This window comes from Triticum aestivum, chromosome 4A (assembly GCF_018294505.1).
Source record: "Triticum aestivum cultivar Chinese Spring chromosome 4A, IWGSC CS RefSeq v2.1, whole genome shotgun sequence".
NCBI classification, from domain to species: domain Eukaryota; kingdom Viridiplantae; phylum Streptophyta; class Magnoliopsida; order Poales; family Poaceae; genus Triticum; species Triticum aestivum.
The window spans coordinates 662,254,651-662,325,316 of NC_057803.1; the positions used below are offsets into that span (position 1 = coordinate 662,254,651).

The 70,666-nt window shown below is 45.2% G+C and overlaps 5 protein-coding genes and 2 pseudogenes across 6 annotated transcripts; 2 read left to right on the forward strand and 5 right to left on the reverse strand.

Annotated features, from left to right (window-relative positions):
* The first annotated feature begins 22,432 nt into the window (after positions 1-22,432).
* On the forward strand, positions 22,433-23,422 carry LOC123084215 (putative pentatricopeptide repeat-containing protein At1g53330; annotated as a pseudogene).
* Positions 23,423-28,312: 4,890 nt separating this feature from the next.
* LOC123084216 (G-type lectin S-receptor-like serine/threonine-protein kinase RKS1) lies at positions 28,313-30,077 on the reverse strand. Its single transcript, XM_044505936.1, has 6 exons — positions 30,070-30,077; positions 29,836-29,980; positions 29,449-29,659; positions 29,098-29,335; positions 28,854-29,004; positions 28,313-28,698 (listed from the first exon to the last, which is right to left on the reverse strand). The coding sequence occupies exons 1-6, from the start codon at positions 30,075-30,077 to the stop codon at positions 28,414-28,416; spliced, it is 1,038 nt and encodes a 345-aa protein (XP_044361871.1). The 3' UTR covers positions 28,313-28,413.
* Positions 30,078-31,236: 1,159 nt separating this feature from the next.
* LOC123084217 (cysteine-rich receptor-like protein kinase 6) lies at positions 31,237-32,319 on the reverse strand. The gene is made up of 2 exons (XM_044505937.1): positions 31,476-32,319; positions 31,237-31,265 (listed from the first exon to the last, which is right to left on the reverse strand). Exons 1-2 carry the CDS (start codon positions 32,317-32,319, stop codon positions 31,237-31,239), a joined length of 873 nt encoding a protein of 290 aa, XP_044361872.1.
* Positions 32,320-41,632: 9,313 nt separating this feature from the next.
* LOC123087942 (F-box/LRR-repeat protein At4g14103) lies at positions 41,633-46,203 on the forward strand. The gene is made up of 6 exons (XM_044510056.1): positions 41,633-41,765; positions 41,877-43,536; positions 45,012-45,173; positions 45,280-45,466; positions 45,713-45,806; positions 45,888-46,203. The coding sequence occupies exon 2, from the start codon at positions 41,894-41,896 to the stop codon at positions 43,466-43,468; it is 1,575 nt and encodes a 524-aa protein (XP_044365991.1). The 5' UTR covers positions 41,633-41,765; positions 41,877-41,893; the 3' UTR covers positions 43,469-43,536; positions 45,012-45,173; positions 45,280-45,466; positions 45,713-45,806; positions 45,888-46,203.
* Positions 46,204-48,470: 2,267 nt separating this feature from the next.
* Positions 48,471-51,986, reverse strand: LOC123084218 (cysteine-rich receptor-like protein kinase 6). Its single transcript, XM_044505939.1, has 6 exons — positions 51,080-51,986; positions 49,861-50,015; positions 49,581-49,636; positions 49,081-49,206; positions 48,837-48,987; positions 48,471-48,755 (listed from the first exon to the last, which is right to left on the reverse strand). Exons 1-6 carry the CDS (start codon positions 51,984-51,986, stop codon positions 48,471-48,473), a joined length of 1,680 nt encoding a protein of 559 aa, XP_044361874.1.
* A 1,442-nt stretch (positions 51,987-53,428) lies between these two features.
* On the reverse strand, positions 53,429-57,896 carry LOC123084219 (G-type lectin S-receptor-like serine/threonine-protein kinase RKS1; annotated as a pseudogene).
* Positions 57,897-58,706: 810 nt separating this feature from the next.
* On the reverse strand, positions 58,707-63,978 carry LOC123087943 (U-box domain-containing protein 35). Of its 2 annotated transcripts, none has more exons than XM_044510059.1 (9): positions 63,795-63,978; positions 63,323-63,590; positions 62,673-62,794; positions 62,444-62,565; positions 61,940-62,133; positions 61,429-61,742; positions 61,175-61,276; positions 60,668-61,090; positions 58,707-59,920 (listed from the first exon to the last, which is right to left on the reverse strand). In XM_044510059.1, exons 2-9 carry the CDS (start codon positions 63,528-63,530, stop codon positions 58,931-58,933), a joined length of 2,475 nt encoding a protein of 824 aa, XP_044365994.1. In that variant the 5' UTR covers positions 63,531-63,590; positions 63,795-63,978; the 3' UTR covers positions 58,707-58,930. The 2 variants fall into 2 exon arrangements, with proteins under 2 accessions (XP_044365994.1, XP_044365993.1); XM_044510058.1 differs by having other exon boundaries at positions 61,175-61,279.
* Positions 63,979-70,666: the final 6,688 nt, after the last annotated feature.

Here is a 70,666-nt window from a genome sequence, read left to right on the forward strand (position 1 = left end):
TTAGCTGAACCGAGTGTGGCTACGCCCGGTCCTTGCGAAGGTTAAAACAGCACTAACTTGACGAACTATCGTTGTGGTTTTGATGCGTAGGTAAGAACGGTTCTTGCTCAGCCCGTAGCAGCCACGTAAAATTTGCAACAACAAAGTAGAGGACGTCTAACTTGTTTTTGCAGGGCATGTTGTGATGTGATATGGTCAAGACGTGATGCTATATTTTATTGTATGAGATGATCATGTTTTGTAACCGAAGTTATCGGCAACTGGCAGGAGCCATATGGTTGTCGCTTTATTGTATGAAATGCAATCGCCATGTAATGCTTTACTTTATCACTAAGCGGTAGCGATAGTCGTAGAAGCATAAGATTGGCGAGACGACAACGATGCTACGATGGAGATCAAGGTGTCGTGCCGGTGACGATGGTGATCATGACGGTGCTTCGGAGATGGAGATCACAAGCACAAGATGATGATGGCGATATCATATCACTTATATTGATTGCATGTGATGTTTATCCTTTATGCATCTTATCTTGCTTTAATTGACGGTAGCATTTTAAGATGATCTCTCACTAAAAATTATCAAGAAGTATTCTCCCTGAGTATGCACCGTTGCGAAAGTTCTTCGTGCTGAGACACCACGTGATGATCGGGTGTGATAGGCTCTACGTTCAAATACAACGGGTGCAAAACAGTTGCACACGCGGAATACTCAGGTTAAACTTGACGAGCCTAGCATATAACAGATATGGCCTCGGAACACGGAGACCGAAAGGTCGAGCGTGAATCATATAGTAGATATGATCAACATATTGATGTTCACTGTTGAAACTACTCCATCTCACGTGACGATCGGACATGGTGTAGTTGATATGGATCACGTAATCACTTAGAGGATTAGAGGGATGTCTATCTAAGTGGGAGTTCTTAAGTAATATGATTAACTGAACTTAAATTTATCATGAACTTAGTCCTGGTAGTATTTTGCAAATTATGTTGTAGATCAATAGCTCGCGTTGTTGCTTTCATATGTTTATATGTTCCTAGAGAAAATTGTGTTGAAAGATGTTAGTAGCAATGATGCGGACTTGGTCCGTGATCTGAGGTTTATCCTCATTGCTGCACAGAAGAATTATGTCCTTGATGCACCGCTAGGTGATAGACCTATTGCACGAGCAGATGCAGACGTTATGAACGTTTGGCTAGCTCAATGTGATGACTACTTGATAGTTTAGTGCACCATGCTTAACAGCTTAGAATCAGGACTTCAAAGACTTTTTTTTAACGTCATGGACCATATGAGATGTTCCAGGAGTTGAAGTTAATATTTCAAGCAAATACCCGAGTTAAGAGATATGAAGTCTCCAACAAGTTCTATAGCTAAAAAGATGGAGGAGAATCGCTCAACTAGTGAGCATGTGCTCAGATTGTCTGGGTACTACAATCGCTTGAATCAAGTGGGAGTTAATCTTCCAGATAAGATAGTGATTGACAGAGTTCTCTAGTCACCATCACCAAGTTAGTAGAACTTTGTGATGAACTATAGTATGCAAGGGATGACGAAAGCGATTCCCGAGCTCTTCGTGATGTTGAAATTGACGAAGGTAGAAATCAAGAAAGAGCATCAAGTGTTGATGGTTGACAAGATCACTAGTTTCAAGAAAAGGGCAAAGGGAAAGAAAGGGAACTTCAAGTAGAATGACAAGCAAGTTGTCAGTCCCGTGAAGAAGCCCAAAGCTGGACCAAAGCCTGAAACTGAGTGATTATACTGCAAAGGAAATGGTCACTAGAAGCGGAAATGCCCTGAATATTTGGTGGATAAGAAGGATGGCAAAGTGAACAAGGGTATATTTGATATACATGTTATTGATGTGTACCTTACTAGTGTTTATAGTAGCCCCTGAGTATTTGATACTTGTTCGGTTGCTAAGATTAGTAACTCGAAACAGGAGTTACAGAATAAACAGAGACTAGTTGAGGGTGAAGTGACGATGTGTGTTGGAAGTGGTTCCAAGATTGATATGATCATCATTGCACACTCCCTATACTTTCGGGATTAGTATTGAACCTAAATAAATGTTATTTGGCGTTTGCGTTGAGCATGAATATGATTTGATCATGTTTATTGCAATACGATTATTCATTTAAAGTCAGAGAATAATTGTTATTCTGTTTACATGAATAAAGCCTTCGATGGCCATACACCCAATGAAAATAGTTTATTGGATCTCGATCATAGTGATACACATAATCATAATATTGATGCCAAAAGATGCAAAGTTGATAATGATAGTGCAACTTATTTGTGGCACTGCCGTTTGGGTCATATCAGTGTAAAGCGCATGAAGAAACTCCATGCTGATGGGTTTGTGGAATCACTTGATTATGAATCATTTGATACTTGCGAACTGTGCCTTTTGGGCAAGATGACTGAAACTCCGTTCTCTGGAACAATGGAACGAGCTAGTGACTTATTGGAAATAATACATACCGATGTATGCAGTCCAATGAGTGTTGATGCTCGTGGCGGGTATCGTTATTTTCTGACCTTCACAAGATGATTTGAGCAGATATGAGTATATCTACTTAATGAAGCACAAGTCTGAAACATTTGAAAGGTTCAAATAATTTCAAGTGAAGTGGAGAATCATCATAACAAGAAAATAAAGTTTCTGCAATTTGATCGCGGAGACAAATATTTGAGTTACGAGTTTGGTCTTCAATTAAAACAATGTGGAATAGTTTCACAAACTCATGCCACCTGGAACACCACAGCGTAACGGTGTGTCCGAACGTCGTAACCGCACTTTATTGGATATGGTGCGATCTATGATGTCTCTTATCGGTTTACCATTATGGTTTTGGGGTTATGCATTAGAGACAGCTGCATTCACTTTAAATAGGGCACCATCAAAATCCGTTGAGACGAAGACTTATGAACTGTGGTTTGGCGAGAAACCAAGGTTGTCGTTTCTTAAAGTTTGGAGTTGCGATGCTTATATGAAAAAAGGTTTTCAACCTGATAAACTCGAACCCAAATCGGAGAAGTGCGTCTTCATAGAATACCCAAAAGAAACTGTTGGGTACACCTTCTATCACAGATCTGAGGGCAAGATTTTCGTTGTTAAATTTGGATCCTTTCTAGAGAAGGAGTTTCTCTCGAAAGAAGTGAGTGGGAGGAAAGTAGAGCTTGATAAGGTAATTGTACCTTCTCCCAAATTGTAAAGTAGTTCATCACAGAAATCAGTTCCTGTGATTCCTTCACCAATTAGTGAGGAAGTTAATGATGATGATCATGAAGCTTCAGATCAAGTTACTGCCGAACCTCGTAGGTCTTCCAGAATAAGATCCGCACCAAAGTGGTACAGTAATCCCGTTCTAGAAGTCATGTTACTAGACCATGATGAACCTACGAACTATGAGGAAGCGATGATGAGCCCAGATTCCGCAAAATGGCTAGGGGCCATGAAATCTGAGATGGGATCCATGTATGAAAACAAAGTATGGACTTTGATTGACTTGCCCGATGATCGGCAAGCCATTGAGAATAAATGGATTTTTAAGAAGAAGACTGACGCTGATGGTAATGTAACTGTCTATAAAGCTCGACTTGTTGCAAAAGGTTTTCGACAAGTTCAAGGGGTTGACTACGATGAGACTTTCTCACCCGTAGCGATGCTTAAGTCTGTCCGAATCATGTTAGCAATTGCTGCATTTTATGATTATGAAATTTGTCAAATGGATGTCAAAACTGCATTCTTGAATGGATTTCTAGAAGAAGAATTGTATATGATGCAGCCAGAAGGTTTTGTTGATCCAAAAGGTGCTAACAAAGTGTGCAAGCTCCAACGATCCATTTATGGACTGGTGCAAGCATCTCGGAGTTGGAATAGACGCTTTGATAGTGTGATCAAAGCATATGGTTTTATACAGACTTTTGGAGAAGCATGTATTTACAAGAAAGTGAGTGGGAGCTCTGTAGCATTTCTGATATTATATGTAGATGACATATTATTAATTGGAAATGATATAGAATTTCTGGGTAGCATAAAGGGATACTTGAATAAAAGTTTTTCTATGAAAGACCTCGGTGAAGCTGCTTATATATTGGGCATCAAGATTTATAGAGATAGATCAAGATGCTTAATTGGACTTTCACAAAGCACATACCTTGATAAAGTTTTGAAAAAAGTTCAAAATGGATCAGGCAAAGAAAGGGTTCTTGCCCGTACTACAAGGTGTAAAGTTGAGTAAGACTCAAAACCCGACCATGGCAGAAAATAGAAAGAGAATGAAAAGTCATTCCCTATGCATCAGTCATAGGTTCTATAAAGTATGCTATGCTGTGAACCAGACATATTGTATACCTTGCTCTGAGTTTGGCAAAGGAATACAATTTTGATCTAATAGTAGATCACTGGACAGCGGTCAAGAATATCCTTAGTGAGGACTAAGGAGATGTTTCTCGATTATGGAGGTGATAAAAGAGTTTGTTGTAAAAGTTACATCGGTGCAAACTTTTACACTGATCCAGATAACTCTAAGTCTCAATCTGGATACATATTGAAAGTGGGAGCAATTAGCTAGAGTAGCTCCATGCAGAGCATTAAAGACATAGAATATTTGCAAAATACATACGGCTCTGAATGTGACAGACCCATAGACTAAACTTCTCTCACGAGCAAAACATGATCATACCTTAGTACTCTTTGGATGTTAATCACATAGCGATGTGAACTAGATTGTTGACTCTAGTAAACTCTTTGGGTGTTGATCACATGATGATGTGAACTATGGGTGTTAATCATATACAGATATGAATATTGGTGTTAAATCACATGATGATGTGAACTAGATTATTGACTCTAGTGCAAGTGGGAGACTGAAGGAAATATGCCCTAGAGGCAATAATAAAGTTATTATTTATTTCCTCATATCATGATAAATGTTTATTATTCATGCTAGAATTGTATTAACCGGAAACATGATACATGTGTGAATACATAGATAAACATATAGTCACTAGTATGCCTCTACTTGACTAGCTCATTAATCAAAGACGGTTATGTTTCCTAACCATAGACATGTGTTGTCATTTGATTAATGGGATCACATCATTAGGAGAATGATGTGATTGACATGACCCATTCCGTTAGCCTAGCACTTGATCTTTTAGTATATTGCTATTGCTTTCTTCATGACTTATACATGTTCCTATAACTATGAGATTATACAACTCCCGTTTACCGGAGGAACACTTTGGGTGCTACCAAACGTCACAACGTAACTGGGTGATTATAAAGGAGTACTACAGGTGTCTCCAAAGGTACATGTTGGGTTGGCGTATTTCGAGATTAGGTTTTGTCACTCCAATTGTCGGAGAGGTATCTCTGGGCCCTCTCGGTAATGCACATCACTATAAGCCTTGCCAGCAATGTAGCTAATGAGTTAGTTACGGAATGATGCATTATGTAACGAGTAAAGAGACTTGCCGGTAACGAGATTGAACTAGGTATTGGATACCGACTATCGAATCTCGGGCAAGTAACATACCGATGACAAAGGGAATAACGTATGTTGTTATGCAGTTTGACCGATAAAGATCTTCGCAGAATATGTAGGAGCCAATATGAGCATCCAGGTTCCACTATTGGTTATTGACCGAGAATAGTTCTAGGTCATGTCTACATTGTTCTCGAACCCGTAGGGTCCGCACGCTTAAGGTTTCGATGACAGTTATATTATGAGTTTATGAGTTTTGATGTACCGAAGGAGTTCGGAGTCCCGGATGAGATCGGGGACATGACGAGGAGTCTCGAAATGGTCGAGACGTAAAGATCGATATATTGGACGACTATATTCGGACTTCGGAAAGGTTCCGAGTGATTCGGGTATTTTTTGGAGTACCGGAGAGTTACGGGAATTCGCCGGGGAGTATATGGGCCTTATTGGGCCATACGGGAATAGAGGAGAGAGGCCAAAAGGAAGGAGGCATGCGCCCCCCTTCAGGTCCGAATTGGACAAGGGGGGCAGCCCCCTTTTCCTTCTCCCTCTCCTCCTCTTTTCTTCTCCAACAAGGAAAGGAGGACTCCTACTCCCGGTGGGAGTAGGACTCCCCCCTTGGCGCGCCTCCTCCCTAGGCCGGCCGCCTCCCCCCTTGCTCCTTTATATACGGGGGCAGGGGGGCACCCCAAAGACACAACAACAATTGATCCCTTGGATCTCTTAGCCGTGTGCGGTGCCCTCTCCACCATAATCCACCTCGATAATATCGTAGCGGTGCTTAGGCGAAGCCCTGCGTCGGTAGTACATCAAGATCGTCACCATGTCGTCGTGCTGACGGAACTCTCCCTCGACACTCGGCTGGATCGGAGTTCGAGGGACGTCATCGAGCTGAACGTGTGCTAGAACTCGGAGGTGTCGTAGTTTCGGTGCTTGATCGGTCGGGCCGTGAAGACGTACGACTACATCAACCGCGTTGTTCTAATGCTTCCGCTTTCGGTCTACGAGGGTACGTGGACAACACTCTCCCCTCTTGTTGCTATGCATCACCATGATGTTGCGTGTGCATAGGAAATTTTTTGAAATTACTACGTTCCCCAACACTCATCTAACAACATAAAGCTCTGCAGAGCATCTAAATTAATTAAACCATACATTGAAACTATGTAAAACATTTGAATGCGAAAACAAATGCGATCATAATCGCAACCAATGTAACAACTGATCCAACGGCATAATGATACCAAGCCTCGGTATGAATGGCATATTTTCTAATCTTTCTAATCTTCAAGCGCATTGCATCCATCTTGATCTTGTGATCATCGACGACATCCGCAACATGCAACTCCAATATCATCTTCTCCTCCTCAATTTTTCTTATTTTTTCCTTCAACAAATTGTTTTCTTCTTCAACTAAATTTAACCTCTCGACAATAGGGTTGGTTGGAATTTCCGGTTCCACAACCTCCTAGATAAATAAAATCTATGTCACGTTGGTCAGCATAATTGTCATAAACAATAAATGAACCAATAGTTATGAAAAGATAATATATACCACATCCTAATCATAGACAGGACGAGGGCCGACGGGGGCGGATACCAAAACCATCGCACTATATAAGATGCAATAATAAAAGTAAGAAAATTATACAAGTATCTATATAAACATACAAGTAAGAATTTTTTTTCCTTTCAGAAAGAAGATAAGAACAAGAGGCTCACCACGGTGGTGCCGGCGACGAGATCGGCGCGGGCGGTCAACGGCGGTGAAGACGGGGACGGGATGTGACGGACCGCTAAACCTAGACAAATATTGAGGAAAATGGAGCTTGGAGGTCAAGCTTGGAGAGGAGAAAGCTTAAGTAGTGTGGCTCGGGCATTCCATCGAACACCTCGTGTGCATAGGAGGTGAGCTAGAGCACCACAAAGCTCTCCCCTCGCCGGCCAGGAAAAATAGAGCAGTGGGAGTGCTCTGCTCGCGGGCGAGGGGTATATATAGGCAACTCATTGGTCCCGGTTCGTCCCATGAACCGGGACTAAAGGGCCTTTGGTCCCGGTTCATGCCACCAACCGGGACCAATGGTGGTGGGCCAGGAGCGAGGCCCATTGTGTTGGAAATAGGCCCTAGAGGCAATCATAAATTAGTTATTATTATATTTCCTTGTTCATGATAATCGTTTATTATCCATGCTATAATTGTATTGATAGGAAACTCAGATACATGTGTGGGTACATAGACAACACCATGTCCCTAGTAAGCCTCAAATTGACTAGCTCGTTGATCAATAGATGGTTACTGTTTCCTGACCATGGACATTGGATGTCGTTGATAACGGGATCACATCATTAGCAGAATGATGTGATGGACAATACCCAATCCTAAGCCTAGCACAAAGATCGTGTAGTTCGTATGCAAAAGTTTTTCTAATGTCAAGTATCTTTTCCTTAGACCATGAGATTGTGCAACTCCTGGATACCGTAGGAATGCTTTGGGTGTACCAAACGTCACAACATAACTGGGTGGCTATAAAGGTGCACTACAGGTATCTCCGAAAGTGTCTGTTGGGTTGGCACGAATCGAGACTGGAATTTGTCACTCCGTGTAAACGGAGAGGTATCTCTGGGCCCACTCGGTAGGACATCATCATAATGTGCACAATGTGACCAAGGGGTTGATCACAGGATGATGTGTTATGGAACGAGTAAAGAGACTTGCCGGTAACGAGATTGAACAAGGTATCGGTATACCAACGATCGAATCTCGGGCAAGTACAATATCGTTAGACAAAGGGAATTGTATACGGGATCGATTGAGTCCTTGACATCGTGGTTCATCCGATGAGATCATCGTGGAACATGTGGGAGCCAAAATGGGTATCCAGATCCCGCTGTTGGTTATTGACCGGAGAACGTCTCGTTCATGTCTGCATGGTTCCCGAACCCGTAGGGTCTACACACTTAAGGTTCGATGACGCTAGGGTTATAAAGGAAGTTTGTATGTGGTTACTGAATGTTGTTCGAAGTCCCAGATGAGATCCCGGACGTCACAAGGAGTTCCGGAATGGTCTAGAGGTAAAGATTTATATATGGGAAGTCATGTTTTGGTCACCGGAAAAGTTTTGGGTTTTATCGGTAACGTACCGGGACCACCGGGAGTGTCCCTGGGGTCCACCAAGTGGGGCCACCATCCCCGGAGGGCTGCATGGGCCAAGTGTGGGAGGGGACCATCCCCAGGTGGGCTGGTGCACCCCTCCCCCCCCCCCACAAGGGCCCAAGGCGCCTAGGGTTTGGGGAGGGGGCGCCTCCACCTGACTTGGGGTGGCAAGTTTCCCCCTCTCCCCCCCTTGGCTGCCCCCCTAGATGGGATCTAGGGCTGGCCGCCACCCCTAGGGGTGGAAACCTAGGTGGGGGCGCAGCCCCTTCTCCCCCTATATATAGTGGAGCCAAAGGAGCAGCCCACACACGAAGTTCATCTCATGTTGGCGCAGCCCTACCTCTCTTTCTCCTCATATCTCGCGGTGCTTGGCGAAGCCCTGCAGGATTGCCACGCTCCTCCACCACCACCACGCTGTTGTGCTGCTGCTGGACGGAGTCTTCCCCAACCTCTCCCTCTCTCCTTGCTGGATCAAGGCATGGGAAACGTCACTGGGCTGCACGTGTGTTGAACGCGGAGGTGTCGTCCGTTCGGCACTAGGATCTCCGGTGATTTGGATCACGACGAGTACGACTCCTTCAACCCCGTTCTCTTGAACGCTTCCGCTTATCGATCTACAAGGGTATGTAGATGCACTCTCCTTTCCCTCGTTGCTAGTATCTCCATAGATAGATCTTGGTGACTCGTAGGAAAATTTTGAATTTCTGCTACGTTCCCCAAAAGTGGCATCATGAGCTAGGTCTATTGCGTAGATTCTATGCACGAGTAGAACACAAAGTAGTTGTGGGCGTTGATTTTGTTCAATATGCTTACCGTTACTAGTCCAATCTTGTTTCGACGGTATTGTGGGAGGAAGCGGCCCGGACCGACCTTACACGTACACTTACGTGAGACAGGTTCCACTGACTGACATGCACTTGTTGCATAAGGTGGCTAGCGGGTGCCAGTCTCTCCCACTTTAATCGGATCGGATTCGATGAAAAGGATCCTTATGAAGGGTAAATAGCAATTGGCATATCACGTTGTGGCTTTTGTGTAGGTAAGAAACGTTCTTGCTAGAAACCCATAGCAGCCACGTAAAACATGCAAACAACAATTAGAGGATGTCTAACTTGTTTTTGCAGGGTATGCTATGTGATGTGATATGGCCAAGAAGAATGTGATGAATGATATGTGATGTATGAGATTGATCATATTCTTGTAATATGAATCACGACCTGCATGTCGATGAGTATGACAACCGGAAGGAGCCATAGGAGTTGTCTTTATTTATTGTATGACCTGCGTGTCATTGAACAACGCCATGTAATTACTTTACTTTATTGCTAACCGGTAGTGTAATAAGTTGGCGAGACAACTTCATGGAGACACGATGATGGAGATCATGATGATGGAGATCATGGTGTCATGCCGGTGACGATGATGATCATGGAGCCCCGAAGATGGAGATCAAAAGGAGCAAAATGATATTGGCCATATCATGTCACTTTTTGATTGCATGTGATGTTTATCATGTTTATGCATCTTATTTGCTTAGAACGACGGTAGTAAATAAGATGATCCCTCATTAAAAATTTAAGAAAGTGTTCCCCCTAACTATGCACCGTTGTGAAAGTTCGTCGTTTCGAAGCACCACGTGATGATCGGGTGTGATAGATTCTTACATTCACATACAACGGGTGTAAGCCAGATTTACACACGTGAAACACTTAGGTTAACTTGATGAGCCTAGCATGTACAGACATGGCCTCGAAACACAAGAGACCGAAAGGTCGAGCATGAGTCGTATGGAGGATACGATCAACATGAAGATGTTCACCGATGATGACTAGTCCGTCTCACGTGATGATCGGGCACGGCCTAGTTGACTCGGATCATGTAATCACTTAGATGACTAGAGGGATGTCTATCTGAGTGGGAGTTCATAAGATGAACTTAAATTATCCTGAACATAGTCAAAAGATTTTTGCAAATTATGTCATAGCTCGCGCTTTAATTCTACTGTTTTAGATATGTTCCTAGAGAAAATATAGTTGAAAGTTGACAGTAGCGATTATGCGGACAGTAGAAAGCTTATGTCCTTAATGCACCGCTCAGTGTGCTAAGCCCCAAACGTCGTCTGTGGATGTTGCGAACATCGGACATACACGTTTTGATAACTACGTGATAGTTCAGTTAAACGGTTTAGAGTTGAGGCACCAAAGACGATTTCAAAACGTCGCGGAACATATGAGATGTTTCGAGGGCTGAAATTGGGATTTCAGGCTCGCGCCCACGTCAAGAGGTATGAGACCTCCGACGAGTTTTCTAGCCTACAAACTAAGGGAGAAGATCTCAATCGTTGAGCTTGTGCTCAGATTGTCTGAGTGCAACAATCACTTGATCCGAGTGGGAGTTGATCTTCCAGATGAGATAGTGATGTTTCTCCAAAGTCATTGCCACCAAGCTGCTAGAGCTTCGTGATGAACTATAACATATCAGGGATAGATATGATGATCCTTGAGGTATTCGCGATGTTTGACACCGCGAAAGTAGAAATCAAGAAGGAGCATCAATTGTTGATGGTTGGTGAAACCACTAGTTTCAAGAAGGGCAAGGGCAAGAAGGGATACTTCATGAAACGGCAAATCAGCTGCCGCTCTAGTGAAGAAACCCAAGGTTGAACCCAAACCCGAGACTAAGTGCTTATGTAATAAGGGGAACAACCACTGGAGCAGAATTACCCTAGATACTTGGTAGATGAGAAGGCTGGCAAGGTCGATAGAAGTATATTGGATATACATTATGTTAATGTGCACTTTACTAGTACTCCTAGTAGCACCAGGGTATTAAGATGCCGGTTCGGTTGCTAAGTGTTAGTAACTTGAAATAAAAGAGCTATGGAATAAACAGAGACTAGCTAAAGGTGAGTTGACGATATGTGTTGGAAGTGTTTCCAAGTTTGATGTGATAAAACATCGCACGCTCCCTCTACCATCAATATTAGTATTAAACCTGAATAATTGTCATTTGGTGTTTGCGTTGAGCATAGACATGATTGGATTATGTCTATCGCAATACGGTTATTCATTTAAGGAGAATAATGGTTACTCTATTTATTTGAATAATACCTTCAATGGTCTTGCACCTAAAGGAATGGTTTATTGAATCTCGATCGTAGTGATACACATTTTCATGCCAAAAGATATAAGATAGTAATGATAGTACCACTTACTTGTGGCACTGCCATGTAAGTCATATTGGTATAAAACGCATGAAGAAGCTCCATGTTGATGGATCTTTGGACTCACTCGTTTTTGAAAAGTTTGAGACATGCGAACCATGTCTATTGGTGTATACGCATGAAGAAACTCCATGCAGATGGATCGCTTGGACTCACTTGAGATATGCAAATCATACCACATGGGCAAGATGACTGAAAAGCCTCGTTTTTAGTAAGATGGAACAAGATAGCAACTTGTTGGAAGTAACACATTTTGATGTGTGCAGTCCAATGAGTGTTGAGGCATGCAGTGAATATCGTTATGTTCTTACTTCACAGATGATTCGAGTAGATGTTGAGTATATTTACTTGATGAAACACAAGTCTGAATTATTGAATGGTTCAAGTAATTTCAGAGTGAAGTTGAAGATCATTGTGACAAGAGGATAAAATGTCTATGATATGATCATAGAGATGAGTACCTGAGTTACGAGCTTTGGCACGCAATTAAGACATTGTGGAAATTGTTTCACAATTAATACCGTCTAGAACACCATAGTGTGATGGTGTGTCCGAACATCATAGTTGCACCATATGGGATATGGTGCGTACCATGATGTCTCTTACCGAATTACCACTATCGTTCATGAGTTAGGCATTAGAGACAACTGCACTCACTTTAATAGGGCACCACATAATTCCGTTGAGATGACACCGTTTGAACTATAGTTTGGAGAAACCTAAGTTGTCGTTTCGTAAAGGTTTGGGGCTGTGACGCTTATGTGAAAAAGTTTCATTGTGATAAGCTCGAACCCAAAACGGATAAATGCATCTTCATAAGATACCCAAAATGGTTGGGTATACCTCCTAATTCAGATCCGGAAGCAAAAGTGATTGTTTCTAGAAACGGGTCCTTTCTCGAGGAAAAGTTTCTCTCGAAAGAATTGAGTGGGAGGATGGTGGAGACTTGATGAGGTTATTGAACCATCACTTCAACCAGTGTGTAGCAGGGCACAGGAAGTTGTTCCTGTGGCACCTACACCAATTGAAGTGGAAGCTTATGATAGTGATCATGAAGTTTCGGGTCAAGTCACTACCGAACCTCGTAAGACAACAAGGACGCATACTGCTTCAGAGTGGTACGGTGATCCTGTCTTGAAGGCCATGTTGCTAGACAACAATGAACCTACGAGCTATGGAGAAGCGATGGTGGGCCCAAATTCTGACAAATGGTTAGAAGCCATGAAATCCGAGATAGGATCCATGAATCAGAACAAAGCATGGACTTTGGTGGACTTGCCCGATGATCGGCAAGCCATTGAGATAAATGGATCTTTAAGAAGAAGACGGACGTGGACGGTAATGTCACCGTCTATGAAGCTTGACTTGTGGCGAAGAGTTTTTCACAAGTTCAAGGAGTTGACTACGATGAGATTTTCTCATCCGTAGCTATGCTTAAGTCCGTCGGAATCAAGTTATCATTAGCTGCATTTATGAAATCTGGCAGATGGATGTCAAAACGAGTTTCCTTACCAGTTTTCGTAAGGAAAGGTTGTATGTGATACAATCAGAAAGGTTTTGTCGATCCTAAGGATGCTAAAAGGTATGCTATCCTTCCATGGACTGGAGTAAGCATCTCGGAGTTGGAATATGCACTTTGATAAGATGATCAAAGATTTTGGGCTTATACAAAGTTTATGAGAAACTTGTGTTTCCAAAGAAGTGAGTGGGAGCACTATAGAATTTCTAATGAGTATATGTTGTTGACATATTGTTGATCAGAAATGATGTAGAATTTCTGGAAAAGCATATAGGGTTATTTGAAAAGTGTTTTTCAATGGAAAACCTGGATTAAGCTACTTGAACATTGAGCATCAAGATCTATGAGGATAGATCAAAAACGCTGAATGGTACTTTCAAATGAGCACATACCTTGACATGATCTTGAAGGTATTCAAGATGGATCAGTCAAAGAAGGAGTTCTTGCCTGAGATGTAAGGTACGAAGTTAAGACTTAAAGCTCGACCACGGCAGAATAGAGAGAAAGGACGAAGGTCGTCCCCTATGCTTCAGACGTAGGCTCTATAGTATGCTATGTTGTGTACCGCACCGGAAGTGTGCCTTGCCATGAGTCAATCAAGGGGTACAAAGAATGATCCAGGAAGGGATCATTGGACAACAGTCAAAATTGTCCTTGGAGTAAACAAGGACATGTTTCTCGATTATGGAGGTGATAAAGAGTTTGGCGTAAAGGGTTACGTCGATGCAAGCTTTAACACCTATCCGAGTGACTCTGAGTAGCAAACCGGATACGTATAGTGGAGCAACCATTTGGAATAGCTCCAAGTGGAGCGTGGAAGTAACATTTACAATATGACCTAGAGATTTGCGAAGTACATACGGATCTGAATGTTGCAGACCCGTTGACTAAAACCTCTCTTACAAGCAAAACATGATCAAACCTCAGAACTCATTGAGTCTTAATCACATGATGATGTGAACTGGTTTAGTGACACTAGTAAACTCTTTGGATGTTGGTCACATGGTGACGTGACCTGTGAGTGTTAATCACATGGCGATGTGAACTAGATTATTGACTCTAGTGCAAGTGGGAGACTGTTGGAAATATGCCCTAGAGGCAATAATAAATTAGTTATCATTATATTTCCTTGTTCATGATAATCGTTTATTATCCATGCTATAATTGTATTGATAGGAAACTCAGATACATGTGTGGGTACATAGACAACACCATGTCCCTAGTAAGCCTCTAGTTGACTAGCTCATTGATCAATAGATGGTTACTGTTTCCTGACCATGGACATTGGATGTCGTTGATAACGGAATCACATCATTAGCAGAATGATGTGATGGACAAGACCCAATCCTAAGCCTAGCACAAAGATCGTGTAGTTCGTATGCTAAAGTTTTTCTAATGTCAAGTATCTTTTCCTTAGACCATGAGATTGTGCAACTCCCGGATACCGTAGGAATGCTTTGGGTGTACCAAATGTCACAACATAACTGGATGGCTATAAAGGTGCACTACAGGTATCTCCGAAAGTGTCTGTTGGGTTGGCACGAATCAAGACTGGGATTTGTCACTCCGTGTAAATGGAGAGGTATCTCTGGGCCCACTCGGTAGGACATCATCATAATGTGCACAATGTGACCAAGGGGTTGGTCACGGGATGATGTGTTACGGAACGAGTAAAGAGACTTGCCGGTAACGAGATTGAACAAGGTATCGGTATACCGATGATCGAATCTCGGGCAAGTACAATACCGTTAGACAAAGGGAATTGTATACGGGATCGATTGAGTCCTTGACATCGTGGTTCATCCGATGAGATCATCGTGGAACATGTGGGAGCCAACATGGGTATCCAGATCCCGTTGTTGGTTATTGACCGGAGAACGTCTCGGTCATGTCTGCATGGTTCCCGAACCCGTAGGGTCTACACACTTAAGGTTCGATGACGCTAGGGTTATAAAGGAAGTTTGTATGTGGTTACCGAATGTTGTTCGGAGTCCCGGATGAGATCCCGGACGTCACGAGGAGTTCCGGAATGGTCCGGAGGTAAAGATTTATATATGGGAAGTCCTGTTTTGGTCACCGGAAAAGTTTCGCGTTTTATCGGTAACGTACCGGGACCACCGGGAGGGTCCCGGGGGTCCACCAAGTGGGGCCACCATCCCCGGAGGGCTGCATGGGCCAAGTGTGGGAGGGGACCAGCCCCAGGTGGGCCGGTGCGCCCCCCACAAGGGCCCAAGGTGCCTAGGATTTGGGGAGGGGGCGCCTCCACCTGACTTGGGGGGCAAGTTTCCCCCTCTCCCCCCCTTGGCCGCCCCCCTAGATGGGATCTAGGGCTGGCCGCCGCCCCTAGGGGTGGAAACCTAGGTGGGGGCGCAGCCCCCTCTCCCCCTATATATAGTGGAGGCAAAGGAGCAGCCCACACCCGAAGTTCATCTCATGTTGGCGCAGCCCTACCTCTCTTTCTCCTCATATCTCGCGGTGCTTGGCGAAGCCCTGCAGGATTGCCACGCTCCTCCACCACCACCACGCTGTTGTGCTGCTGCTGGACGGAGTCTTCCCCAACCTCTCCCTCTCTCCTTGCTGGATCAAGGCATGGGAGACGTCACCGGGCTGCACGTGTGTTGAACGCGGAGGTGCCGTCCGTTCGGCACTAGGATCTCCGGTGATTTGGATCACGACGAGTACGACTCCTTCAACCCCGTTCTCTTGAACGCTTCCGCTTAGCGATCTACAAGGGTATGTAGATGCACTCTCCTTCCCCTAGTTGCTAGTCTCTCCATAGATAGATCTTGGTGACTCGTAGGAAAAATTTGAATTTCTGCTACGTTCCCCAACACATTGGTCCCGGTTCGTCCCACCAACCGGGACCAAAAGGTCTAGACGAACCGGAACCAATGGCCCACGTGGCCCGGCCGGACCCCGGGGCTCACGAACCGGGTCCAATGCCCCCATTGGTCCCGGTTCTCGATTAAACCGGGACTAATGGGCTGACCTGGCCTGGACCATTGCCCCCTTTTCTACTAGTGTTAAGCAAGGTCTGATCCGTTGGATAGGTAATGGAGAAACTACACATATATGGGAGGATACATGGTTACCCCGAGATGAGATGCTTAGGCCCTATGGGTGCCTAGTATATAATCCACCAACTCTAGTGGTTGAGCTAATTGATCACTCGAATGCCACATGGAATGAACAACGGCTCAAACAGGTCTTCCTAGCTATGGATGCACGAACTATCCTGGGGATCCCCCTCTACACCCGCAACACAAACGATTTCTGGTGCTGGAATTTCGAAAGAAGCGGAGTGTTCTCAGTAAAATCGGCATATCGCATGTTGGTGTCCACAAGGCAGCGACGTGAGGCATGGCTCGAGGGGATCGCTGGCACGTCATCAGTGGTAGTGAAAGAAAGACACTGGAAAGACCTGTGGAATACGAAGGTTCCGGGGAAGGTGAAAATGTTCCTATGGAGATTATCAAAGCAATCTCTCCCAACTGAAGATGTGCAAGCTCATCGTCACATGGCAGACAATCCCCTGTGCCGGATGTGCGGAGCCCCGGACTCGTGGAGACAATCCATGATTAATTGCACAACATCAAGATATACTTGGGTGTTCGTGGATGATGACCTTGCTCAAAAGCTGGTTGCTATGACTGAACCTAAAGCCAAGCAATGGCTTTTCGCTCTTATTGAAACGTTATCACATGATCAGTTCGTACTAATTGCAGTCACGCTTTGGGCCATTTGGACAGCCCGGCGAAAAGCTATTCATGAGCAGTTTTTCCAAACCACTCAAGCCACCAATTCTTTCATAAAGAATTTCATCTCAGAGCTTAGCATTCTTTCAGAACACCGAGCCACTAGTGCTCCAAGAGGTGCAAGGCAGGCACTGAACGCTCGTCCGAAGGCCCCTCCAACTGGTTTTGCTAAAATTCACGTTGATGCTGGAGTCCGTGCTGGCAGAGGAGGTTCAGGCTCCGCGGTTTGTCGTGATCATTTGGGAAACTATTTGGGGAGCTCATCGTTGCAGGTTTGGAGGACCCTTTGATCCTGGAAACAATTGCATGCAGAGAAGCTCTTGCTCTCGCGGAACACCTCAATCTACAGAACTTGATGATTGCATCTGATTCTAAATAGACTATCTCTGACATTGGCAGAGGAAGTATGGGGAAGAATGGAGCGGTTGTACACGAAATAAATCATAGATCAGCCCTTTTTAATTGTACTTTTACTTTTGAAGGTCGTGCCTCCAACATGGAAGCACATAGATTGGCCAAGTTTTCTCTCAGTAGAGGGCGGGGCGCCACGTTTGGTTGGGCCAACCCCATAACCCTGTTTGTATCCCACACACTGTGGTTTTTGATGAATAAATTGGTTTTACCCCCTCAAAAAAGAATCTGTCCCTTCACCTAAAAAAGAAGTATTTGTCACCCGGACTCTCAACCAAAAAAAAATAGTATCTGTCCCTCAAAAAAGAAATGGAAATTCTAGAAAAATCTGCCTCAGAAAAAATGTTGTGATGTAAAAACTGCTCTGCCGATAGCTTCATTTCCGTTAGAAGAATATGAAATAGTTAGGAAAATATTACAGTCGGAGGCTATGATTGTGCAACTGACTGTGGTATCAAGCACAAGTAGGCTATGATGTTTAATCTCACAACACTCCTAAATTGTATTGTTCTCGACTGAGTATTGATGCCCTTTTTCTGATATCTCCTATTCCCTAATATTTATATTTTGACATCCTCCTCTTCGTGTCTTGTCTCTCTAGGCGACTATCCCCTTTTCTTCTCGTCCATAACCAACTTATTTGATAGCGGTAGACTGATTGCTACTTGGATGAAGATTGCGCAGTATATATATGCACGCCCATATGCATGATATTATGTTGGTTGGTGGGTCGGCACTATCTTTTACCATTACTTGGTATTATCGTATGTGTGCACATGTGAAAGTGACTTTTACTTGCTCCGTTAAATACACGTTTGAAAAAAAAATTATCCATGTTTTCTATGAGAAATATATATGTACGCACAGATTTTGTTCAGAACAAATGGCCATTCTCCGCCCATGCAATGAGTCCATGCATCATCTTTTCTCGAACATCTACAGACTTTTAATCGTCATACGACATACATTTATAAAAGGTCAACATACATCTACAGACTTTTAATCGAAAAATGTTACATCTACAGACTGTTTTCTATGTTCTGTCCTCAATCTTCGGACCTCTACCCCACCCATAACATAGACTTTGTAAAAATGTAGAATTGATAACACATATGCCTAACATGAAAAGTTAATTAAAGTGGTAATACAGTATTTTTTTTATTTCTTTTTATAACAGCTATAGTTATGTAACTTGTCCCAAGGCCTCCTGCATTGGAATAGGAAATGCTCAACTTATCCATATCATTTCTAGATGCAAATTCGGCTACGCTGCAAGTTTCATAATATACTCCTAATCTAATTGTCAGATTGAGGTAATATGTGATATCTAGCGGTTCAGGACTGAGGACTTCAACCACCAGCATATGGATTGAGGACAGTTCACACAAAAGTGCACATCTAGTTACCACCTAAACAAGACCATTCCATTAGTCCAAATTAATCTGCGTCGTAACATTTGATTATTTTAACAACCATGAAATTGCAGAACTGTAATCTAATCTCAGTTGAACGAGCTAAGGTAAGCTCTGTTATTTTGATATTGATATTAGGAAACACTTGTTTATGTTCTTCACAGTTACACTTTGGTTAGTCCGTGACGGTACCCTAGTACCCAACATCTTTGTTCGGTGTAGGTTTAGTTTAACCAAGTGAAACTTGTTGGCACATGACCTTTTTCTTTTCTCAAAGATATTTGCTTCATCATTGTTCAGTGTTGGCATTTGACTATCCCCTTGTCTTTCTCGTCCACAACCAACTTATTTGATAGCGGTAGATTGATTGCTACTTGAAGATTGTGCAGTATATATGCATGCCCATATGCATGATGTCACGTTGGTTGGTGGGTCGGTACAATCTTTTACCATTACTTGGTATTATTGTATGTGTGCACATGTGAAAGTGACTTTTACTTGGTCTGTTAAATACCCCTTTGAAAAAAACTATCCATATAATGAGAAGGTTAACATTTAACATTATTTAACATCTACAGACTTTTAATCATCATAAATCATACATTTATAAAAGGTTAACATTTAAAAGTCTGTAGAGCACTAGAAATCGTCATATAACATTTTTTAAATGCATGGTCGACATTTTTCTATACACATTTAACATTATTTCAAATGCTTGATTAATAATTTTTAAATACAAGATTGATCTTTTTTAAATATATGATCTACATTTTTTCTATACACATTTATCCTTTTTCAAATGCATGATTAAAATTTTAAATCATTATTTAAAGTATATTTTTGTAATATTTATTTTTAGAATTTTTGGAAAATTAAATGAAAGTAAGAATAAATAAATTATAAAAACAGAAAACTTACATAATAGGCTGAATTCTACGCGGGCCAACAGGCTAAACGGGCCGCCTTGCCGGTCGTATCGTGCCTGGGCCAGGGAAGGTAGCACGTGGCATTTCCTATTTAGCGCCGCAGGCGCCGGTTCCTACTGTTTTCCGCAAACCGGCGCCTGCAGCCGCTTTAACTGGGCTCGGCACATTTCGCGCTGGCCTCCCGCCATCTCTTTCCTTCATGGCGCAAAAAAACTGCAAGAGAAGGGACTCGAACCGAATATCTCCAGGGTCACATCACACCGTGGTAACCACCACGCCAAAAGAACTTCACGCGCTTTATTTCATCACTTTCTTTCCTTATCATATTTTCTTTCGTTTTTTCTGTTTTTTGTTTCGTTTTTCTGTTTTTTTCCTTCTTCCTCATTTTTCTTTTGAATGTATCCACATTTTCTTTAAAATTGATGAACCTTTTCACATTCCATGAACTTTTTTCTAATTCAATGAACCTTTTCAAATTTGGTAAACTTTTGTTCAAATTTGTTGAACGTTTTGCCAATTCTGATGGACTTCTTTTAAAACTTGATGACATTTTTTCAAGTTCGATGAACTTTTTTCAAGAGTGATGAATTTTTCCTTCAATTTTGTGAACTTTTTTAAAAATGATGAACTTTTTTCAAACTCATTGAACTTTTTTCAAAACCCATGAACTTTTTTTTGAAAACGATGAACTTTTTTTAAAACCGATGAACTTTTTCTCAATATTTGTGAACTATTTTTGAAAGTTGATGAAATTTTTTCAAATCCGTGAACTTTTTTCTCAATATTTGTGAACTATTTTTGAAAATTGATGAACTTTTTTCTCAAAATAGTAAACTTTTTTTCAAAATTGATGGACTTTTTTCAGAATCAACGATTTCATCTGTGATTCATGAACTTTTTTCGAAATGGTTTCAAATAGTTGAAAATCCAAACACTACAGTAAATAGATGTGTAATAAATTGTGCGTCTATAAATGTTGTTAAACAGTACGCCCTGTAGTTGGTCACTAGCACGTAGCTAAGCCAGGTGGTTAGCTTTTCGTAAACGTGTTTGTGAGGACTGAGGGTGTGTGTTCGATCCACTATGAGACCGATTTTTTGGCGCTTCCCACGAGCGAGCAAACTTCGCCTGCAATCTATAGAAATTTTCTGGGCCAGCCCAGTACCATCGCCGGTTAGGAGCTCCCCAGCCCGGCACGGCCCGTGTACCTAGCGTGCTTGGGTGGGCCGTCCCGTGCCTGACGCGTATAACCCAGGCCGGACCAGCCCATTTGGCCAGGTTTTCCAAATGGGGAAGAAAGAAACCGACCAATCCCTACAAAGAAGGTACCTACCGATTGTGAGACGGCAAACTCCCCCTCCGCTCAACCCGGCGCCGCCGCTACCTGCTGCTACGTTGAAGGATCAAGAGCTCGTCGCCATTGCCGCCGGTCTTCGTGTAAGTTTCCTCTCCCAACATCCAACCAGATCGGAAATTTCTTGGAAGCATTCGTCGTAATGCGTTGATCTCAACTCCTACTTGGTTTTCTCCGCGACCATGTCCGTGCAGGCTACCCGTTCGACGAAATGCACCCGAAGGAATCCAAGCGGTGGGTGCCGGTTAACCGGCCGGCCGTGGCGTCTCCTGCTGCGGGCAACCCGTCCAACGGAATGCCCCCGAAGGCATCCAAGCGATGGGTGCCGGTTAGCCGGCCGGCCGTGACGCCCCCTGCTGCAGGCAACCCGTCCGACGGAATGCCCCCAAAGGTAGTGCCGGCGAACCGACCCATGGGGACGGGGACGGGGACGGCTCACGGGGCAGGCAAACCGTCGAGCGAAATCCCCTGGAAGGCATCCAAGCGATGGGTGCCGGTTAACCGGCCGGCCGTGACGCCTCCTGCTGCAGGCAACCCGTCCGACGGAATGCCGTCGAAGGTAGTGCCGGTGAACCGACCCATGGGGACGGGGACGGGGAAGTCTCACGGGGACGGCAAACCGTCGAGCGAAATCCCCTGGAAGGCATCCAAGCGATGGGTGCCGGTTAACCGGCCGGCCGTGACGCCTCCTGCTGCAGGCAACCCGTCCGACGGAATGCCGTCGAAGGTAGTACCGGTGAACCGACCCATGGGGACGGGGACGGGGAAGTCTCACGGGGACGGCAAACCGTCGAGCGAAATCCCCTGGAAGGCATCCAAGCGATGGGTGCCGGTTAACCGGCCGGCCGTGACGCCTCCTGCTGCAGGCAACCCGTCCGACGAAATACCGTCGAAGGTAGTGCCGGTGAACCGACCCATGGGGACGGGGACGGGGAAGTCTCACGGGGACGGCAAACCGTCAAGCGAAATCCCCTGGAAGGCATCCAAGCGATGGGTGCCGGTTAACCGGCCGGCCGTGCCGTCTCCTGCTGCAGGCAACCCGTCCGACGGAATGCCCCCGAAGGTAGTGCCGGTGAACCGACCGATGAGAACGGGGAAGCCTCGCGGGGCAGGCAAACCATCGAATGAAATCCCCTGGAAGGTATCCAAGCAATGGGTCGCTTAACCGACCGCCAACTGTGGAGACATCTCGCGGGGCAGGCGAACCCGCCGACAGGCTCAGCGACCTCCCGGACGAGTCGACTGCAATATCCATGACCGCCATGGCTGGCAGCAAGTTCTCGTTGTATCACAAGTACTCCGCCGCAAGCGCGACCCCTCCGCCGCATTCCGCCTCTTCCTAAGCCCGAAGAGGGCCGCTTCCACCCCTATCCCTAGCCCGTTCCGCTACTCCCTTCGCTAATACACTTCATCATCTCCAAGCTCGCCGTAGCGCGCCTATTCCCGGCCATGGAGTCACTCCTCTCCACCCTCCGCGCCTCCTCTCCAGTCTCGCGAACTCCTGCTCCGCTGCGTCATATCCGCTTAAGGTCGTGCGCACCTCCCCGCGGGCTGGCGGCATCTGGCTCCATCAACGACGTCCGCCTCCTGTTCGACGAAATGCTGCAGCGATGGATCACCCTGACCGTTGTCACGTTTGGCACCTCGTTGCCACATTCTGTGATCGTGGTCAGCTCGAGGAGGCATTTCAGCATTTGACATCAAGGACGCCATGGCCAAACGCTACAGTGTGAGGCCCGATGCTCATGTGTATGCCAATTTGGTGAAGGCGCTCTATCGTAGCGGAGATGTTGACAAGGCAGTGAGTCTCAAAGAGGAGATGGCGGCGAGCATGGATCTTGGGCAGCTGGATCCCGCCATTTATGCGACCTTGGTGATGGCATTGTTTAGGGTAGGCCAAAACGGGGAAGTCGTTGGTTTGCTGGAAGAGATGAAGGGAAGGGATGTTCAAGCTGATAGAGTGGTGCACAATGCAATGGTTGCATGTTTCTGTGAGGACGAGGGGGATTTAGGTGCTCCATTTGCGGTGCTTGATGACATGCACAAGAGTGGGTTGAGGCATATGCAGTGAGTTATAACACGTTGGTTGTTTGGTTGTGCAAGTTGGGGCGGTGGCGGGATGCAAACGAGTTGGTTGACATTTTTAAATACAAGATTAACATTTTTTAAAATATATGATCTACCGAGCATGTGTTGGCTTCGGCTCGGTCGCCCAAGATGCCAGGTGCGCGCGGTCAGTGGCATGCACTTGTAGTCGGCAAACTACCATGCCACTACTAGAAAAACCCCTACTAATGGCGCACCTAGTATGGCCATTAATGGCGCATCTGTGGTGCGCCATTAACAGCACGCCATTAGTAATTTTTACTAATGGCGCACCACCTGGTGCGTCATTAGTATCTGGTATACTAATGGCGCATCGTGAGTGCGCCATTAGTATAGGCCAGGGTGCGCCATTAGTATGCCTCCCAGGGGCCATGTATATTCAGGTGCTTTGGCATACTAATGGCGCACCACCGCTGGATGCGCCATTAGTAACCGTGGCATACTAATGGCGCACTGCCCAGTGATGCGCCATTAGTATGCACTGTCATACTAATGGCGCACTGTCATGTGATGCGTCATTAGTATGAATATTAGGTTTTTTTGTTTTTTATTTTCTGTTTTTTGCACAGGTTACAAAATATATAATTTGACAAAATATAGACAACACACATCAACAACAGATTCATCGAATACAATAGAAGATTAGTCTTTGAATACAATTCATCATATTAGTCTCCGAATACAATTCATCATATTAGTCTCCGAATTGAAAAGACCGAACAAAGATAGAACATTATATTACAAGTCTCGAGACCGCGAGTAGCGAGTTTGTCTTCACATTACAAGTTGATATCGATCATCTAAACTACCATCACATAGAAAAGAGCTGCGGTCATCACGATGAGCATCATCACGATGAAACTCGTCTTCATCCGGTTCCTCCAACGCTCCCTCCCCTCTCCCGCTAGATAGCGGGCGTATCTAGATTCGGCCTCGGCCCTAGTGGTGTACCCTTTGTAACTGTTACCGCTGAATCGGTGAACCTGTCTCCGACACTCCTCCCAGTCATCATAGACTCCGGGAACCTTACCCTTGTACACGACATACGTCGGCATCGCTATGCACTAGCCAAACGAAACGTTAGTACCAATTCACAGACAATACATAAGCAATATATAAGTATGCAACAGAACGATCGGAAGAGAAAAGCAAGACATTAATAGCATCGATTACATCTAAGTTGAACGACTCTCGAAACCAAAGAGACATACTACAAGTTCATTAAAGTTTAATTACAACATGAGCCAATCGATGTTTCAGAACTAGACACAGCATCACTGCTTTCGACTCGACTCAAGGGACCAGAGCGTGGATGAAGCCGCCGTCTATCGTGGGAGTCATGAAATAACGGTCGTTGTCAGCCTGCATTTGTAGCATTGTGTCGATGTCACTGTTGGACGGTTGATTTCTGAGGTAGAACTGCCCCGAGGTACGAAGGACATCTTGATGGATGATTTCCGCAAACTCCGACTGGATGCGAAAGAATTCTTGTCGGAGGTCCGCGTCCTGGATTGCCGACACGCTCTTTGCCCAATCTTTGAGTTTACTCGGTAGCAGAAGTTGATGATGGTCCCGTACGATCGCCCGCATGTGATGGATGGCGTAGTAGGCACCCTTCTGACCGCCAGGCGGCTGCTTGACGCAGCAGAACGTCGTATTGTGGGAGAACACGTGCTTGCCGTACTTACGAATATGCCTGGTGAAGGTGCCTCCAGATTTGGCGTAGCCGGGGAGAACATCATCAAGAACCTTCTTGACATTTGTGTAGTCTACGTTCGACTGACGGTCCGGGTCGAAATACGTGGCCATGGAATATTTGGGGCTTAGGAGGATGAGCGTGCAACGTGTGTCACTGCAGAAAACATGGAATGTTAAAAGAAAAACGAATTTGGTACTAATGGTGCACCGTGGGCAGGGTGCGCCATTAGTAGTTTCAACACTAATGGCGCATCAGAAGGTGGTGCGCCATTAGTATATACTAATGGCGCACCACATGTCTGGTGCGTCATTAGTGTCAATTCCATCTATAGCCCTTTTCCTAGTAGTGTGCTCAGTCAGTTTTTTTTAGCAAAGACAGCCATACTTTATTAATTTATCACAATGTTTGCGGGAATTACAAAAACATCATGTGGTATGCCCAACCAAATGTGTCTACCCTGAGGCAACAAAGTACCCAGTCTAGCTATCTTATGAGCTTCATAATTAGTAGCTCGAAGTCCATGAACAAAATTACATGAAATAAAGGCCTTTTCCCTCTCCTGTATCTCCTTGATGATTCCTCCGAATGAGCCTGCAGTGCCATCTCGGATTTCATTGACCACCTCTTTGCAATCTGAAGCTATGTGTAAATATTGCAAACCAAGATCTTATGCTCAGTCAATTTTATTGTTTGTTTGCTGCACTAGGCTCGCGGGCCGACGTTTCCCCCGGATGCAGAAGATTTGGTCCAAAAGCTTGTGCTTTGCTTGGGCCCCATGGGGACTAAATGCTTGGCCCAAATCCAAAGTCATCGAGCTGGCTTGGGGGCCCATCTCCACCCACCATAGATGTGTTTCTTGCCACAAACCCTATTTGCTGCTCTATGTGCCCTTAAAAAGAAAATTTGCCGCTCTGTGCAGTAGACTGTCGCCCTACCACATAGAGGTTGGCGAGCGACTTGGTCGGTCCATTAAGTTGTTATCAATCCTGGCTTTGGGAAAGGCTCATCAATTGCAGTGTATGATGGGGTATATTGGACCAGGCAAAGCAAAAGTGGGGCAAATAATGAGTTGGCCCTATTGAAAATGCCCTTATAACAATCAAGAACAACATAGGGTTGCCTATCACCCAACTGTCATTTTCATAATATCTTACATTTCTTTTAAACTGGAGCTTCTAGGGCTCTATCTATAGAAATAGAATTGCTCGGTTAATTGATGGAACATTGGGAGAAAATCGGATACCTTACATTGTGATAAAGGTGTACAACCTAAACTATTTTTTGTGTTATTATAAAGGCGCGGAACATAAAGGACGCCAACATCTGGGGAACATCACCTCGGAGTGTTTTCCAGTGACACCGAAATTGCCACGCAATCTAACTAAAATTGCCATTAAATTTTAACATGAATTGTCATGATCAGAAGAGAAAGTTGTCATGTAACACAAAAAATACTAGGGATTTTAAAAAATTACCATCCACGTGATCTGCATTCATTGACTCACAAAATGATTGCTGATTCAAAGAAAACGTTAATTAATTTATTGAAAATGTTCACGCATTTTAACAAAAATGTCCGTCAAACAAAAAATGTTCATGAACTTAAAAAAATGTTCCCAAATATCAAAAGACGAACATCAATTAAAAAAAAGTTCATAATTTTTCAAAAAATGTGCAAGAAATTAACTTTTTTAGAAAATTCAGAAGATTTCCACGAACTTGTAAAAATGTTTTTGAATTTGAAAACGGTCAAAATTAAATAAAAAAGGTTCACAAGTTTGAAAACTTCATGAATTTAAGAATTGTTTGCGAATTCCAAAAAATATCTGCGTATTTAGGAAATGTCAACAATGTCAAAATGCCAATTGATAAATGTTTATTTATTTTTGTGCATGGGTGGGACGGGAGGGGGGGCTGATAAATGTTCATGATTTCAACAAGCTCAGGAATTTGAAAAGATGTTTATAATGAAAAAACTAAAAGAAAAATGTAAAAGAAAAGAAAAATTAGAAATAATGCGGAAAGTAAAGACTAAAGTGAAAAAATAAAAGGAAAAACGAAAATTTAAAAGAAAGGAAATAACGGAAATGAAAAATATAAAAAAGAAAACCGTAAGGAGAAACAAAAAAAAAGAAGGAAAAAACGGTCTGGAGCTACTTTGGGTCGGCCCAAAATCTGCACGTGCCAGGTCGCTGCGCGGAGTAGGAATGCCCGTGCCGTCATCGGCGGCTCTGCATCTTTCGCAGCAACCTCCGGCGGCTCTCCCCCGATGGATCCGGAGGCGGTCGGCGTCGGCGGCGACGGCGAGGGTGGGTCGAGGCGGCGTCTTTCCTCCTCCCTCGCCCGAAGACGACAGGTAGCCCGCGATTTCGATCCACCCGTTGAGGTTAGCTTTGGGGATTTTTGCTGGGGGATTCAGTAATGATAGCCATTCTGCAGCACCGGGGATGTTTTATGCTTAGGATTTCAGTGCACAAGCTTCTATGCCTGGCTAATAATATGCATCACCCTTAGGTTTGTTTGTAGGTAGGCATTACCATTCCTGCACAAAGAGACACTCCAACCTGAAATGTACTGTATTCCCTCTGTTAAGAAACATAAGAGTGTTTAGAACACTAAAGTAGTGATCTAAACGCTCTTGCATTTCTTTACGGAGGGAGTACTTCACAATCCATCGTTCACCAACAGGAAGTCGTCACTACAGCGTAATTAGCAACCGAGGTGACCGCGTGTCATTCAGCGTCACGATATGCAAACTCATTAGCCATCTGCTTTTGCTGTTTGAAGATGAGTAGATAGATTGTCTTCCTTTCTTTCCATGTTTAACCAAAGGTATGTGTGTGTCAAACAAAAGGCGCCCCCTAAGACACTAAGTGAATCAGCGGCACAAAAACACATCGAGCAGGATATGCCGTATGTGTGTTTCTGTCGAACGAATCGATCCTTCAAACGAGGTCAGCTTCGGGGATTTTACCACTGCATTGAATCAATTCAGTGCATATGCCAAATATATAGCCCATTTATGTTTATGGTTATGATTTCTGTACAAAGGCTTAATCTTAATCTTAGCCTACCACCCTTTTATTTCTACACAAAGGGAAACACCAACCTGAAATGTACTCTACCTCACAGTTCGTCATCAACAACTGAGGTGTATGCTTATGATTCAACATTACAGTATAAACACTAGTTAGTCATGTTTTACTGACATTAGTAAATGAGTTGTCTTCTATTCATGCCATGTTTAACCAAAGTCCAAAGGTTTGTGTGTGTCTGTCAGAACTTTAGTGTTAAATCAGAGGGAGCCCGCTCGGTAAAGCAGCACACACAAAAAAACACATCATGCAGGATGATACTATCTGCCCTGTAGAGTAGACACTGTGACATCATTAGCACTAGGTGGCTCTTCCTCTGTAACCCTTATGTGGAAATACGCCGGATGCTTAGGTTCAGGCAGGGCCATACTTTCACTGCTTAGCATTGCAACCACACTTGCTGTGCTGGGTCTGTCAACCGCATTCTCTTGCACACACAGCAATGCGATGTTGATACGCCTCATTGTCTCTAAAGTGTCAGACTCTGAAACTATTGATTCATCGATGAACTGAAGCCATCTTTCCTCTTTCCACAACTTCCATGCCTAGCAAGAGTTTAGAGACATATATTAAATAAAGGTCAATAGATAAACAAAGTAAATTTACATATTGAATACAGAAAATTCAAAACAAATTAAAAAAACAAAAAAAATCTGAAACTTTGGGACATCGAATATCATGAAACTTTTGATGATCTTACATATCCAAGAAGGTTGAAGAAGTCCCCAAATTGATGAAAGCATGAGTTCCTTTTTCCATGGATGATCTCAAGAATCAGCACACCAAAGCTGAATACATCAGATTTAATCGAAAAGAGACCCTCTGAAGCATATTCGGGAGCCATATACCCACTGAAAATGTAGGGAAAATAAATAAATTTCTATTTCAGTTTTTTATATGTGGCTGACTTGTGCAGGATGGACTAACTTGTAAGAAGAGCTTACTATGTCCCAGCAATCCTTTTTGTGTTCCCTTCAGTATTATTTGAGCTGAATATTTTTGCAAGCCCAAAATCTGATATTTTAGGATTCATTTCACAGTCCAAAAGAATGTTACTTGCTTTAAGATCTCTATGTATGACCCGTAACCGTGAGTGCTTATGCAAATATAGAAGTCCTTGTGCTATCCCTTCGATAATCGCTTTTCTTTTGTTCCATTCCAATAAAGCATTTTTAGTTTCATCTGTATACAAGTTAATGATATATGTATATTAGAGGGGGAGGAAGGCTGTGGGGATAATTTTAGTAGATAGAGTTAACCCATAATCTGTAACAGAAAACTACAAGGAGTAATACCAAAGATAAAGAAATCCAAGCTTTTATTTGCCAAATATTCATAGATTAATATTTTCTCATCTCCTTGAGAGCAACATCCCAATAGCCTAACCAAATTTGTGTGCTGGAGCTTGGCTATGAGTTGGACTTCATTTCTAAACTCTGTGAGACCCTGCCCAGACTGCGAAGCTAGTCTCTTAATTGCTATTTCCAAACCTTCAGGAAGCTGGCCCTGTGGAGGTTTAAAAGTGCTTGATCAGTGATATCATCTTGCGAAATAGAAGCGGTTTACTCATCTTCTGATCAGTAACCCCCCATGCTTGTGAGTAAAATTAAAGCTACATGTATAAAATCTACTAGGTTTGATTTTTGTTCTCATTGTGTACATGGATAAATGTGTTCTTTTACCTTGTATACTGGGCCAAAGCCACCTTGCCCCAATTTATTTTCATCTGAGAAGTTACTCGTAGCATCTGATAGTTGTGAAAAGTTAAAAAGCTTGAGCTCTGAACTCCTCCCTATCCCCCAGACTAGCTCTTCATCTTCCTGAGAGCTACGAAAATTCGAAAATCAGAGTTTATGTAATCCTTTCAGGTAAGCGAATATATACGAATCTAAACAGCCTAAGAGATTTGTGAGTACAGCAGCATTTCCATAACTAACCTTTAATGTTCCTTTTGACTAGTTTAAACCATACGATGAAGCACAAAAATGATGCTAGTAGAAGCATAGCAGTGGTAATGATCCATACCTTTATTATATGCCCTAAAACGAAAGATTTCACACAAACATAGGTGGTTAGTTGATTAGACAAATCAACGAATGTAACTACACAATAAATTTTGGTATTTATGTTTTGAGGAATGTTCTAGCATATTATAACCTCTTGTTGCAAAAGTTCACTTTTCAACCTTAAGATCTGAAACCAGTTGTTTTTAACCTTGAAAGATTGAATCTGTTCACTGTAGCTCTTTGGCCCTATCCCAAGCGGTTTTAAGCTGATTTGGATGACACGTGGCAGACATGTAGCATCACTTCTGCACGGCAGCCCCTTGCCATGTTTGCAGCTTAAGTGAAGATAAAAAAATATGAAACATTTCAAAAAAAATCAAAAAACCAGGGAAATCAGAAAATAGTATTGCGAACTTAAAAAAAAAGAAAATAGTATTGTGAGAATTAGTTTCTCTGTTTTTTTTTACTCAAGCTACCAAGATGGGGATTTGCTGATGTATAGAGGTACAGCACGTGTTTTCCGAGTCAGCTAAAACAACTTGGAACAGGGCCAATGGGGTAAATTGAACGGATTCAATAGTTCAAGGTTGAGCACAACTTGTTTTGGATGTTAAGGGAAATACAAAATTTTGTAATAGTTTAGTGTTAAAAATGGACATTTTCTGTATGTTATAAATAATATTTCAACATATAATATAGTCTAAGGCTGCATCGCAAGCATGGTTGTTGAATTAAAGCGTTGATCAAAGGGTAGCTGTCACCCCACCCAGGTAAATTAATTATGTCTTCCAGAATCATCAAAATTGATTTGCGGTCATTAGATCTATATGGGTGAATTAATTATGTCTTTTAGAATAATAAAAATTGATTTGCGGTCATTAGATCTATATCGAAAGGTGTTCTGTACCCATAAATCTACTTGTCAACTGGGTTATTGTATTCCAGTAAGAGTTGTAGAACTCCCAAGTCATTCAGATATCGTGAAAGTCTTGACAGCTATGATCATGTATAAGTTCCAAAACCTCATTTAACTCAATGCTTGAGTCTGATGGGCACCAATAGAAAGGCTACTTAGCACTATAAGGATGCTGCAGTATAGTCAATTTCTGTGTAATAAAGATGCGATAGGAAATAAGAATACAAAACAGATACTCCATCCATCCCATAATATAAGATGTTTTGGCAAGCTGTTTAGCTTGCAAAAACATCTTATATCGTGGGACAGAGGGAGTATAAGATTTGGAGAAAATGCCCTTTAGAAGAAGAAAAAAGGAAGACAGACTAGTTTTGGGGAAAGAAATAACATATTGTCTTACTCTTATCTTTCTGCCTTGGAACACCAACTGGCCCTGGCGCCGGCATGTTTGGTGTGGGATCTAGAGCATCCGACCAGAGAATCTGCTTCGTGGGCTGGCCATTGTAGAACTGATACGTGCTGTACCTGAAATTACACCACACACCAGCAATCCATTCACCATGTTGCTCGTGGAAGGAACCCCTTGCTGCGCTCCTGATATTGTCGAGGCAATCCCAGCAGTCATTCGGTGGTAGGTCCAGGTTGCACTGCGCCATAGAGTAGAGCAGCGGGAGTCCGCGGGAGACATCCAGGCGGCCAGTGGCGTACATCATTGTAGAGTTGTAGGCTGCCTGTTTGGCTGTCTCTTGGAGAAGCACCTTGATGTTGCCATCAATGCTGGTGTCGGTGAAGTTGGTGGTGACCCAAACGGGTGAATTGCTACGATCCGTGGTGTCCCTAAAGATCAGCAACTTGTGTAGCAAAAACCTGGAGTTGTAGAGGAGGTCCTCGGTGGAGATGTGGACAATGCAGCCCCCATACAGGAAATGCATGTCCATTTGCGATCCACAGAGCCGCCAAGCATCATGGAATGCGGCAGTGATGCAGCTGGAGCATGCAGATGCGATGGTGTCGCCGGGACACTGTGCGGCGCCATAAATGGGGTCTTGGTCAGTTCCGACGAAGCCCTTGGGCTGCTTGGTTCTTGTGGATGAGGCATTCCTGGATAGCACACTAGATAGGAGCTCAAGGTTAGCTTGGTAGGTGCTATTATAGGGGATGCTGGTGTGGCAGATCTGTTCCAGTGGATCGCCGGCGGCGATGAATGGCTCGAAGCCGAGAATGAGCAGTAAGACGATGAACATGGCTAACTAAAAGGTTATTCAGCCCAACCTCTGTAGCAGCTCCTTATTATCAGTATCATTTGGAAAACTTTTCCAACTTATGGTTTGACTGCGTACTTGATTAGTGATTAATGATAACATCAGCCTGCAGGCCGTGCAATGAAGTTGCGTAGAATACAACGCTGCATGCTGCCGTCCAGGCATCATCAGCCTGTGTAATCCAAATTAGTTGGTAGTACAAGTGATACAAGACAAGCGGAGAACAAAAATTAGAAAAAGAACAAATCCAGTTTCAGTGTTTCAGTCAAAGGAGAAGAGGTCTCATTGCGACCTTGAACGAGCAGCGAAATCGAAGATGATTCTCTTGCGACTGCTTGCTAAGCTGTGGGCTATCTGTTAGAAGCTGGATCCAGAAAGATTGTTTCTTATACCAAAACGTTTTGAAAATTATGTAAGCTCCTTTCATGCTGGCATTTGTCATGACATTGAAGATCTCAAGTAGAGTATGCAAACTTGGTTGGATTTTTTATTATTATGAAATGTTGTTTGTAAACCAAGTTCGATGTCTCAACAGTTAGGCTCCGTTTGATAACAAAGTATTTTCTAAGTATTTTGAGAATACTACAGTTTTCGAGATTACCATAGTTTTATTTACAATGAGTTTGGTTGCCCCTAACAATTGTGCTTTTAATATTGTAGTATTGAGCAAACTGCAGTTTTTTTCTGCATAAAAAAACCAAACCTCTTTTTAAAAAACAGAGCTGTTGAGTGCTTAAACGCAACGGCTAAACAGCAAAATTTACTGCGTTATGCGGCAACAACCAAACAGGTTCTATGTATTGTGAATACTTCAAAATACTTTGTTTTGATAAAACGATGGTATCTCACACCTACATGCAAAATTACTGTAGTTTTTGATACTTTTGTTTATATAATACTTTGCTATCAAACAGAACAGTTTCGACGGGTATTGTTTGTTATTCGTTGGTTGGTTGGTTTGTTTGTTTCTACTGAACTCTATGGATAGCCCAGGAACAATAATGGTGTGAGTGTTTTTTTGAGAGGCTGAGGCCATCGGCAAAAGTGACACAAAATGATGTTCGTCGAAGCTGAAAGCTGAAAATAGAAGTGCAATGTGGCTTGTTGTCGGCTTTCATAACGTCAAAATCCTAGTGCTATTTTTGAATGAGTCTGATCCCATTCCACATGTACAGAAGCAGGTAACCAAATAGTTAGAATGCATAAATATCTGAATCTGATACAAATACAGCAAACTGGGCAAAATGCTCATGCAAAAGTACTACTACCTCCGTACCGAAATACTTGTAGTTGGGGGTACTTGTACTAGTTTCCTCCAACTACAAGTATTTCGGTACAGAGGGAGTAATTCGGAAGAAAGAAAACAACATCAACTCTGCATAAATATGATACTAATTCCCAACAAGTCTGCAAAACAATCTCAGAAAAAACCTATGTTAAAGGCAGTTTTTTCTAAAAAATACTTAATGCTTTTTCGTTGAGGAATCACACATTTTGGATACGGCTGCAGAACACAACAGAAAGCTATAAGTTCCCCAAGACTGGTGCCAAATCCGTTTGGCGTGTACTAATTGGCTTGAGAATATGCATAACACTGTTCCTAGCTGGCTCATATGAATATATTCGTTTGGCGTGTAGTTCTATATTTGGCTAGACCATGTGAACCATGTCGTTCCCTAGCTTACAAATACAACATTGTCTGATGTGTACTATTTGGCTTGAGAATGTGCACCATGCGGTTTCCTAGCTGTTTCTTACGAATATATTGGTTTGGCGAGTACTATTTGGCTTAAGAATGTAGACTATGCGGTTTCCTATCTAGCTTGTACGAATATATTGATTTTGTGTGAACTCTTTGGCTTGAGAATGTGCACCATGTGGTTCTCTAGCTCGCTCAATATATTGGTTTGGTGTGTATATTTGGCTTGAGAATGTGTATTAAGTGGTTCCCTGGGTCTTACGGATATATTGGTTTAGCTTGTACCCTTTGGCTTAGAATTGAGAATGTGTACCATACTACCATACGGCTCTAACTGACTCGTACCAATATAATGATATGCTATTTGCTTGAGAATGTGCATCACCCAGTTCCCTAGCTGGCTCGTATGGATATTTGTTAGCTTATGAGTATTTAACATGAAAATGTGCACCACACAGTTATCTAGTTGGTCCGTACAAACAAATCGGACAGGTCTGCCTGTCTAAGAGCATGGTTAATAGCACTGGCGGAGCTACATGTTGATAAAATCGGCCGTGGCCCGCCCAGCTCATAGCAATTACAGTGGAGATTGAGAGTAAACTCAGCCATGAGCTTGAAAATTATGGGTCTTCTTTTGTACCGGCCCGCCCTTGTTTTCTACCGTAGCTCCGCCACTGGTTAATAGTATAGCCAAGTTGCTGGCTATATGATCTTGCCGCATCATCTATTGCTAAGCTTATAGGCGACAAGTACAATATTTGCATATTGAAATGAAATGTACTGTACTTTCACTTCATAATTCATGTCTAAGCAGCTAGCTAGCTATCGTTTGATTATGAGAAAAATATGTTTTTGTTCCCTCAAGTTCCCTAAAAAATATAGACTTGGTCCCTCGATTTTTTTTATACATTTGATCCTTCAAGTCTCAAAACCTGATAAGTTTGGTCCAAAACCAGATTTTGAGCATGTTGACCGGGATTTGGCCGGGTTTGACCGTGTTGACCATGTTTGACCGGTAAATAGTAAATTTAAAAAATCTGAAATTTCGTGACAGCCCACATGCTTGGGTGTGCTAGGTGCGTGTAAATTTTATGGTCAAATAACATCCAAGGAGCTCTAGCCAATATTTTTATTTCACAATTTTTTTGCTATTTTTTGAATTTATCATTCATTGGTCAACATGGTCGAACCTGGTCAACATGCTTAAAATCTGGTTTTGGACCGATCTTATCCGGTTTTGAGACTTAAAGCACCAAATGTATACCAAAAAATCTTGAGGGACCAAGTCTATACTTTTGGGGAACTTGAGGGACCAAAAGCATACTTTTCTATTTGATTATTGAAATGTACTCCGCAGTCAATTGATAAACCAAAAAATTCACAAAGTCCAAACTTGTTATTTCTAACAAGCATACCATAATCAAACTTCAGGTTTTCTAGGAAAAAATACCCGAATTAATTAACAAATATGTTTCTCTAACGTCCAAAGGTTTTCTAGGAAACCAAATTGCAGAGGCAAAGAAATCTTGCAGGGGGGAAATACTGTGGGTTTTTTCCCTTGAAAAAGGGAGAATGGCAGAAGAAAAATTGATATACTGCTCAAGGGGGAAATACTGGCTTTAACAGTTAATGGATATCTTACCTGCATAGCTGACTCAATTGCAATTAAAAAACACAGCAGCATCCTTCCTAGTCATGCAAACCCGCTGACAATAGCTCAAAAGCACACTCAAAGAACTTATAACTCTGTCTCCCAGATAGATGCATACATTTGATGAACACAAAAAATTTCTGCAATTATGGAGTGCTGTTCTATTTCTGCAGCAAAGCAATGCTACTAATCTGTAATACGAAAACTGAGGCTCTTATGAGCAAAGCTACCAAATTGTAGATTTAGTGATGAGCAGAGACACCAAAATAGCCCATGAATCTGAACTTTACACCCCAGAAAAAGCCTTCATAGGTAGTGATAACAACATGATAACATTCCAGTTTGATCCTAGTTAAATAAATGTGAGTTGTAAGTTGCACAACGCTAAAGAAACTGGATCGAATATGACAGGTCTACTGGTCCTGTACGACATGGATTGGAATCAATAACTAGAGTGAAGTGCGACAAAAGATGATGCAAACTACGGCCACATAACATACTTTCAGATTTTAGATGCAGTAGGCAGTGTGGTTCTCCAAATCACGAGGTAAAACTATTTGGGGGATGCTTCCGAAAAAAAAACTCCCAGGGAATCGCACTTGGACTGGACTGGGTAGACCTTCAACATCTTGATTTGACTGATGGAAGACACTGCAAAATAAATACTGATGGGCTAGTGTGACATTCTGCAGGAGCACGTCAATCATACATCACCATCGTTCTTCTTCCTTCGTTTAAGTTCAAAAGTACTGACGTTGCCGACAATTTGGACGAACTAAGCTGTCCTCGCACAACACCGCGAAGAAGAAGCCTGGGCGGTAGTTAAGCTGCAGACTGCTGCTAGTAGTCGGGTATACGGTCTCCAATGTCTGGTTTCTTGGGTCATAGTACCCCAGCGCTCTTCCAGTGTCGAGTAAGATCCGTCCGGCATCGTCAACAGCCAAAGGAATCACGAGCCTCGCTTCTGTTCTCAGTGAGAAGTCTGGCCACTGTCCGAGCTGTATCCAGTGCTCTCTTGTCCATCCTCGGCCATCATTAAGTGTAACTGGCTCCTGCTTGCGCCATATGGTCATCGTCTCTGTATTTGGGCAAATGTGCACGACACGAACCTGCCCGGTGAGCTCCGCCACGACCATCCTACCACTGTGGCCCATGGTGAGTGGTGCTGGTAGGACATCGAAAGACTCATTGCAGATGTCAAACACAAGAATTGATGAGCAGCCCGCACTGAATCGTGACTCCCCCATCCAGTACATCTTGCCCCCTGCATAGACCGGTGGCACATCGACGGTCACCGGGATCGGTGGCGAAGGAGCCACCTTCTTCGTCATGCAATCCGTTAGCCTCCGGATGCTGCACTCCATGCTGTAGCTCCCAGTGTCAAAGTTGCGCGATTTATAGGCAAGAACCACGATGATATGCTCCTCCCTCAATAGGTCGTACCCCAACCCAACGCAACCGGGGTGAGCAGCAGCAGCGTCTGATGGCTGCTTAAAAGGCAAACTGCAATGGAAAACCTGTGCTCCGGTGACAGGGTTGCACACGTGAACACCATAGCTGTCGTGGGCTATGAGGAGGAGGCCATGGCAGGGCTTCGAACTCACCACCCTGCGACGTAGCTGCTGCATTTGGCATGCCAGTTTCAGGTCGTTCAGGCAAGAATCCAGTGAGGCGAACTGCCAGTCATAAGGCATGGAGGAGAGGACAACACGGGCAAGGGAGCTCCTGCCTGTGTGCTCGTAGTGCAGCCTGATGAAGCGGCCAGACTCAATGATGGCGCGCCAGGTCCGACATACGCACTTGAGCCGCCCAAGGGTACGGGCTGGTAGCCGACGCAGCACCTGCGCCAGAACCTGTGAGGACGTAGACGAGAAGATGATGTCCTCATGTGGCCGCCCGGTAGACTCGATGCTTTCCTCATACGGTGCCGCGGGTCTCTGCGTCATGGTGTGATGAGTAATGATGCTGCCCTCAGCGAGAAGGTCCTCGACATCTCCGTTGCAGGGTCGTACACAACAAGTTGATGGGCACCCAAATTTTCCCTCCGGATATTGCAAGGCTCTGGCCTGAGCAGCACGCGGTTGCCATCATCAACGATGTCGAGCGGGATGACGCTCGTGGAGCATCTCAGTTGTGTTGCTGCTAGAGACGCCGCATCCAGGTTGATGCGGCAATGCAGGTCCCAAGCGCCTGCCAGGGGGTCGCGCAGAACCCAGATGTCGTACGAGCACACGGCGGTGATGTCTTTGAAGAGGCAGAGGCGCCCGCCGAGCTCTGTTATCCGCCAGTGCGTCGTGTCCATGTCTGGTGGCCGCAAAATCCCGAACACCTCGTCGGCCATCGAGAATGACATGACGACCCTTTCGCCGGTGTACATCTTGTGCGGCTGGGCGGCCCAGTACACGTGGCCCTGTGCAAAGACGCTCTGGTCGGTGCAGTAGTTGGTTGCCCAGGCCGGCGGCATCGTCCTGTCGGCACCGGACGGCGGCCGCCAGTACCCTGTGGAGTCGAGCACGTATACCTCGCACGCCGGAGGGAGCTCACCGCGGCAGTAGAGGCGCACCACCTTGTGCTTCTGGATGCTTGGGTCGTAGCCGAGCCCGAGGATGGCATGGTTCTGCGGCCAGACGCCGGACGCCTCCTTGCCCTCCGGGAGCGCCGTCACCTGGCCGGTGGACGGGTTGTAGACGTAGTGGTCCACCGTGTAGCTGCAGTGCCCGCGGGCCGGGTTGCAGGCCAAGGGCAGGTTCTCCCCTTTGGCCTCCAGCACGACGAGGCCGCGGCACTGGCGGGTGACGGCGGCAACGCGGCGGAGGCGCTCGTCGCGGCGGACGGCGACGAGGGGGCGGCGGGGCGACCACGCGTGCACCGTGGTGCCGTCGCCCGAGTCGGGGTCTGGGAGGAAGAAGAGGCTGCGGGAGCCGTCCCGGCGGTTGGCGAGGCGGAGGTGGCGGTCGACGAAGGCGCTGGAGGAGAGCGCGGCAGCCCAGGCGCGGGAGAGGCAGCGGCAGCGCTGCACCGACTTGGCCGGCATCCGCGCGAAGATGTCCTCCAGCAGCTCGTCCGGGACGCGAGAGCCCGATTCCGCCCCCTGCTTGAACGGAGGATCCATGGGCGCGGCGCCGACGGGGGGCGGAGGTCGGAGACTCTAGCTCGGGAGTGACGGAGATGGCGGCGGCGGCGGCGGAGACCCTAGCTCGGGGGAGTGACGGAAATGGCGGCGGCGGCGTGATCTGTTCTGATCGGTGCGTCGGCCCATTTTCATCAACTTGTTGGGCCGGACAGAATCCAAGCCTGAAGCATGAGCCCATGTATGTCCGTGGAATTCCTAAAAAAAATGTATGTCCGTGGAACCCCTCAAAAAGGAAAATGTACGTCCGTGGACCGCCCACCCCTCAAATGTTGGCCTGTTCAACCATGCAAATGATTCTTAAAAAAAATCAACCATGCAAACTCCCCTAAAAAAAACCATGCAAACTCATGCAACATATAGAATTCTGCTTCAAAGAAATGCAACATAGAATTGCAAATCTCAAAAAAAAAAATGCAAACAAGCTACAAGGAAATTTCATTCATATAGATTCATAGATAAAGGAGGTACAACGAAGGAAATAAAAACTACAATACATAGTACACTCTACTCCGCCGCCGAAAAAAAATAGTACACTCTACTCCTCATCCGACGAGATTTGGGATCACACCCGACTAGTAAAAACAGGGCCTAATGTGAAGCTCATTAGTCTCGGTTTGTAATTTAACCGGCATTAATGTGACCATTAGTGCCGGTTCCAATGGCTAGGCGGGCGGCGCTCATTAGTACCGGTTCGTGGCGAACCTTTAGTACCGGTTCGTGTCACAAACCGATTCTAAAAGAGGTGGTGGCCTTTAGTACGGGTTGTTGGCTCCAACCGGTACTAACCCCCCCCCCCTTTAGTACAGGTTCGTGCCACCAACCGGTACTAAAGGGATGCGCTGCCACCCACAGTGCATAATGTTTAGTCCCACCTCGCTAGTTGAGAGGAGCTCGCACCGGTTTATAAGCCCCGTCGCGGCTACCATGTCGAGCTCCTCTCTAAGCAGGCCTTTGTGGGCCTATTGCAAGTCTTTTGCCCTGTGGGCCCTACTGGGCCGTACGGGCCTGCATCCTGGCCCAACTAGAGGTTGGATTTCTAGTCGTATGCAGGCTGTGCTGGCCCAATAGGTGGGCTGTTTTTGTTTTATTTTAAAAAAATAAAAAAATCCTTTAGTCCCGGTTGGTGTTACCAACCCGGACTAAAGGTCCCCTAGACCACGGCGTGCCTCGTGCCACGTGGTGGCGCTTTAGTGTCGGTTCGTGCTGAACCGGGACTAAAGGGGGGACCTTTAGCCCCCACACTTTAGTTCCGGTTACATAACCGACACTAAAGGCCCCTACGAATCGGTAATGTAGCTCCGTTTTCTACTAGTGTCACCAAAGCCATTGGACGTGTGCTCGTTGGCGGCGGGAGGCATTTGCTTGTCCTCCTCCACAAATGTCTCCTCCCACTCTTGATTGTAGATGAAGATTGTGCGGTGGTTCACCAACATCACCCGCTCATCCTCGATGGACTTGAGGATGGCACCGTTTTCGGCAATGAGTGTAGGGTCGGCGTAGAGCTCGGTGAAGGCGACAGCTGCCTCTAGCTGCACCTCCACCATGAGGTGCTTCTCCTCCATGGTGAGGTGGTCCTGCTCCCAAGCCATCTCCATCGAGAAATGGGGCACACCATCATACTTGCCGACGAAGGCGTCCGCCATCTCCAACCAGGGGACCACCATAGTCAACTGTCGGACCACCTCCTTCAAGTGCGAAGCATCCCCCCTCCGTGTCCGGGGTCGAAGGAAGACCGGCCACAATGCCGCTCACACGCCTAGTCTCGACGGCACGGACAACCACCGCAATATGAATGCGGCGCTCCAGCGTGAGAAGCTTGTAGCACGTGATCTTCATGCGCGCCATTCTCGGAAAGACACGATGCTCCGACGTGCGGGACAGAGAAGGGATGTGACGATGCAAATGGGAGGGGAAGGGGAAAATGTGAGGGGCGGCTAGGATTTGGCTCATCGTCCGGCTTAAATAGTCGGGGCTTGACCTCACAGGCATCACTGTGGCCACAAAACATCCCTTAGAGTCACATAAGATTGCACCACATGCACCTGCATCCGAGTCTGCATGGTAAGAAGCATAGACATTAAGTTTCATGCCCCCTGCAGAAAAAAGACATGGAACACGTCGGCGGCCTGGACCAGCTAGCATGTCAGGGTGATAAGCTTCTTTTCTATACGAACGTGGTATTTTTTACGAAAAAAACTATAGTGAAAAATGATCAATGATACAAAGCACCCCAAAAAGAAAGGAAAATATAACCGAGTCCCAGGGGAGCTGACCAACCACTCACACCACCCAAACATGAAGGCGTGCCACCGCTGCGGAGCCAGTGAGACTGTGAGACCTAGTGATCCACAGACATATTAAACACGGATGGCAGTCATGTGGCATATTTGAAAGGAAAGAGAACCGACATACTAGTAGCTTAAATGGAGGGAGGCGAAAATTTGGCAAGGTCGCCGTGGGCCTACTTCTTCTTAATTGAAAAATTGAAAGGTTGTGCTTCTTTTGGTTTATTTTTCCGTGAAAGAAACATTACTGTAAGAGAACATTACAAACTACACGTCTTCCTGCCGTAACAAAGTGTGATGGGTGGCAGCACGATGCAATCAAGGCATGATCGAACGGCGTCAGAGAGCGTCGCGCAGGACAACGTTCCCTCTGAACGTTCGCTCCTTAGATTTAGGTTTTTTCTGTTTTTTTTTTTGAGTGGCAGGTTTTTTTTTCTGTTGAGACAAAAATTTAGGGCAAATTTAATGATGTTGGCTGATAGGCCGAGGCCCAGCCCATCATCCATCCATCCAAGGGAAGAAAGAAGCCGGCCCCTACAAAGAAGGTACCTACCGATTGCAAGACTCCCTCCTCTCAACCCCCACCATACCCCGGCGCCGCCGCTACCTGCTGCTACGCTGAAGGATCAAGAACTCATCGCCATTGCCGCCAGTCTTCGTGTAAGTTTCCTCTCCCAACTCCAACCAGCTCGGAAATTTCATGGAAGCATTCCTCGTAATGCGTTGATCTCAACTCCTGACTTGGTTTTCTCTGCGGCCATGTCCGTGCAGGCTGCCCGTTCGACGAAATGCGCCCCAAGGAATCCAAGCGGTGGGTGCCGGTTAACCGGCCGGCCGTGGCGTCTCCTGCTGCGGGCAACCCGTCCAACGGAATGCCCCCGAAGGTATCCCAGCGGTGGGTGCCGGTTAACCGGCCGGCCGTGACGCCTCCTGCTGCAGGCAACCCGTCCGACGGAATGCCCCCGAAGGTAGTGCCGGTGAACCGACCCATGGGGACGGGGACGGGGACGTCTCACGGGGCAGGCAAACCGTCGAACGAAATCCCCCGGAAGGCATCCAAGCGATGGGTGCCGGTTAACCGTCCGGCCGTGCCGTCTCCTGCTGCAGGCAAGCCGTCCGACGGAATGCCCCCGAAGGTAGTGCCGGTGAACCGACCCATGGGGACGGGGAAGCCTCGCGGGGCAGGCAAACCATCGAACCAAATCCCCCGGAAGGTATCCAAGCAATGGGTACCGGTTAACCGACCGCCAACTGTGGGGACACCTCGCGTGGCAGGTGAACCCTCCGACAGGCTCAGTGACCTCCCGGACGCGCTGCTGCACCACATCATGTCGTTCCTGAAGGCGTGGGAGATGGTCCGCACGTGCAGGCTCTCGCGGAGGTGGCGCAACCTCTGGGCCTCTGTGCCTTGCATCGACGTCCGCGTGGGACTCCATGATAACCCACCTGAGGAGTTCGCCAAGTTTGTTAACCGGTTGCTGCGCAGCCGGGACGCGCTCACGCCACTGGACACGCTCCGTGTGCGCTCGGTTGGTGAGGATGATTTCTATGAGACTTATAACGATGGCAATGTCAAGAGCTGGATCCGTACTGCTATCAAGCGAAAAGCTCGTGCTATTCAGCTTAATGGGCATCTCCACAAGTACATTACGCTGGATCGCATAGACTTCGCCTCTTGCCATCTCAAAATCTTGAAACTGTCATATGTCGAGCTAGATGATAAAGTTGTGAAGCAGCTCTCTTCTCGGTGCCCTTTGGAAGAACTAGAGCTCAAGAGCTGTGTGGTAGGTGCCCATGAGATTTTGTCCTTCTCTCTGAAGAGTTTGACCATGGTCAAGTGCAAGCTTACTATGAACCTCTCGGTGGATGCCCCAAACCTCATGTTCTTTCGTTGCATCAAACCTGAGAAGTGGGTTCCCGTATTCAAGAACTCTGTGTCTCTTATCAGAGGCAGTATCATGCTTGATGACTCTTTATTAAGTCGTGAGTTTCAAAAGTACCATGAGGATGAGGATGAATTCCCTCAGACTAGCGATGAAGATGACGACATTGATAATGGAAATGGCCAGTGCAATGGTAAAAGTGCTGCTGCTGCTGAGGGCTTTCTGGATAGTATCTTGTATGGCAGCTTTTCTGATTATTGTGATGGCTATTCTGATGATTTTTATGATGGCTATTCCGATGACATCAAAGATGATTATGATTATGGAAGTGATATCAACAGCGATGATGATACATACGAATATAGTGAAATTGCAAATGGCACTAGGATAAATATTTTGCAAATGTCTCTGAATTCAGTAAGGGTGGTAAAAAATTTGGCTACAGTGGAAACTATGGGTTTAACGACTATAAAACTTTAGGTGGCCAAAATATTCTTTGCAGCCTTTTAAATGCCAGAAGCATAGAGCTGCTAGGTCATTCAGGAGAGGTACAATAATTATTAACTTCTTCACTGATGCATTTCAATTCAGTCTACACCTTATACTTTAACTACTGTGTAGGAAGTAATAGTGTGCATGGTCCTTATATCAGTATATCACAATACTTGCATGCAAAACAAATTTGTCAGTTTTCTGCCGTGCACTTTTTCTAATCAAGTCCAGTTAAAAATCGGGAAATTGATGCAGTTTACTGATGTTGAATTGTTGTTGAATGAATGTGCTGCTGTAGCCTGTAGGTGCTTTGCTGTCATACGGAGGCACTTTTCTTTCTTTTACTTCCAGATTAGATATGCTGTATGTACAACGTTTTTCAAATCTTTCACTAGGCCTACCAACTTTGTTATTTATGGATAAGAGCGATCTGTCTTAGAAAATAATTGTTAATCATGCAGCACTTGGTATACATTCATGTTCTTTAATCTGTTCATTGAACTAATGATCTTTTCTGTGCTGTAAATCATACTGGCTAGACCTAATATAGATAGGGAGTCATATTGCATTTTACCTCATTGGATGCCAGTCCTTTTTACTTGTTCTAGCAAAATGGAGAACAGTTAACTTACACAGAAACACAGGTTAAAACAAGTTATATAATCCTGCCAACCTTCATTTTTTTACTAATCACCCATTGGCAGTGTTTTAAAAAGCAAATTTGCCTTGCTGGCGGGTTATATTCATCCAGATTAGTGTTAAGTCAGCAAACACGAGTTGAACACATTAGAAAGGAGACAAGGGACAGGTGGATGAGGAATATTGAGAGAACAATTTCTTTCACTTCTTAATCAACTTGTTGCCTCACATTGGGAAGTGGCAAGTGGCTCACTGACATGACCCATTTACTTGGTCTCTCAGCGAAGCATGTCGGATGCCATGTAATCAAAACCAAAGTTGAGGGGGTTAAACAAACTGTTTTATAGTAAGTCTAATCTGGACTTCTGTACATTGGACTTTTCCATATAAAATGCAATCATTTTTATTCCTAGCCTGCGATTGATTTGATGACTTTAAAGGTTTCATAAATTGAACTTTACTTAACAGATCATATCAGTGGCAAACTGGCAGTGCTAGTGGTATGAGCTTTTCTACTTCTCGATACTGCTGCTTACACGTAACATCTTGTTTGTGTTTCATGATTGGCTTGACAGAAAACTAGTTTATCTTGCGGATCAGGAGAACATTTGTAATGTTTCTAGTATCCGACATTGTAGGTGAATCAAAAGATTGTTAAAACTTCAAAACGCCTAGTGTCATATTTGATGCTTGCAGTAATTCTTTTGAGAAGGATTTGGTGATTCTTGTATTACCATATAATTTTGTTTCAGCACATTGCATAATCATAGTGTCAGTTACATGCCTATTTCCACGCACTATTACATTGCTATGTTCACATACACAATTGCATCACCATCATTGTCCACTTGTTTTTGTATATGAAACAACTCACTTTCACAAAAATATGAAGGTGGTTCTGAGGAGGGAATCAGTAAGTTGTCCAACTTTTAACAACTTGAAGACTTTGTCCCTTGGTGAATGGTGTATCAGTAGGGGTGCTGATTTTGACATACTAGTTCGCTTACTTCAGCATACACCTTACTTGGAGAATCTCTTTCTCCAACTTGAAATGGTACGTACATGTATTTTCCCAAAATTTGCATTTTGAATATTTGATACATTGCTTCATGATTTTAGCTGACAGTTCATCAAGCTAATATTCTTTGCTCTTCTAAAAGAACTTTGACATCCAAAATGCACTGGGAAGATTTAAACCGAACGGAGGATCATTTGCTTGCAAACACCTTAGAATGGTGAAGATCAAATGCACCAAGGATGATCCTAGAGTCCATATGCTGGCACAGTTGTTTAAGGCTAACGACATACCGCTTGAGAAGATTTGGGTACGCCGGAGTGGGAGCTTCAGTGAGTACCTTGGCCCTGAGTTCATATACCTAGTTCTTATGTATCTTCATTGTTAAGAAGCATTGTTTAAGAAATAAGAGACATTTTACCTTGTGCAGGAAAAGTGAATTGTAGTTTAACTGTAGTTATTTAATTATATTTCAACCATACAACTTTATTTACCAAGATGTTCATTTTTTTTTACTTGAACCCTTCTTCTGCGCATGTACATCTATACATTTACTGTCTCTCTCATCTTTCTTCCAGGTCTTCGTATGCTAAAGCTAAACAGGGAAATTAACATTGCCGAAATGCGTGCCTGTCGGTAGAAAACCTGGACCCTTTCAAAAGTACTTGTACGGTATGAGTTATTGTTAACTGTGTCCTTTTCACCTTGTAGTCATTTCAGCTATATTCGATAATTGCAACTTTGTTTTCATAGGTAGAAGCAAGGCACTTGGGCTGGGCCGCTGGAGGCTGGGAGGCAAGATAGCATGATTTTTGCTCACCACGTCGACTGTTCCTGTAGGCATATGGCAGAGCCTTGCCTCGGTCAAATGTCATCCTGAGAACTTAGCAATCATGAGTACCTTATGTTCACTTTTTATCATGTAGTGTTTTTCTGCTCTTCTATTGCGGTCATGGGTGACTAGTGGTGTTCTCTAGTTTTGTTCTGGAATGACAATGACATGACATCTGCGACGATTTTGAATGGTGTTTTAACAAATCTGGTGTTATACTTTTGGAACCGCTACAAATCAGACTACTGCTTCTTTAGCTTCCCACTGGACTAGTTTTTAACTCTATAGGATTCATCTGGAACGTGCAATGGGCCAGAGAAATCGGATATTCAATTCGGTGCCTGGACTCACCTGCACCCGGTGAACAGTGTTTTTCTAAAAAAAGAAAACAAATTCAAAAAATTCTGAATATTTTTTAGGCGGAAGATGTTCCAATGTGATGTTTGTACCAAATTTCAGCTTATTCGGATATCCGAGGAGCTCATGGCAAAAAAGATAATATTGGTCAGAACAGTATGTGAACAGTAACTTGTTGTGAATGTGTTGTGAATAGTCCTGGCCATCTTAGGCCCGGCCCTGTTGGCCCACCCAGGCCCGGCCCTAAAATCCAGGGCCTAGGCCCGATGGGCTTGCCCATGGGCCGGGCTTGGGCCTGACTTTTGAGCCCACTAGTAGGCCCTAGACGAGCTTGGGCTTGGCATATTGGCATTTTAAGGAAGAGGCCTGGCCCATGGCCCTAAGCCCTAAGGGCTTTTTACCAGATGGGCCGGGCTTGGGCTTGAAAAGTAGGCCCAGTGATAGGGCCTGGGAGGGCCTGGGCCTTAGTTTTCTGCCGTGGGCCTTTTCAGGCCCGGCCCATGGCCAGATATAGTTGTGAATGACCCTGAACCTCTAGTTATGGCCAACAACATGGAGGAACATGGCCACTTGCTCTTCGACACTGGTGTTGATGCTATCTTGTAGCAGCCCCCTGCTCCTGAAGGTCTCGACAAGCCTGGCAAATGGTGCTCTTTTCATTCGAAGCATCCACAGAGCCTCGACGTCATTGCAGTTGTAGATGTAGTTCAGATTTTGGATCCTCTCCTGTTCCCGGGGAAACAATGGATCATAGCGGATCAAAGGTCTCCCAACACGACGAACAGCTCTATGGTGCATGAACATGACCCATGCCTGAATCACACTAATCAGTGCTACTGCCTGAATTATCAGCCTCATCCGTGCGTCCATAACCTAGTCGACATCGACGATTCGTTCAGTGGGAAATCGATCCTACACCTAGCCTAACGGCCTAAGCACTGAGCTAACAAAGGGGGGAGGGGTGCTGCTTACCGGCATCGGAGACGAGGACGGCTTAGGGGGAGCCATGGCACATACAAGGTCGACCAGACGATGGCCAACAGCAAGGGGAGCACCAGATCTGCCGCAAACGCCGCCGCCTCTTCCGCTGCCGCCGCCCCCTCTAGCGCAGATCTGAAATTGCAGCCGTCGCCGGTGGTGAGGCAGTAGGGAAGAATGGGGGGTGAGGCTAGATTTGGCACCGGGACGGCGCGCCAGATTTCCATCTCCCGCCATCCCCCTCGACCTCGCCTCGCACCCGCCCGTGCGACCTCGCGCCGCACTCAGTCTGGCTCGCGAGAAACTGCCAATCCAAGCGTTTCCAGCAAGCCGGCCTGTGGGCTGCTTTAAGAAGCGTGCAGTGCAGACCCAACAGTGAAACCAAGCAACCAAACATGCCTCTCCCTTCCTGCGCGGGCCTGGTTAGGCTCGATACGGGCAACCAAACACGCCCATTGCCAAATGAACTATTTTCTTTCGGCACGGGCCTGAGCGAGGTGTATGCGGGCTATCAAAGGCACCCCAAGTTACTTTTTTCTCATGGTGCAAAGTGCACTTCAGACTTTCGTTTTCCTAGGCGGGACGGCGCCCGGCACCCGCCTGTCCGCGGTCCATCCCAGCGGCGCTCTCTCTTCAGTCCCTCGCTCGTTCCACCCAAGCGGCAGCGGGCACGAGCGCTGTGACCAGCGTAGCGCTGCCGCAGCGACCTCCGGCGGCTGCCCCGGTATGGATCTGGTGGTGGTCGGCGACGGCCCTGGGAGGCCGACGCGGTGCCGAGATCGAGGCGGCGGCGCGGCATCTCGCGTCTTCCCCGCCTCCTCCTCCGAAGGTGCCCGCGATTCCGCTTAATCCAATCGACCCATCAATCCAGGTTAGCTCCGGGGACCTTTTTATTGTCATTGTTGGGACTACTGCGTTGAATCGATCCAGTACAAAATAGTACCTGTCAAAAAAGGATTCAGTACAGATAGCCCTTTGCTCTGCTCTGTGGATGCTTATGCTTATGGTTTCAGTTCAGTACAAACGCTTCCGTGGTTGGATGAATAATCTGAACCTACTGCACATCCCCCTTTATTTGTACAAACGCTTCTGTCAGAAATTTAGTGTTACAACAGAAGGAGTCCCCCTCAGCAAAGCGACATTGCAAAACCACATCATACAGAATGATACTATCTGCCCTGTAGAGCAGACATCGTCACATCATTAGCACTAGGTGGCTCTTCCTCCGTTACCCTTATGTGGAAATACGCCGGATGCTTAGGTTCAGGCAGGGTCATACTTTCACTGCTTAGCATTGCAACCAAACTTGTTGTGCTGGGTCTATCAGCTGCATTCTCTTGCACACACAGCAATGCGATGTTGATACACCTCATTGTCTCTAACACGTCAGACTCTGAAACTATTGATTCATCGACGAACTCCAGCCATCTTTCCTCTTTCCACAACTTCCATGCCTAGGAAGATCATAGAGACATATTAAATAAGGCTTTTAGATAATCAAATAATTTTAAAAATTGGATACAAAAAGTACTTACATATCCGAGAAGATTGAAGAAGTCCCCATTTTGATGGAAACATGAGTTTCTTTTTCCATTGATGATCTCGAGAATCAGCACACCAAAGCTGAATACATCAGATTTGATCGAGAAGAGACCCTCTGAAGCATACTCAGGAGCCATATACCCACTGCAAATATAGGAAAAAAAAATAAACATCTATTTCAGTTTTCTGTATCTGGCTGACTTGTGCAGGATGGACTAATTTGTAAGAAGAGCTTACTATGTCCCAGCAATCCTTTTTGTGTTCCCTTCAGTATCATTTGAGCTGAATATTTTTGCAAGCCCAAAATCTGATATTTTAGGATTCATTTCACTGTCCAAAAGAATGTTGCTTGCTTTAAGATCCCTATGTATGACACGTAACCGAGAGTGCTTATGCAGATATAGAAGTCCTTGTGCTATCCCTTCGATAATCGCTTTTCTTTTGTCCCATTTTAATAAAGCCTTTTTAGTTTCATCTGCACACAAGTTAATGATATATGTATATTAGAGGGGGAGGAGGGGTGATAGCTTTAGTAGACAGAGTTAACCCATAATCTGTAACAGGAAGCTCAAGAAGTAATACCAAAGATAAAGAAGTCCAAGCTTTTATTTGGCAAATATTCATATATCAATATTTTCTCCTCTCCTTGAGAGCAACATCCCAAGAGTCTAACCAAATTGGTGTGCTGGAGCTTAGCTATGAGTTGGACTTCATTTTTGAACTCGGTGAAACCTTGCCCTGACTGTGAAGCTAGTCTCTTAATTGCTACCTCCGATCCTTTCGGTAGCTGACCCTGTGGAGGTTTAAAAGAGTTCGATCAGTGATATCATCTCACAAAATAAAAGCCTTAAATCTTCGGAGCACCCCCCCCCCCCCCCCCCCACCCGCCCGCACAGGTTTGTGGGTAAAGTCAAAGGTACATGTATAAAATAAAATCAACTGCGTCGTACAATTCTAGCTATTGATGCAAACTAGGTTTCTTCTTCTCTTTGTCTACGTGCATAAATGTGTTCTTACCTTGTATACTGGGCCAAAACCACCTTGTCCCAATTTATTTTCATCTGAGAAGTTACTTGTTGCATCTGATACTTGTGAAAAGTCAAAAAACGTGAACTCTGAACTTCTTCCTATTCCCCAGACTAGTTCTTCATCTTCCTGTGAGCTCACTTTACCTAGATTCAGAAATCAGAGTTTATGTATTCCTTTCAGGCAGTGCTGATTCAAAGTATGTATGAATCTAAATGGCCTCAGAGGTGTGTGAGCACAGTAGCATTGCTGTAACTGACCTGTTGCATGCCTTCTGGTCCATCCAAACCAAATCACAAAGCAGAGAAATGATGCTAGTGGAAGCACAGTACAGGTAATGACCAAAACCTTTGTTACATGACCTAATAAATGTAAGATTTCACACAAAGATAGGTGGTTAGTTCATTAGACAATTCTACACATATAATTACACAGTAGTAAATGGATTCAACAGTTCAAGGTTGAAAACAAATGGTTTTGGAGCTCAAGGATGAAAACAAACTGTTTCGAAGCCCAAGGTTGAAAAGTGGGTTGAAAGCGGACTTATTTCATTATATTTTGAGGAATATTCTGACATATAACTGTAATGTAATCTAAGGTTGCATTGTATGTAAGTTTGTTAAACTGAAGCATTGATCAACGTCTAGCAGTCAGCCAGATGAATTAATTATGTCCTTCATAGTCATCAAAATTAATTTATGGCCATTAGATATATATATCTGAAGGTGCTCTGTATGCACAACTCATATTTATACAAGCTGCCCACTCTTCCTACACTAACCTACTCTCAACTGGACCTTTTTCCTTAATTCCAGCATGAGTTGTAGAATTCCAATGGATGGAATAAGATGCATGGTTGATGGTTTAATAGCGTATATGAATATCATTGTTTCGTATAAAATTTTATTTCTTATATCATTAGAAATTAATTTTATCTCTATACCATTAGAATTTTAGTCCCACTAAGTGTAATCATTTCTTTTAACTCGATGCTTGATCTGATAGGTACCATTTGAAAGGTGACCTGGCACTGTAAGAATGCTGCACAATAGTTAATTTTGGCACCATAAAGATGTGATAAGATCATAGGAAAAATGTAAATAGAAAAAAAAATAGATATATAGATAGATATAGCGCAAATGCTCTTTTATAACAACAAAAAGGAGATGACCTAGTTTCGGTGAAAGGAAAAACTTATTCCCTTGCTTACTTGGGAGTTTCCTGCTGGGCACAGCAACTGCCTTATTCTTGTCTTTCTGCCTCGGAACACCAACTGGCCCTGGCGCCGGCTGGGGTGCTACCATGTTTGTTGTTGGATCTACAGAATCTGACCAGGTGATCTGCTTCATTGGCTGGCCCTCGTAGAACTGATACGTGTCGTACCATAAATTACACCACACACTAGCAATCCATTCACCACGTTGCAGGTAGGAGAAATTCTTTGCTGTGCTCCTGATATTGTTGAGGCAATCCCAGCAGTCATTTGGTGGCAGGTCCAGGTTACACTGCGCTAAAGAGTAGAGCAACGGGATTGTGTTGTTCAAATCCATGCGGCCAGTGGCATACCTCATCGTCGAGTTGTACACCACTTGTTTGGCCGTCTCTTGAATCAGCACCATGATGTTGTCATTGATGCTGACACCGGTGTAGGCACCATACTTGGTCGAAATGCTGGAACCCGTATAGCCTTGCACGCTGTCCATAAAGATCATCAAGCTGTTTAGCACAGCACTGGAGTCGTAGGTAAGGTCCGTGGCGGAGATGTGGACGATGCAGTACTCATACAAGACATGCATGTCGTAGGGTCCGCACAGCCGCCACGCATCATGGAATGCTGTGGTGATGCAGCTGGTGCAGATAGGGTTGTTGTACGCGATGTCGCCACGGCATACAGCGACACCGTATATGCGATCTTGGTCGGTTCTGACAAAGCCCTTGGCGAGGAGGGTTTGTTTGAATGAGGCACTCCTGGATAGCTTGGTGGATAGGAGTTTAAGGTTGGCCTGGTAGGTGCTATCGTTCATGTTGGAGATACTATCGTCGCAGAACTGCGCTAGTGGTTTGCTGGCCGTGACGAATGGCTTAAAGCCGAGAATGAGCAGGAAGACGATGATCATGGCTCTGGCTAAGCAAAAGGTAATACAGCCCAACTTCTGCAGCAGCTCCTAATTATCAGCATCATTTGGAAAGCTTGTCCGGCTTATGGTTTGACTGCTTACTTGATTAGCGATTAACTAATAAATATCATAGTGCAGGCCGAGCAATCAAATTACATGGAATACAATACTGCTGCCGTCCAGGCACCATCCTGCATAATCAAATTGGTTGTAGTACAAGTGATGCAAGACAGGGGAAATAACAAAATGTAGAACGGAACAAATCCACATTCAGTGCGGCAGTGAAAGGAGAAGAGGTCTTCTTAGTGTGGCCTTGAACGAGCAGCGAAGTCGAAGGTCAAGATATTGAAGAGTATCGAAATGTGTTGAAAATTATGTAAGCTCCTGTAATGCTGGCATTTGTAAGACATTGAACATCTCAAGTATGTAAACTCGGTTGAATTTTTTTTCTGTCATGTAGTGTTGTTTGTAAACCAAGTTCGACATCTCAAGAGTTTGTAAACTAAGTTTCGACGCCGTGTGTTCCTACTCCACTCTGTAAATGACCTTGAAACAAAAGTGCCATGGGTGTTTTTTTTTCTGTAGGGAAGCTGAGGGCCTGAGGCCATTGACAATGTCCCAAAAGATTAGGTGTTGGTCGAAGCTGAAAATAGATCTGCAATATCCTGTTTACCCTGTTGCCGGTTTTCATAACGTCAAAATTCCACTCCTATTTGCCATTCTCCACTGGCCAGCATGGACTGTTCTTTTTCTGCACAATATATGTGCGGAGAAGCAGGTAACCAAATGGTAAAAGAACACGTTTGGTTGCCCGCATCCACCCCAACTAGGCCCGTGCGCGAAGGATTTGGCCCGTTTGGTTGGCTGGGTAGCATCAAAATGCTCGCCTGCATGAATCTTAAAGCATCTCTGGGTCTGGCTCAAGGGGGACGACCGAAACAACCGTTTTTCACAGCTAGGGCCAAGCGGTGCAACTCGAGGCACATGGGCGGCGGCGGTTGCATGCGAGGAAGCGGTCTCGAGATGCCGCGTTGTTTCCCGTAGCCGCGACATAAATTACCCTCACCTTCCCTCACCGCTCTCTCTCCCCTATCCCCACTCTCACACCGGCGGCGGTTAGCAGCGGAGCGACGAACTGCTAGGTGAGCACTGGCGTCAACCACCGTCTTCAGCACTGCACCAGTAGCTCGGCAATGGCGATAAGCCCTTTCTCCTATCTTTTGATTTCCTGCATTTGATTCACGCTTTAGATTGGATTTCCGCAATCGATTCGAGCATTATGGGTTGGTTTTAATACCGGGGGGGGGGGGGGGGGGGGGGGATTGGATTTCGAGCATTGGACTTTAGGGTTCATACTGTGATTTTGAGTACAAGGGGGTTGGGGGATGGGGTAAATCAACCTTGACCATGGCGACCAATGGAGGCGCTTGGAGGCCCGTAGCCTAGTTGTCGTCCACCACCAGCGCGTCGTGGTCAGGATCCAGCACCACTGCGACGGCCGGTTGAGCATGAGGAGGCCTGATGAGCCTGTTCAGAGGGCCAGATGGGCAAAGTACATGCTCGTCAAGCCTCTTCATGCCCAACCGATTGTCGTGGTGGCGCTGTAGGATGACCACGAAGTGCTGGTGGTGGACGACAACAAGGCTAAGGACCTCCAAACTGCGAGGATGTTGTTTAGGAGCAATGGTGTGTTGCATTTAGTTTGCTGTTAGAACCGCTTGTGGTGTGTTCATAATTATGAAGATCCACTCGTTCGTACCTAGTCAATACTGATCAGCAGCTACGGTGTGTTGCATTTGTGTTGTTCATTGACATCTTTTCATGTTGTTGATCATCATGCAGATCGAGAATGCTCCTTCAGAGATCGCCAAGGGCAAGCAATTGGTGTTGGTAAAAGAGAAAGGCAAGGAGGTGGTGGAGCTCCCCAGCGCCCCCAAGCGGCCTAGGAACTTCACCCATTTCCATGTTGAGTAGACTGTCTTCCTTTCATGACAGTCTTAACCAAAGATATGTGTGTGTTTCTGTCAGAAATTTAGTGTTACAACAGAAGGAGTCCCCCTCATCAAAGCGACATTGCAAAACCACATCATACAGAATGATACTATCTGCCCTGTAGAGCAGACATCGTCACATCATTAGCACTAGGTGGCTCTTCCTCCGTTACCCTTATGTGGAAATATGCCGGATGCTTAGGTTCAGGCAGGGTCATACTTTTGCTGCTTAGCATTGCAACCATGCTTGTCGTGGTGGGTCTGTCAGCTGCATTCTCTTGCACACACAGCAATGCGATGTTGATACACCTCATTATCTCTGATGCATGTGACTCTGAAACTATTGATTCGTCGACGAACTCAAGCCATCTTTCCTCTTTCCACAACTTCCATGCCTAGCAAGAGTTTAGACACGTATTACATAAAAGATCATCAGATGAACAAAAGTAATTTTACATATTGAGTATAGAAAATACTTACATATCCAAGAAAGGTTGAAGAAGTCCCCAAATTGATGGAAACATGGGTTCCTTTTTCCATGGATGATCTCAAGAATTAGCACACCAAAGCTGAATACATCAGATTTGATCGAGAAGAGACCCTCGGAAGCATACTCGGGAGCCATATACCCACTGTGAAGATACAGAGGAAATTATACTTCTATCTGGTATTTGGTTAACTTTTAGTAGTATGGACTTAAGGAAGAGCTTACTATGCTCCAGCAATCCTTTTTGTGTTTCCTTCAGTATCATTTGAGCTGAATATTTTTGCAAGCCCAAAATTTGATATTTTGGGATTCATTTCACTGTCCAAAAGAATGTTGCTTGCTTTAAGATCCCTATGTATGACACGTAACCGAGAGTGTTTATGCAAATATAGAAGTCCTTGTGCTATCCCTTCAATAATCAATTTTCTTTTATTCCATTTTAATAAAACCCTTTTAGTTTCATCTGCACATGAGTTAACAATATATGTATATTAGAGTGGGGGGGGGGGGGGGGGGGGGTAACCCATAATCTGTAACTGCAAACTACAAGAAGTAATACCAATTACCAAAGATAAAGGAGTCCAAGCTTTTATTTGGCAAATATTCATAGATCAATATTTTCTCCTCTCCTTGCGAGCAACATCCCAACAGCCTAACCAAATTTGTGTGCTGGAGCTTGGCTATGAGTTGGACTTTGTTTTTGAACTCAGTGAAACCTTGGCCAGAGTTTGAAGCAAGTCTCTTAATTGCTATCTCCAAACCTTTCGGAAGCTGGCCCTGTGGAGCTTTAAAAGAGCTTAATTAGTGATATCATCTTGCGAAATAAAAGTTTCTATACTTATCTTCGGACCCCCATGCTTGTGAGTAAACTTAAAGTGCATGCACGTAATCTACGAGATCGTACAAATTTAGCTCTTGATGCAAACTAGGTTTCATTTTGTTCTCTTTGTGTACCTACATAAATGTGTTCATTTACCTTGTATACTGGGCCAAAGCCACCTTGCCCCAATTTATTTTCATCTGAGAAGTTACTTGTAGCATCTGATACTTGTGTGAAGTCAAAAAGCTTGAACTCTGAACTCCTCCCAGTTCCCCAGACTAGTTCTTCACCTTCCTGTGGGCTCACTTAACGTAAATTCAAAATTCAGAGATTGTGTAACCCTTTCCGGAAATTCTGATGCAGAATATATATATATGTATATATATATATATATATATATATATATATATATATATATATATATATATATATATATATATATATATATATATATATATATATGAATCTAAACAGCCTAAGAGATTTTTTCTTAGATCCACAGCCTAAGAGATTTGTGAGTACAGTAGTAGCATTTCCGCAACTAACCTTTTATGTGCCTTTTGACCAGTCCAAACCAAGCGATGAAGGAGAAAAAGAATGCTAGTAGAAGCACAACAGTTGTAATGACCAAAACCTTTATTATATGCCCTAAAAAATGGAAGATTTCACACAAACGGAGGTGCTTAGTTGATTAGTCCATTCAAAATATGATTGCACAATAAACTTTGGTGTTTACGTTTGAGGAATATTTGAACATATAATATAATGTAATTAATGTAACATTGCAAAAGTTTACTTTTCAACTTAAAAATCTGAAACCAGTTGTTTTTGACCTTGAATGATTGAACCCGTTCACTTGGATGACACGTGGTAGACATATAGCATCACTTTATACATTCCAGCACCTTCCTATGTTAGCAGCTTAAGTAAAGAATAAAATCAAATTAATGAAAATAAATAAAAATAGGAAATATTTTGGAAACTTCGGAAAAATACAGAAAAATCAGGGAAAATAAAATGGACGGGACATCTAGTAACACAAATAATTTTCCAAAGTATCACCTCTATTCTGAATTATAAAACGTTTTGGATATTTCAGTATATGGACTGCATATGGGCTGCAATGAGTGAACAAACACACCAAAACGTGTCTATAAACATCCGATTCAGAAAAAAGTTAAAACATCTTATAATTCGGAACCCCCCCCCCCCGGGGGGGGGGGGGTGTATTATGCAATTTATTTAAGTTTCACTTTTGATTTTTATTTCTTACTCAGCCTACCAAGATGACAATTTACTGACGCGTACGGCCTGTGTCTTCTGAGTCAGCTCAAAACCACTTGGAATAGGGCTAATGGGGTTATTAAATGGATTCAACAGTTTAAGGTTGGAAACAACTGGTTTTGCAGCTCAAGGTTGAAATTTGAACTTTTTCACTAGTTTATGGTTGGAAAGTGGACCTTTTTCTTTATGCAAGGAATATTTCAACATATGATATATAATCTAAGGTTGTTGAATTGAAATGTTGATCAATGTGTATCAGGCACCCAGATGAATTACTTATGTCTTCCAAAATGATCAAAATTGGTTTGTGATCACTAGATCTATATCAGAAGGTGGTACCCATAACTCATATGTATAGAGTCCCATTTACTCTTCCTACTAACCTACTTATCAACTGGACCTTTTCTTTTATTTCAGCAACAGTTGCAGAATCCAAATCATTCACACACTGAAAGTTTTGGCAACTACGATCTTGTATAAGTTCCATAATTTCATTCCACTCGATGCTTGAGTCTGATATAGGCACGATTCAAAAGACCACTTGGCATTATAAGGATGCTGAACTGTTCAATTTTAGTGTAATAAAGATGTTGATAGGAATAATATGAATAGAAACAGAACAGATATAAAGAGGTAGCGGAATTTCTCTTTAGAACAACAAAAAGGTAAGACCACCTAATTTGGGGGAAAGAAATTAACATATTGTCTTGCTTACTCTTGTGTTTCTGTCTGGGCATGACAACCACCGGCTTAAAGACATCCAGGCGGCTGGTGGCGTACATCATTGTGGAGTTGTAGGCTGCCTGTTTGGCTGTCTCTTGGAGCAGCACCTTGATGTTGCCATCAATCTGGGGGCTGGTGTACATAAGAGTCGCCTCCAAGTGAATGCTGGGACTCACAGTGCGTTCCGTTGTGTTCGTGAAGACCAGTAACCTTTTCAGCGTATCACTGGAGTCGTAGATAAGGTCTTCCTGGGAGATGTGGACGATGCAGTCCTCATACAAGACAGCTGTGGCCGTTTGGAGTATGCACAGCCACCTAATGTCCTGGAATGCTGTGGTGATGCAGCTGAGGCAGGCAGATGTGATGGCATCACCGTGGCACTGTGCGGTGCCATAAATGCGGTCTTGTTTGGTTCCGGCGAAGCCCTTGGCAACGATAGTTTGTGTGGATGAGGCACTCGTTGCTAGTGCAGCAGATAGGAGGTCAATGTTAGCTTGGTAGGTACTACCTTTGATGCCGAAATCGGAGTCGCAGCGGCACACCAGTGGATCGGCGGCGGTGACCAATGGCTTGAAGCTGAGAATGAGTAGTAAGAGGATGATCATGGCTCTGGCTAACCTAAAGGTGACTCAGCTCGCCCTCTGCAGGAGCTTCCTAGTTATAAGTATCATTTGGAAAACTTACCAGCTTATATGGTCTGACTGCTTTCTCATTAGAGTTTAATAAGTACTAATAACATCAGCTTGCAGGCCGTCCAATCAAACAGCGTAGAATTCAATACTGCAGCCGTCCAGGCATTAACTTGTGTAATCAAATTAGTTGGATTATGCAAGACAAGGGGAGAACAAAATGTAGAGAATTAACTGATCCAGCTTCAGTGTTTCAGTCAAAGGAGAAGAGGTCTTCATGCGACCTTGAGAGAGGTGCGGAGTCGAAGATGATTACGACAGTTCGGTAAGGCTATGGACTATCTGTTAGAAGCTTGACCCAGAAAGATTTCTTATACCGAAACGCTTTGGAAATTCTCGTAAGCTTGTGTGGTGCTGGAATTTGTCAAGACACTGAAAACCTGAAGTAGGTAAACTTGGCTGAATTATATCATGCAGCAGAGTTTGTTAACTAAGTTTTGCCAGGTATCTTTAGCTCGAGCTCTGTGAAAATGACCCTGAAACAATAATGCTGTTGGTCGAAGCTGAAAGCTGAAAATGTAGCGTGTTGCCGGCTTTCATAACGTCAGAATTCTAGTCCTATATATGAATGGACAGTACGGCCTCTTCTTTTTCTGCACAATATGTACAGAAGCTGGCAACCAAATGGTGAGGAATCACATGCACACCTCGATATATATAGCTGAAATATCTTACAGTAATCCTCAACAAGTCTGCAAAACGCTACACCTCAGGAAAATAAATCGGTTTTTACTTTTTAGGAGAATGGTAGGTTTCCCTGGGGGATGTTTTCCATTTTAATGCAAATAAAAACAAATGATAAGAGCATTTTTTTTGTTTATTCACATTTTGATATTCTTTTGAGGAATCACATGCACATTTCGGTGTACCTACACAACACAACACAAAGCTATATTTCCCGAGACTATTTCTGCACAAGGTCTATCTAACATTTACTTTTGTGTGCATCATCATCTGTTCTTGGAGCTCCAGTCCATGATGGCCGACCGGAGTGAATGGTTGGGGATGAGGCTCTTGCTCAGCAGCCGGAGGTTAGTCATCGGCGACTTGTCCTTCATGCTCACCCATGTCTCGATCGCTTTCCGGTCGTAGGTGTACCCATCGGCGGCGACGCATGGGTCCTCCATGATTTCCTGAAGAATGGGGCAGAGGAAGTGGCCCGGGGCTGCTGACGATGATGCTGTCCGGAGGAGAAGGGCCTTCGTCTCCCTGGCGGCTCTGGCAGCGACGTCCTTGATCCGCTCCAGTGCCGGGAGGATGTGCTCGCGCAGCCCAGGCCGGTCCCTGCGCCGCATCTCCGCGCACTGCAGAGCCAGCGCCGCCAGCTCTCGCGCCTCCTCTGGCGGCCACTGCCCGGCGGTCACGTCCAGCATCTCAGCGAAGGAGTCACCACCGTCTTCCTCCAGTGCGGTCTCCACGGCGTGGGCGAGCCCGAGCGGCGACGTCCGCCCCGTGAGCAGCTGCAGCACTACCACGCCGAGCGCGTATACGTCTGACTTGGCCGACACGGCGCCCGTCCGCTGGTACTCCGGGTCGATGTAGCAGAACGTGCCCACGGGCGTCGTGTTCCTCACCATCGTGGACTGCTGCTGGCCTCCTCCACCTCCGGCACCCGAGTGGTGGAGCAGCGCCGTCGAGAGGCCGACGTCACCGACCTTGCTGGAGAGGTTCCGGTCGAGCAGGATGTTGGCCGGCTTGAGGTCACGGTGGATGATGGGGTCTGGCCTGGCGCTGTGGAGGAAGGCGACGGCGGTGGCCACCTCCCAGGCGACCCGGACGCGGTCGTACCAGGCGAGCGGCGGCGTGCCGTTCCGGCGGTGGTGGAGCGCGTCATCCAGGCTGCCGCTCTCCATGTACTCGTACACCACGCAGCCGCGCTCCGGGCACGCGCCCAGCAGCAGTAGCAGGTGAGGGTGCCGGATCTTGCCTAGGACCTCCAGCTGCATGCAGCATAGATTTAAGATGAGATGAGCACTTGCAAAACGAAAGTTCAATATACAGATACATGTTGCAGTGACAGTCCATTTCTAAAAGCTGAATATGAATTCTCTTTGATTTTGATGAAAAAACCATTTTTTGCCAAATTCATTTGATGAAATCCTTAAAATGTTCTAGTCACAGTTCATTTGTAAATACTGAATTGGAATTCTGTTCTGTTTTTGGATTCAACAAACAAAAACAAGTCATAGGTGTATGTCTGGTGTTAACCAAACTCTGATGTCTGTTTGGATTTAATTTTCTTGAGCACTTTTAAGATGCTTCTCTTACCTTCTAAGATGTAAGATGAATATTTGATCTCACCGTCCGAGGTCAAGGATGAATATTTTAATCAAGATTTAAATCAAATTGAAAATAAGAAACATGGCCTCATTGTGTAGCCTAGCCAGATAGAAATATGAGTAGCATTAATTAAAATAACTATATTTTCTCTTATTTACTTTAATGACAATATGATTTACTTCCTCATTTCGGTGACATGCAAAGTTCATACTATTAGCCCTATATATTCATTTATAGGATCTCACCTATTAATAGTAGGTATGAGTCATTAGATCATCCAAAAGTAATGGCTAAATATTAGCTCAGGAATGTATTAAAGTTTCCTAATTATGTTTGCTAAAAGTCACGCTTGGTGTAATGAGCAGCTAATAAAGGAGAGTTCTTTGTTTTCCAAGTAAATACGGTACCTCCTGCTGTAACTGCTGAGTTCCAAAACCTTCAAGGGAGTTCAAAACTTTCACTGCTGCAACACTATGCTGAAACTTAGCCTTGTAGACTGTTCCATATGTCCCCTTACCAATCACAAGATCACTTGAAAACGATGAAGTCGCCGCTTGGATATGCTCCCATGAGTACCTATTGTACTCGGTTAAACATCGTCCGGCGTTTTTCAGTCCTGTGTTGATCTCTCCAGCATTTTGGTGATCGCCATCACCCTCTGTTGCTTTCTGTCCAGAAGAGGTTTGTATAGGTTGAGCTTCTCTTTCGGCCACCTCCTCTTCTTCTCTCTCCATTCGCCTTAGCAATCTCCTCACCATTTCTTCTGTCAGGTCGATTTCTCGAAGCTTGATTTCGGGCTCGACACGCTGGATGCCCAAGTTGTTGTGTAACTAACAGCAAGATTTCAACAAGAAACGGTTAAAACTTTGCATGTTATTACACACTTTATAGATCAGTTGGAAGTAAACCCTTACTTTCTGAGTGGAGTCGACCGGTTCAGTGTGAGCACACTCGTGAAGCTTCTGAAGATGTCGCAGTTTGACCTTCATACTCTCAATTTGAAGCTTCAGATCATCCTGCTTAGCAAAGAAAGTTCATAAATTGCACATTCACTTGGACACATATGTTACTTTGGATGTGTGCGTCGTATGACGAGTTCTTCCATTATCTTTTGTTTTTGCTGAAGCAAAGGGAATACTGTTTTTATTTAAAGAGTGTAAATTCCTACCTGGTCATGAGAATGCTTGAGGTTTGTTGCAATTTCTGAAACTGCTGCCTGCAGGTCAGGGATGTCTGGGGAACTATCTCTTCGGAAGCTCTTGTAAACTGAATCCCCACTGCTGCTGCTACTGAGCTGCGCTCCCGATGCGATCGAATGTGAATTCGTTATCAGGGTTGTGTCAGCGTGGTAAGAGATCTCGCTGCCTCCACTGCCTGAAGGGCTAGCTCTCCTGTTTATGTTTGCGAGTGCGTGATCACGTTGCGATGACCGAGAAGACTGGCGGAATAATACAGCTGCTGCTCCATTTCTGTCAGCACACTCTGCAGTAGACAGAATAGTTAGCACCACTTATACATTTATGTTCCTGAAAGTTTGGTGTTTCTACTGAGGTTAAGCTGCTGATCCAAAATCAATTGATTAACTTTTTCCGAAGAAACAACTTTTTCTGTATCATAAGTTGACAGGTGTAACCAACACATATTCAGAAACCAATACCAAATGCAGACTTGAGTATTGCCTGAGGGCGCACTGGAAAGGCTTCTGGAGCTAGGAGAAGAAACGGTTGAAAGAGATATGGTCTTGGGTGTTTCGCAGGCATCAGATGTAGCTGAGCGCACGAATGACAGTTTGCCCTTTGAAACCACGTATGCGGTACAGAAGCTTGGAATGCATTCGGAGATTTTGGTTGCAGTCTTGCTTCCTTTGAGCTTCCTGCAAGTAGTTAACAATGATAACCACATGATTAGGATTGTACTAGGCATTTCTCATCATATGTTGTACTATGCTTTTTTTTCATAATAAAGAATTGTTCATCTTAAATTCTCTGCAAATTTCCATATTGAACTTGCAATCAAGTACTAGTTGCAGTGCAACCTTCAGTGTTAGGCTGGTAGCTGGGGAATTAAATGAGGAGACAATGATCATCCTACCAAATGCTCAAGCTTTTCTGACTATTTGTCAGTGCTCCAGCTAATCATCCTAAAAGTTTTCTTATGCTGAAACGACAGCAATCAGAATGTACCTTCGGAATATGCTTCTGGACGAAGAGCCCAAGACCAGCTTGCCAATGTTGAATTTGCCGATTTCCTCGCTTATAGCAGCAGGCACGTCATCAGATTCAAGTAAAACAGCTTCTGCTTCTACCTGTTGATCAAACAGGGTAAAACATATCACTATCTGTATCAGATTTCATGAGTTATTACTAACTGCAAATCGCATGGTAAATCAGGCAATTGTGCAAGCCGGTCAACCTGTCTCTGAGCACACATCTTCTTGTAAGGGAGCAACATGTTCCTTGCTTGCCATTCCAGTTCTTCCCGGTATGCCGATGCCACGTCGTCGCGCACTTGCGAGACCGGGATGTAATTGCCCACTGCCATCAGAGGATGAAGAGCAGGTAGGTCAGGTCAGTGTTCTGAATAATTGGCAACGACTAAAGAACAGCAGGTATACCCTTAATCACAAATTGCCCACATTTAGAACAACAAAAGTTCATATTCATCAACCTAACGATAATGCAGTACGCCTAAGGACAAAACTCTGCACTCTGCAGTTGGTGTTCTGATAGGTGTGACCCTGTGACACTGTAACCATAAAATTTCTTCAAGATGCTGCTACATCAAGATCAATTATTTGGACTGATTAACATTTAACAGTATGAAGCTAGCCCTATCCAAAACTAACCTATCCAATTGGCATAGAAATGCCAGTCATTGAACAATAAAATAAAAATAAAAAATGCTAGTCTGAAATTGTTTTAGAAGTCATAGTAGCCAAAGGTTCATGGCGTATTAAAACTGTCAAAAAGATCTTGTTCAGACATCAAGAACTGTAAATTCAGACAGTTTACTGCTAGGAGGCAGAGATGAAACGAAAAAAAAGAATGAGAGAGAAGACAGACTTGGAGTGGGCACCATGGTGATGGGCGGGCGGACATGCAGGATCCGGAAGAGGACCCGCCCGCCGGGCACGAACTTGTCGAGGGCCCACTTGAGCGCGTGCCTGCTGCTCCTGCTCCCGCTCACCGCGATGGCCACCGTGCTCACGCCGGGGGCCTCCGTCTCCGGCGCCGTCTCGCCGGAGTCCTCCTCCTCGATCTCCGTCGACATCCGCCTCTGTATCTGTTTCTTCCCCCCTCCTCCTAATCAATGAATCAATCAATCACTGCCCTGCGGAGCCCCAAGAGCAATTATCAGAAACATTCAGCTCCTGAGGAATCTCAGAGACACGAGGAAAATCACATGACAAGGACATAAACTGCAGCAGCGAGAAGGGGACAGAGGAGTCAAGAACTTCGCGCCGGATTGAACTTAGTGCTCCGGGCGGAGGAGGCGGGAGGGAGATTCGCTGATGGATCGACCGGGCGTGCGTACCTTGGAGAAGCCATGGATGGGAGGGTGAGGATGATGATCCGAGGAACCAGGCGAGGAGGAGGAGGAGTGAGGAGTCAGCAGGAGACGCGGACGTGGAGTGGGGACTGAGCTCGGCTTGAGAGGGGAGCCGAGATGGACAGAGGCGTCTCCGGTTAAGTTGGTTGGAACGTACAGTGATAAATTATTGCAACGGGAAAGGTTGGAGGGTGTCTGGGTGTGTCTTTGGTTATAAGATTCACCCTAAATCCTTCAAAGTGCACGCACACCATCTAACCAAAACGAGCGGCCAGCTCATGACCGCTCGATCGCGTCGCAATCGCATCGCGCGAGCGCCAGGTGTCGCCTGGTCTGTTTCCTCCCACCGTGCGGTCGTGGGCGACTTGTCCTCATTCGACCCAGCGCAGGACCCACATGTAAGCGACTAGAGGGAGATAGTGGGCGGCGGTTTCGAAACGCGAGCCGTTCTCGGCCTTTCTCCCCCCTTTCTCTCCCGTTCCTCCCCATTCCTTCCTCGTCTCCTCTGCCCTCGTTCTCGCTCCGCGGCGACTCGCGCCGCTGCTCTCCAAATCTCCGCGGGGGGATTCGCTGCTGGCCCTCGTCGGCGCTGCAGGTACCCACTGCATCCCGCGTCCCTCCTTTCTCTGTCTCGTCGCCGGGGGTCTAGGTCGTTTCGAGGTCGTCGATGGCGGAAATGGCGGGCTGGGATTCCTAGGGTTCCTATTTGCGTCAACTGCCTCGTATGGTCGATTTGGTGTAGACGTGTCGTGTGTGCTTCCGTTGGACTCTCCTGTCCTTTGATTTGTGCGGCAGCAAGGGACAGTGGTGGTGGGGATTCATGGTGGTAGGGTGTGTTGGTGTCAGTGGAGTGGTTGTTGGGATTTGCGGTCGACGCAGACGTCCGCGGAGGCCTTCTGTTGTCCTTCCCCTCTCCGTCTCGTCGCCGGGGATGAGGCCGTGGCCAGGTTGACGGTGGCAGATCTGGCGGGCTGCATAGGGTCCCTCTTCTGCCCCTTTCTGTGCTTGCTTCAATTTTGTGCGGTTGTAAGGGGTAGTGATGGTGGGGATTCATTACTGGGTGTTTTGTTGGTCATGGCCGAGTGGTGCTTGGGATTTTTGCGGGTTGAGGTACATGTGCGCCCAATATAACGTCCATATACCATGTTCTGGTCCTTGTTGCGGTTTTTGGTTGTTGGTAGATGATGTCCTAGATGTGTGCAATGCAATGGCTGATTGAACTAGTTTTTGGTTTAGTTGCACAAAATTCTACCCAGTTGGTTGCATCCCTTTTTTTAGTTGGTTGTTCACATGTTCTGCACTTTGCATTAGTTGTCATGCTTAGTTGGCTTCCTGTTTGTACTAGGTTGGTTGTCTATTAGTCTGCTTAGTTGGGGGTTGGCTGTCCTTATGTTCTGGAGTTGTTTGCATATGTTGTTCAGTTGCACAAGTTGGTCGAAATTTAGGTAGAGATTTTTTGTTAGTTGCACAAAATTCTATCCAGTTGGCTTCATTCATATGGTAGTTGGCCGTCCTTATGTTCCGCAGTTGCACCAGTTTGTGCTAGTTGGGTGTCTACACACTGTTCAGTTGCACAAGTTGACTGCTTAGTTGGCTGCATCAGTTTTACTAGTTGGCTGTCCATATACTAGTTGGCTGTCCACATGTTCTGCATTACTAGGTTGGCTGCTAGGTTGTCATACTTAGGCTTGCTTCCTGATTTATACTAGGCTGTCCATATGCTATTTTTTGAGTTTGCACAAGTTGCTCTGCTCCCGTGTTCGAGGTGCCTGTCGGTGTCAAAACCGGTGGATCTCGGATAGGGGGTCCCGAACTGTGCGTCTAAGGCTAATGGTAATAGAAGACGGGGGACACAATGTTTACCCAGGTTCAGGCCCTCTCTATGGAGGTAATACCCTACTTCCTGCTTGATTGATCTTGATGAATATGAGTATTACAAGAGTTGATCTACCACGAGATCGTAATGGCTAAACCCTAGAAGCTAGCCTATGATTATGATTGTTGTCATCCTACGGACTAAACCCTCCGGTTTATATAGACACCGGAGGGGGCTAGGGTTACACAGAGTCGGTTACAGAGAAAGGAATCTACATATCCGAATCACGCTTGCCTTCCACGCAAAGGAGAGTCCCATCCGGACACGGGATGCAGTCTTCTATCTTGTATCTTCATAGCCTAATAATCCGGCCCATGCATATAGTCCGGCTATCCAAGGACCCCTTAATCCAGGACTCCCTCAGTAGCCCCTGAACCAGCCTTCAATGACGATGAGTCCGGCGCGCAGATTGTCTTCGGCATTGCAAAGAGGGTTCCTTCTCCGAATACTTTAAAGTAGATCTTGAACATAAGAATCGTGTCCGGCTCTGCAAAACAAATTCCACATACCACTGTAGATAGTACAATATCCCACGAGTCCAATCTGCTGACAACTCACAGCGTGACATCACACCAGGGCCCGATCTTTATTCGAACCATTTTTATCCTGCCCCTCCGTATTTGGAGGTGCGGTTTCATTGGCACGTCTTGTTAAAGCAGAGATCGTGTCACCTTATCACGGGATTCTCATCAATGTGGGTATGTGTAACCCAACCGTGCCATCAGCACGACGCTTGGGGAATAAGCAAGTTTTAGGGCGAGTGGGGAGGCGCATGATTTTTACTGCCTTTATAAAGGTATAATGATTCCCCTCTTTCACCCACGTCTTCTCTTCTGCTTCCCCAGTCTCGAGCTCCAACGCCCAAGCTTTCATATCTTCTGCCCCGAAAAGCACTCCAACCATGTCCGGATCCGGAGTGCAAGGCAAGTGGATGGCCTCCTCCGTCAAGGAGAAGGATATCAAGAAACTCCGGGAGGCCAGATACCTGGCCAAGAAGATCGCGCACCGTCTCCCGACGGCGGGACAGATCGTCCCTACTCCGGAACCCCATGAGAGGGTTGTATTCCTCCCTCACTTCGTCCGCGGGCTGGGGTTTCCCCTCCACCCATTTGTTCACGGCCTTATGTATTATTACGGGATAGATTTCCATGATCTATCCCCCCAATTCCTTCCTCAACATCTCAACATTTATCATCGTGTGTGAGGCCTTCCTCCGCATCCCTCCACACTTTGGATTGTGGCTAAGGATCTTCAACGTGAAGCCGAAGGTGGTAGGCGGCGAACACGCCGAGTGCGGAGGCGCCATGGTGAGCAAGATGCCCAACATCAAATGGCCATCAGGTACTTTCAACGAGTCCATCAAAGGGTGGCAACAACAGTGGTTCTACATCACTAAGCCACGCGACACCAACTAGGTCGCAGCCCCCGAATTTTGATCCGGAGCCCCATTGCGGCTCACGTCCTGGCCCGAAAAGGGCCTAGACTGGTCTTCGTTAGACGAGCTGACGACGCTCCACACGCGCATCAAGAGCATGGAGGACAAGAATATCAAACTTGTCGATGTGGTCTAGGTGATGCTAGTTCGCCGGATCCTTCCATGTCAACGCCGGACCTATGGGAGTTTGATCCGGACAAGCACCAAACCTTGATAGAGTTCTTCGGCACAACGCACGAAGACATCTAGAAGGTGCTATTCAAGCCCAGAAAGTCGTGGCCGGACACCACCGAGGATCGCGAGCACAAATTGTCCCGTCCCGCAAGTTTGGTAAGTTTTTGTATGTTTGCAAGGTGTATCCTTTATTTGTATACTCTGAGGAAAACGCCTAATATTTCCCTAACGATTCTCCCAGGGCTGGACGAAGAAGGCAGAGTGGATCTACTATCCGGCGCCGCTACCCGAAGAACAAGCAGGCCCACTTCTGATGAAGATGCTAGTCCCGGCACCTTATAAGGCGCCAAAGAAGAAGGCCAAGAAGGAGGCCAAGGAGACCAGGGGCAGTCTCCGTTGCAAGGGTACTTCGGACGTGGTGTCCGAAGATGCCGAGGCCCACTCTTCCGCCGAAGAAGACGATGAAGAGGAGGAGGAAGAAGAGGAAAGCCAGTCCCCCCTGTGAGGGGGAGAAAGAAGAGGACGACCTCCACACGTTTGGAGGCCGACACGTCTAAGAAGGGGAAAGCTTCCCTTCCAGACGAATCCACCACAGCCACCGACAGCAGCCCAGAGTGGGAACCCAGGGTCAAGCCCTTGGCCAAATTGTGAGTACAAAGAAACCCAGACACATTCATATATCCAGTCTCACTTTTGCATAGTATTAATGTATTGAGTCACGCATTCTGCAGTCCGGCCAGGTCCAACATCTAGCGATCTTCATCGGAAGACTCGCTGGACCCGGATGCAATGGATAGCGGGACCCTCCCGACGGCCTCCTCCCCCAAAGGCATGGATAACACCGAGGTGTCGTCCCAAAGGAGCCCAAGCCAGGGAGGAGCTTAGGAGACCGTCGAGGCGGCGCCGGAGGGTCAAACCTTGGCAGCCAGACACATGGGGGAGCAGACCCCCATGGATACTGACGGCGGGGGCCGTCCTGAATTCGGTCCTCAGCCGGAAACAATTCCGGAGACCAATACGGCTCCGGAATCAGGCCAGCAACCCCTTTCAATAGAAGGGGCTGCGCCTATTCCACCTGTGACCTCTGTCCACCCAGAGGCGCCGGATACTTTATTGGCAGCGCCGCAAAGCGCTTCCATGGTTGAAGAGCACCATACCCTTATGGGTGCGGTGATTGAGAAGATTTAGTCTGCCAAAAGTGGGCTAACCGAAGCCTGCACCAGCCTTCTAACAGGCTTTGAGGTAAGTAGTGAAGTTAAAAGAATGTCACAGTATAGATAGTAGCCCCTGATACACTGTTCGGTGTTCGAAAAGAAAAGCTGGACATAGGATCAAATATATTTCGCAGGAGACTAACTATGAAATACCGATGTGAATAAGCAGGCGTCGTTATTGCCTGCAACCTCTCATACTGCAGAGGTCTCCGGACTGAAGCAGAGTCTGGAGCGGGCCGAAAAAGAGCTCGGCCAAGTAAAAAAGCAATTGGAAGATAACCAAGGTATGGAATAATCTTATTTGTATTCAATACAAATTAATAATTTATTTTAACTAAAAAATGTCACTGTATGTATTAGGAGCGGCGACCGAAGTCGAGGTTCTTAAGAAGGCGGTAGCCGAGGCCGAGAAGAAGGTGGCCAAGGAGCAGGCCGCTCATGAAAATCATGAGGCCAGGGTCATTGAGGTTCAACAAGAGCTCCAATAAGCCATAAAGAACTGCGAGACCTTGGAGCAGAGTATGGCAGATAAAGAATCCGAACTCACCAAGGCCCGTCAATCTGCACACGATGCCCGGGCTGAAGCCCAAGGTGCCCTCCAGGAAATCCAGGAGGCCAGAAAGATCGCGGTGGGTAAGGCCTTTATTATGCAGAGCAAATATGTGAAGGAAAGATTTCTTTTACTGACCCGAATTCGGAGTTCTCTAGGGGTGTTTGCGGATCTACCGCGCAGCGTGTCTGACGCCGCACAAGTCTACCGAGCCGAAGAGGGGAGCTCTACAGAGAAGCTGTTCTGGTCGCAATATCTTGCGTTAGAACATCCAATACCCTTTATCGATCAGCTGAAGCAACTGGTCGAGCTGCATAGGGCGACCGAACTAGCCATGAAGGATTTGATTATCCGGCTATGGCCTGCCGAAGCGATTCCCAGCAGCTACTTTGGACTCGTGAAGCGGCTGGTTAGTGCCTGCCCTTGGCTTGACGCCATCAAGCGGTCGGTCTGCATCAAAGGTGCGCGAATGGCCTTTGCCTGCGCCAAGGTGCACTGGGCGAAGATGGATGCCACGAAGCTGATGACCGAAGGACCACCCGCAGGGAAGGAGCACCGCAAGCCCGAGATGTACTATAATAGCATTTTGGAGGGATCCTACCTTGTGGCGGAGCAATGTGCCAAGGATATTATATTCCCATGAATACATTCATGTTATCCTGTGCTGTAATACGAAACAAGGTCGTTATGTAATATAATGCTTGTTATTTGAATTTTTACCTCCTGTGCGGCCGTTTTTATATTAATTCTGAGAGTTGGCCAGTCGTCGGCTTCTGCCCCCACGTAGGAAGTACGGGGGTGTTCGGGATAAATCTAAACACTCTTTACTCCCGATTTTGGTCCTTAAAGGAGGTGTTTAGCACAACGAACCAGGCAATCGACTATAAGGCTTTATCACCCTTACTTAGCCATAGGAGTTTGACCAAAGAAAGGTAGGCGCAGCCCCTAGTGTTCGGGAGTCCGAACTTGGGGTATTGTAAAACACCTAATCGGATAAAAACCATTCGTCGCACGATGCATTAGATATCGCATAATGCGGAAGAAAACGCTAAAGATTTTGTGACCTCTCGAACAGCTGACCGGCTCTCACCGTATCATGACAGTTACTTTTCGGCTTTCTCTACTGAGGTGCTCGTCCGGAAGAACCGGGACACAATTGCAGTAGTTCTCCCTTTACTACCCTAGCCGATATAGAGGAACGTAGGGTAGCAAGCACAGAAGCGGGGCAACCCAACTATTGACCCAAGACATGATTCGGAACCGATGCATATAATGCTATAAGTTCGGGGTGCCGAACAACCGTGAAGGTGTTCGGACTTTCTTGCCGTGTTATGGGGTACAATGAAGCCCTTGGAGAATTAAGGCGTACCAGAGTGTACGGCTGCTATTTGACAAAAAATAACAAAAAATTAAACAACAACTGAATGTCATATAGATAGGGCCGCAAATTGTTTTCATTGTAATTTAATAGTACGTCAAAGCGTATAAGTACAAGTAGTGCGATAAACAATATGACTTCGGAACCTGCTGTGACCACGGGGGAGCTGCGTGCCGATCCAGAGACAGATGGAATGATCCTCGAAAAGAATATCTAGAGATTCCCTCGCC

Bases quoted from the DNA above. Each gene is read 5' to 3' on its own strand.
- LOC123084216 (XM_044505936.1), bottom strand. The intron at 29,660-29,835 runs GTAAAAGAACAC...AAACCTCCACAG, and splicing joins GCTTTGGCCCAGTATACAAG to GGCCAGCTTCCTGAAGGTTT. The intron at 29,336-29,448 runs GTATTACTCCTT...ACTTGTATACAG, and splicing joins CTTGGATTTCTTTATCTTTG to ATGAAACTAAAAATGCTTTA.
- LOC123084217 (XM_044505937.1), bottom strand. From the start codon at position 32,319: ATGTTCATCGTCTTACTGCTCATTCTCGGCTTCGAGCCATTCATCGCC. The intron at 31,266-31,475 runs GTAAGACAATAT...TTTATTACACAG, and splicing joins TCCAAGGCAGAAAGATAAGA to AAATTGACTATACTGCAGCA.
- LOC123087942 (XM_044510056.1), top strand. From the start codon at position 41,894: ATGCGCCCCAAGGAATCCAAGCGGTGGGTGCCGGTTAACCGGCCGGCC.
- LOC123084218 (XM_044505939.1), bottom strand. From the start codon at position 51,986: ATGATCATCGTCTTCCTGCTCATTCTCGGCTTTAAGCCATTCGTCACG. The intron at 50,016-51,079 runs GTAAGCAAGGGA...TTCTGAATCTAG, and splicing joins GCCCAGCAGGAAACTCCCAA to GTAAAGTGAGCTCACAGGAA. The intron at 49,637-49,860 runs GTAAGAACACAT...AAACCTCCACAG, and splicing joins GTTTTGGCCCAGTATACAAG to GGTCAGCTACCGAAAGGATC.
- LOC123087943 (XM_044510058.1), bottom strand. From the start codon at position 63,530: ATGTCGACGGAGATCGAGGAGGAGGACTCCGGCGAGACGGCGCCGGAG. The intron at 61,743-61,939 runs GCAATACTCAAG...TGTCTACTGCAG, and splicing joins CCTTTCCAGTGCGCCCTCAG to AGTGTGCTGACAGAAATGGA. The intron at 59,921-60,667 runs GTACCGTATTTA...TGCTGCATGCAG, and splicing joins CTCAGCAGTTACAGCAGGAG to CTGGAGGTCCTAGGCAAGAT.